At 42.1% G+C, this 72089-nt stretch overlaps 1 protein-coding gene across 1 annotated transcript; it reads right to left on the reverse strand.

Moving 5' to 3' along the window:
• Positions 1 to 21867: 21867 nt before the first annotated feature.
• Positions 21868 to 57593, reverse strand: LOC130020079 (carbonic anhydrase 13). Its single transcript, XM_056110717.1, has 7 exons — positions 57471 to 57593; positions 52499 to 52696; positions 44378 to 44496; positions 34823 to 34918; positions 33324 to 33386; positions 32341 to 32496; positions 21868 to 24092 (listed from the first exon to the last, which is right to left on the reverse strand). The coding sequence occupies exons 1-7, from the start codon at positions 57505 to 57507 to the stop codon at positions 23973 to 23975; spliced, it is 789 nt and encodes a 262-aa protein (XP_055966692.1). The 5' UTR covers positions 57508 to 57593; the 3' UTR covers positions 21868 to 23972.
• Between the last annotated feature and the right edge of the window lie 14496 nt (positions 57594 to 72089).

Raw genomic sequence — 72089 nt, forward strand, 5'->3', positions numbered from 1 at the left:
AAGGTTGGTCACACAGAGCTGGTCCCAGGGATGTCGCTCACACCCTCCATTTTTATATGTTGGTTTGCTTTCATGGCAAAAAATAAAAATTTATTTTGAGTTAAGCAACGAACCGGATGATGCCAATTTTGCTGGCAGCATCAAAGGCCTCCTAGTCATAGGGCAGTGAAACACGGGCCTTCTCACCATCAGTCTGACGGGGGTGAGCCGGGCTGCAACCAGGTCAGAGCTGGGCGCCCTCACATCCACCCACGTACACAATTGTGTTGTTGTTTGTCTTCTCCACGACCAAGTTGGCGCTCTGGGGACTCTGGTGGCACAGTGCTCGGCTCGGATCATCCCTCCTGGGCTCGCTCACTCCTCCAGGGATCTGGGCTGTGATGTCTTCCCAGATGCAGCAGTTTGGGTCTCTGGGAGGAGGGTGTGGTGTGGATCTTTGTGTGTGTGTGTGTGTGTGTGTGTGTGTGTGTGTGTGTGTGCTTTCTTGACCTTCAAACCTTTGACTTTGGCTTCAGCATTTTGGGAGGAAGTGAGAATAGCAAGAGGGGTCTTCCTGCTTAGCTTTCAGAGACATAGTCATGAAAAGGCTCAGCCAATTGGCACAAGGCAGGGCCTCTTTGCACGGATGAAATCCTTTGCCTCTCCCTAAAGGCACCAGTTTTGGGGGGCTGGAGTGATAGCACAGCGGGTAGGGCATTTGCCTCGCATGTGGCCAACTCGGGTGCAATTCCCAGCATCCCATATGGCTCCCCAATTCCTGAGTGCAGAGCCAGGAGTAACTCCCTGAGCATCGCTGGATGTGACCAAAAAAAAAAAAAAAAGCACCAGTTACCAACTGCTTTATGTAACCTTCAGAGGTGCATACCTCCTGGGACTGTCCAGTTCCCTCCTTTCTGGAGGATCACATCACGCTCCCTTAGACCTTTGCAAATGACTCCTGACTCTTTTCAACCTTCAGGACACACAGTCACATCCATTTGCTCAGCAATATTTCAGGCATCCATCACCATTATGAAATTTTATGCCACAACCTGGCTTAGACACGCTTGCCCTCCAATTGGAAGACTGCACCACACCTACCTTTGAAGTTGGATTCATTTTAATTCATTTGAACTTGTCCTTGCTAGATGTTTTTGTACTGCCTTGGGTTTGCTTGGCTTTGGCTGGTGTGTTTTGTGTTTTGTGTGGTTACTTTTTTCCCCCCGAAGGTTACTTTGGGATTGTGGGCAAACAGTGACTATGCCCCCATTACCTTTGGCATTGTAAACTGCCTTAGACAGGCCTTTTGGAAATGCTGCTTAAAATGCTCTTAAATACCCTTTGGGCCTAAATCAACTTGGGAAGTTAGAGTTTGAAAAATAATACAAACCAAAAAAAAAGTTAAAAGGAAAAGAAACAGTGTATAGACAAAGACGCTCATAGAAATACTATAATGCAACTCACCTAATCAGAAGTGGAGCTAATCTAAATGGTTAACAAGTTTCGTAGAATTGGTGATATTGAAACTTTCACAGGGGGACCCTGTCTTTAATGTTGGGCTGGAGGTAAATGTGATTTGAAGCCATTTCTTTTAAAGAGTCAGTGCTGTAAATATAGCAGCAGTGGGGTTGGATGGGAGCTTGTGAGGTTGGGCTCCGGATTCTTCTCTGTTCTTCCACTCAAGCAAAGGCTGTGCAGTCCACTGGGCAAAACCTCTGTTGTTTCATTTCTGTTGTCACTCAAAATAACTGTGTGGTCAGGCAGATACAATATCATGAAACAATGTTTGCAAAGGAAGTTGATTGAGAACACTAGAATACAGCATACTAAATATGCACATCTGACCGCAACTGTATAAAATACATCTCCTTTCCAAAAAATGGAAAGATGTGAGACAAACACAATGGGTCTCTCCTATAGGGTGGCTTTAGAAACAACCGTCTCTATTTGATGGGACTATCTCGGGTGAAAGTTGGTGAGAAGTCCTTGAGCCTTAGCCAATTCCCCTGGCCTTCCTCAGCATTCCCATCTGTCAAATGGGAACAGTCACAGACCTGGGGCGGACGGCTATTCAGAATGAATCTGAACAGTGCTTCAACTGACAACGCAGCCTCCCGATTAATGCTGAGCCACTCCTTCGTAAAATTACAGAGGTAAATTGTGACAGCTAAAGTAAAAAATTCCGACGTAGCTATTTCCTGTATCTCCCGTCATTTCTGTGAAGAAATTCCTGCCCACACATTCCGAGCTTTCCCAGCTAAAATTTTTCCAAAGCTATGGCAGGTGCTGAGAAAATAACAGCAGAAAGGGACCCCCATCACGACTCCCCCTTTTTTCTTAATACTTAACCTTTTAATTTTTTTCTCAAGGCACTAATGCAATTTTAAAAAGCAATGTAGAGGCGCTGGAGCAATAGCACAGCGGGTAGGGTTTTGCCTTGCTCGCGGCCGACCCAGGTTCGATTCCCAGCTTCCCATATGGTCCCCTGAGCACCACCAGGGGTGATTCCTAAGCGCAGAGCCAGGAGTAAACCATGGACATCGCTGGGTGTGACCCAAAAAGCCAAAAAAAAAAAAGGTGTAGAAATTTAAAGTCATCTTTGTCGTGTGTATACTGAATCCGGATTGGTTTACTTTCAATTGTTTTTCTCATTTATTACAACTGGAGAAGAAATTCAAGATAAAGCTCTAATATTCAATTGCTACTGTTTGGACAAACTGACAGGCTACCGAATGTAGCCTGCCCACACGGCAGAGTCTGGCAGAGTCTGGCAAACTCCCTGTGGCGTACCCAATATGCCAAATACCAGGAACAATGATGGGTCTCATTCTCCTAAAGAGCCTTGAATATAATCTCAGGGCTAGGATGAAGGAGACGTTACTGGGGCCTGCTCAAGGCAATCGACGATTAACAGGATGATTTGTGTGATTTGTGACTGTTAGGACGCGGATTGTGATCTCCCTCCCTTTAATGACCCCGAACTTCTTCAAAGGGGATCTTATATAGGCCTTCACTGGCCGTTACTGCAAAGCCCGCGTATTTCATAGCCAATAGATTTGTAACAACATATACTTTCTTAACCAATCCATTTAAAAGTACATCACTCCTTAGCCTATAGATTCAAAGATCAGCATTTACATACATAGGCATTGTGGCTAGTGGGCATCTGGTAACTCGGACATTTGGTTATCTTCTTTGTTCCCTTTGATTCTCAGCTCAAGGCTCCTGCATTCCAGTGGGTGGAGGTGGATAAGGGAAAAGGGCCAACAAATGTTTTCCGAATTTACATCCCAATAAGGAAGAGACAATGAATAGTTTCAGAAGTTACATCCCAATAAGGAAGGGCTCCACAGCTAAGGCTCTACTAGGGAGGGGGCAGGAAAGGGAGAGTTACTAATTAGCAGAGTTTAGCTCTGGAACTATTCTCAGGGTTCCTAGGGACCTTACAGCTACTAAATGGCAAATATCCAGCCTAGTCAAGTAAATTGTTTTGATATCCAACACTCAGTGGTACCGGGGACCCACCCAGGGATATTGAGCCAATGGTGGGCCTGGCAGTGCTGGGCTTCGTCCTTAAGTACTCAGAGCACCAGGGCGCCACCTGGTGGTGCCTCCAGGTCTTACACATGTCAACACTGCTATGATTTGAGCCTTATCCCAAGCCCCATTAAGTTAAATTTTAATATCAAATCGGCTTTTATTAAATAACTTGTTAAAAAGAACATTTAATCTAGAGAGAAAATACGCTCTGCAAGATTTTTCCCTGAATGGGAGATTTTTATAGGCAGAGAACAGGGCAAGGTTATTAGCAAGGTTAAAAGTAAAAGTAAAGGCCCTCCCGTTGATCATCGATTTGCTCGAGCGGGCCCAGTAACGTCTCCATTGGAGACTTTGTTGTTACTGTGTCTGGCATATCGAATACTCTCGGTAGCTTGCTGGGCTCTCCAAGAGGGACGGAGGAATCGAACTCGGGTCGGCCATGTTGGCTGCGTGCAAGGCAGACGCCCTACCCGCTGTGTCAGGTTATTATTGTTTCAAAAATTATTTCAGGGCCCGAGTGAAAGTATTGACCCTAGTTCAAGCTGTGGCACCACATATGGTCCCCAGAGGCCCTCTGTGAGTGATCCCTGAGCATAGAGTCCCAAATACAGCCAAGTGTGGTCCAAACCTATCAGCCCCCACCCCACGAAAAAAAGATTATTTCAGATAAAACCACCTTCCCTTAAAGCAGGGGATCCCAACTGAATTGACCAACTGTGTCCTTTAAAAAAAAATCCCTTAGCACATCCCCACCCCCTTGGAAATTTATCTTCTTTACGGGAACAAGCAGAAAGCAAGCCACAGTTTCATCCAAGGCTGCTCTCTCTCCCTGGTCATTATTCTAGCATCATTCCTCCACCCCAGTCCCCTACAACCCCCGACCCACCCCCCAGGAATTGTATCATCCACATTAGGAAGGACTGTGATTTAGACTGGTTCATCTTTATATAATGTGATCTACCCTATAAACACAGGTTCAAGGAGGACTGGCCAATGGTGGGAAGTTTTTTTTTTTTTTTTTTTTTTTTTTTTTTTTCCCCCTTTATTTTATTTTATTTTTTTTAAAGTTGTAGATTTACAATTTTTTGTGCTTTGGTTTCAATTATACAATGATCAGATACCCATCCCTAATGGTGGGAAGTTTGCCACAAGAGTGAGTGAGGGCCAAAGGGCAGTTAGGATAGAGAAGGGACCAACGTGACAATAATAGTTGGAAACGATCATTTTGGGCAGGAACTGAGTGTTAAAAGTTAGGTAAAGGGATATACCTAATAATTTTTCATTATCTGTATTGCCATGCTACTCTTCTCTGTATCGTTCCAATTTTAGTATATGTGCTAGCACAACAGGGTGGGGCATTTGCCTTGCATGAAGCCAACCTGGTTGGCCCAGGTTTGATTCCTTTGCCCCTCTCAGAGAGGCCAGCAAGCTACCGAGAGTATCTCGCCCACTGGACAAAGCCTGGCAAGCTACCCGTGACGTATTCGATATGCCAAACACAGTAACAACAAGTCTCACGATGGAGACGTTAACTGGGCCCGCTCGAGCAAATCCATGAACCACAGGAGGACAGTGCGACAGTGCTATTTGTATTGCAAACCATAAGGCCCAAAAGGAGGCGAGGAGAGAGCGAGCAAACAAGTGAGAATGGGTGAGAGAAAGAGAGAGAGAGAGAGAGAGAGAGAGAGAGGTGTCTGACATGGTGGTGGCAGGAGGAGAGAGGGGAGGCAAGGGGGGAGGAAAACTGGGACCACTGGTTGTGGGAAAAGTACACTGGTGAATACACAGATGTTGGAACATTAGATGGCTAAAATACAAACATGACTAACTTTGTAAATATGCTGATCACTGTGATTCAATTTTTTAAAATTTAAATTTAAAAAAATAAAATAAACAGGGTCTGTGCGATGCTGTATCTCTTACTGTCTTTCTCCCTTCGGTCACCCATCTGGGCACTGACATCCCTCTCCTCATCCCTGTCCCTAATTTCTGAGACCGAATCTGTCATTAGAGCCTGACCTCTGGACTAGCTGCATCTCCAAGGTAGCCTGGCTTTGTGTTTTTGTGTCAACTTCAAGTGAATTTGCTCGAGCGGGCCCAGTAACGTCTCCATTGGAGACTTTGTTGTTACTGTGTCTGGCATATCGAATACTCTCGGTAGCTTGCCGGGCTCTCCGAGAGGGGCGGAGGAATCGAACTCGGGTCGGCCATGTTGGCTGCTTGTAAGGCGAACGCCCTACCCGCTGTGCTATCTTATAATGACTTACTGTCTAGATATGTTGATGAGGACCTTACAATTTTTGTAAGATGGATTCACTTTTAATGTATTTAAAAGAATGCTTCTATGCTGAAAGTAGACTATAGACCGAACACGATTGCCACTCAATGCCTCTTTTGCAAACCGCAGCACCCCAAAGGAGAGAGAGAACAAAAGGGAATGTCCTGCCACAGAGGAAGGGGGGGCATGGGGGGATGGGGGGGATGAGGAGTGGGAGGGATACTGGGATCAGTGGTGGTGGAGAATGGGCACTGGTGGAGTGATGGGTACTCAATAATCCCAATTACACAATGGATCATTGTATAACCAAAACCCAAGCACAGAAATTTGTAAATCTACAACTGTTCCTCATGGTGTTTCACTAATAAAAATTTAATAAATAAATAAATAAAAAGTTAAGAGCATGGTCGTGTACAAATTCTGCCATGATTCAAATAGTGATAACTAGATTTAAAAAATAGCACAGTGGTAGGACGTTTGCCTTGCACACAGCCAACATGGCCAACCCGAGGTTGATTCCTCCACCCCTCTCGGAGAGCCCGGCAAGCTACCGAGAGTATCTCGCCAGCACGGCAGAGCCTGACAAGCTCCCCGTGAGGTATTCGATATGCCAAACACAGTAACAACAAAATCTCCAATGGAGACGTTACTGGGCCCGCTCGAGCAAATCGATGATCAACGGGAGGACCTTTACCTTTACCTTTACATTTTAAAAAAATAAAAAAAGTATGCAAAGCCTAAAAAAAAAAAAAAAAGAATGCTTCTAGACTCCTGCCCTTAAGAAAGCAATCCCATTTATCCCGCCCCCCCACCCCCGCAAGCGCCCACCCACCAACCAGGGATTACCCCCCTCCTTTTTTTCCCCCTTTAGACCATTTTTTTAATTCTTCCTGTGGAAAGTAGAGAACATCAGCAGTGACATCTAGTGGCCGACTTTCTCAAAGAGAAATTCTAAGTGATCCTTTTTGGTCTCTGTTGAGTGACGGTGTTGAATTAAGCAGCAACATCATTTCCGTCCCTCTTGTGGGGTCCTTCCTCGTCTCATCTAAGACCTCCCGCTTCTGTGGATACTGTCCTCTTTGAACCAGAACAAGGAAACCCAATGAAGTGACTGTCAGCTCGCTCGTCTCCAGCGCTGCCCTTCGCTCCGCCCCTGATTTGAACCTGGAGCCTCGCCTTTGAACCTCATGCTTCAACCGACAGAAAGAAATGCTCAACCCCGATGGTTGAGTTGTGGAAGGGTGTGGCAGGAAAACCGTAACATTTCTCAGAAAGTTTTATGTTTTTCAAAGAGGATATAGAAAAACACCATTTTTTTTTTTCAAAATGAGAAAGCAGTCATTGATCTCTCTAGAATCCTGAAACTGCTCAAGCGGAACCAGATGCCATCTCAAATATGTGTTTGCCTAAGGATGTCTTTAGACTGATGGGAGGGAGGTGTGGTGGGGGGTGAGGGGGCTGGGGTCCTGCCCAGTGTTGCTTGGCTCATTCCTGACAGTGCTGAGAACCGGATGGTGCTGGGACTCGAACCTGGGCCTTCTGCATCCAAAGCATGAGCTCAGCCCACTGAGTTCTATCTCCAGTCGCAGGCTGATTATCCCCGGGATATAGATCGAGGAGAAGCTGAAGACTGAGTATGAATTACCCTTTTCAAAGAGCTGAAGTGATAGCACAGCGGGTAGGGCATTTGCCTTGCACGCAGCCGACCGGTGTTTGATTCCCAGCATCCCATATGGTCCCCCGAGCACTGTCAGGAGTAATTCCTGAGTGCGGAGCCAGAAGGAACCCCTGAGCATTGTTGGGTGTGACCCAAAAAGCAAAAAATAAAAATAAGTAAAGAGACTAAAGTTGCTCACAATGGGTGCCCCAAGGTGATGAGAACTGGAGCCCTGGAGGCTAATAGGGAAGGAATCAACACTCCCCAAACTACCTACTATAAAATCCTGTTATTAGGGTTATATTCTAATGGAGATAGTATTAGAAATAAATAGTATGAAATAATAAGAAAACAAAATAACGAGTGAGTGTCTTATTTTATAGACCATAGTCAAGGAGACTTTTGAAAGGGGACGTTGAATGAACGAGGAATCATCTCCTAGAAGGCCCCTGGGGCGAACACACACACACACACACACACACACACACACACACACACACACACACTCCAAACGAAAATCTCAGATATACAGGCTAAATTTCTGCTGGAGGAAAAGGAGAGTGTGGGAGCTGGAGGCTGTGGATAGACTTGTAGTTTAGACCAGGGACAAAATTAAGTGAGGGACCGGAGAGGTAATGTAGTGGGTAAAACACTTATCTTTTGGGTGACTGACCACTCTCTTCAAAGGGACTTTTAAATGGTCCTCCTGCAAGGAAGTTTCTGGAGCATGGGAGCAGTGGCGTGAAAGTAAGATCCACCTTTGTGAATTCTCTTTCCTTTCCTTCTCTTTGTGTTCGGAGATGGGTCGTGCTACCTGACTCTGGGTGTGCACTTCTTTTTATTGTTTTACCTTTTTATTGACTCACTGTGAGATAGACCCTTACTAAGCTGTTCGTGATTAGATTTCAGTCATACGTGTTCCAACACCCGTCCCTCCACCCGTGCACATTTCCCAGCACCAGTGTCCCCAGGTTCCCTCCCATCACCCCCACCCCCACTCCATTTGCCTCTACTCTATGTCAGGCACTTTCTTTTCTCTCTCTCTTTCTCTCTTTCTTTCTCTCTCTCCCTCTCCCTCCTCCTCCTCCCGCTCTTTTGGGCATTATGATTTGCAACATTGATACTGAAAGGCTATCAGGAATATCCCTTACCTACTTTTAACCTTCAGATCTTGCCCAGCGTAATCATTCCCAGTTATTATTGTCATAGCGGTCTCTTCTCTATCTTACCTACCCTCAGGCCCCCCCAACCACACACACACGCATGGTTCATTCCAACCATCCTCCAGTCCTCCAGTCCTCCTAGGGGAGCGTGCTGCACTTCTGGTTGCAGTGCTTGATGGGAATCTGGCAGCCAGTGGCACCACCGAGTTTTGTTTTTGCTTCACTCTGCTGGGGAACCACACGTTTCCTTGTGGCATCAGGGATACCAAACAGCAGTGCCAAGACTAGAAATATGCTTTGGAAAATGAGGCTGGTGCTAGGAATTGAACTCATGCTTGCCTTTGCACAGGGGAACCTCTCACCTACTTGAGAAAAAAAAATATTCACGGTAGCTGCTGAGTGGAGAAGACTAGAGTTGGCAAAAGTAGAACAGAACAGGAAACCCAGCTGGGAATCTGAGCTTGAGCAGAAACCATTGGCCCTGAGGACAGGGTGATGTGGATAGAGAGAAAGAAACAAAGGCGAGGTGATGGAGATTTAAGTGATTGGTGATGCCAGGATGATTCCTGGGTAGGGACTGTAGCACTGACACCTAAAAGATCAAGGGAGCGATAGATGGAGTGGAAGGGAGGGACCCGTCTGACATGTTCATGTCGTGGGACAGATGAGTTAGACGTTCCAGGTGGGGGGAAGTTGGGGCTTGAGAGATCATTATGCAGCAATTGAAGTGTCATTTGGAAAATCAGGTGACAAAAACATAAACCCCCAAGGAAGAATGAAGAGAATAAACCAGTAGTAAATGGCTAGAGATGAAACTCGAGATAAATGTCTGAACAAAGATAAAGAGATTGTAACACACCCAGACACAGTGTGGGCGGGAGCATGTGGGTCTGTGTGGACACATATTCGTGTTTAGTAAATCATTAAATTGCTAACTCAGAACATACTGTGTCTTACTTAGTCGAAACTAAAGGGGAATAAAGGGAAGTGGGGGGGGGGACCTAATTTTTGGCTCAGCTTATGACTTAAATTGCAGAATATTCATTGCAAGCTTGTCTACATGAATTTATTAAGAACAGTGGTCTGTGACTAAGTTTTACCAAGTCAAGTCCTCTACTGGCTATCTCCCTCACCCCTTGACCAACCCTCAATTTTGTTAGGAAAAAAACCCAAATTATTATTTTTTTTTTTTGCTTTTTGGGTCACACCCGGCGATGCACAGGGGTTACTCCTGGCTTTGCACTCAGGAATTACTCCTAGCGGTGCTCAGGGGACCATATGGGATGCTGGGAATCAAACCCGGGTCGGCCACGTGCAAGGCAAACGCCCTACCCACTGTGCTATCACTCCAGCCCCCTCAAATTTTATTTCTATCTCCTTGCCTTGTCCTTTGTGTCTGGCCAGTTTATTTGTGAGGCTGACGTGGAAGGTCCAGGCTAGGTCCATGGGGCCCCATAGCGCTGTACCAGGTTCATAACTCACCTCCCCAAAGATAAGGAAAAACCAAAATTTTACCCTAGCTCACTGTCTTGAGTCTTTGTTCTGGACCTTCGGTTGGGAAGGTCTCGTGTTTGGTCCTTGTGGCCTCTCCTCTCTGGGTCTGGAAGCTTTGTTTGCAGGAGTTGGGGGGGGGGTGCACCCAGATGCCCCCACCCCTCACACCTCTCCACCCCCCAGAACCTCACACCAAGCTCCCAGCCCCCAGGCTGAAGCCATATTTTAGCAAAGATAAATAAGTAAAGAGCTAATCTATTTTTGTTGAACACTGGCAATGAATGGATCCTTGTTTTTATTTAAAATTTTTATAAACCCTTTTCAATCTTACTCCTCCTAACGACCATCCATTTTCATTATATATGAGAAGGAGGTTTGGCTTGAACAGTCACGAATTCTATTCTTAAAGCAAAGAAAACAAGTATCACCCTCTGCGTCCTCTCTTCCTTCATAAAGCCATGTTTGCTAAGCTTTTTCTTGATGCAAAGAAAAGAATAATTGGGTCTCACATTTCAAAGTCCTGTGCTGAGTGAGCAGATTGAGCTTCCCAGCCGCTGGGTAGGCTGACTGTCTTCAAGCACCTCAGAACCTTTCACTGTGATGGGATGAAGCGCTTCAGATGGTGTTTACCCAGACTCCAATTTCCAAGTGGAAAAACACAGAAACTCTATCAACTACACAGCAAATAAAAGGAACAAACAGAGATGGGTTTGGGCATTGCTGGTTCCCTGTTTGCTCTCAGGATATCTGAGTGACAGATGGAGTAATCAAACAGAGTGCAGTGGCCATGGCCGGGCGAAACTGGACTGTCCAATAAGCAATAGGCAGACCATCCCTCGGGTGTTTTATGGATCCCAGAGATTTTTTTAAAATTATCTAACAGCCTTTAAAATCACCTTCAAAATCTTTCTATCTGTAAAACCTTGACTGAGTCAGGAAACGATGATGAATCTGACATATTCATCACAGCCGGAGCATCCCATCTGGTCCTGATTTCATCCTATTGCTTCTCATCTCAACTGGCTGAGAAAACACTCCACTCAAAAGTTGTTTCTATAGAACAAAATGAGTGTGAAAATAAGATAGGATGAAATGGAGAGATTGACTATATTGAATTTTTTTAGGTATGCCATCTCATTTTCTTGGCTTTGTTTGTTTGTTTGTTTGGATCTTAATAGTTCTAAGTGCTTTGGCTTTATGACCTACCTATTATAAATGAAGAAAAATGGGGAAATTCTCCTTAAGGGAAAACTGGACCTTCATATTTAAAATTGTTAAGTTGTTATAATTTATTCATAAGAGTATTTAAACCTTTATACAAATACTAATTGCTGTTATTTTGTACTTTTTTATTGAGTTAATAACATGGTTGGCAATATGTTAGTGTCTGTGGTTTAGATATACACAGTGCCAGTATTCTATCTCTGCTGTCCCCAGGTCTCTCTTCATTTGTCCTCTCTCCACCCTTCACACTGTCCCTCAGGAATGTGTTCAGAGAAAGGATGTGTCAACCATAGAAAAGGTTGATATATTACAGAAGAATAGAAAGTCAAATACCACAAACTGGTCAAACACTATCCAATATGAAGAAAGCTTTAACCAACAGACCATTTAATCCCTCTTGGAAAAGTTATTTGTATTTTAGAGATACTCCTAGGGGCATAACCAACAAAAAATTGATGGCTATGTTCTCACTGTAAAATTGAATGTTTGGGACTATTGCAGATCTAATACCCTAAAACATTTACTTCTGTTGATCTTTATTTTCTAAGACCCATGCTCATCAAGCAAATCTGATTCTGATTTGGTTTCCTGTATGTGGTGGTTTTCCTGATGGATCTCAGCAAATAGTCCCTGAGTGGAGAGCCGTCCTAATTTGAATATTTCAGCTAATGTAAGACTCATATTCTCTTTTTAAATTAGTAACTTTACTTACTTGTTTTTCATATTGGACTGGAGCAATAGCACAGCAGGTAGGGTATTTGCCTTGCACTGGCCAACCCGTCCGACCCAGATTCAATTCCTCAGCCCCTCTCGGAGAGCCCTGCAAGCTACCCAGAGTATCTCACCCACATGGCAAAGCCTGGCAAGATACCCATGACGTATTTGATATGCCAAACACAGTAACAAGTGTCACAATTAAGACGTTACTAGGCCCGTTCGAGCAAATCGATGAACAATGGGAGAACAGTGACAGTGAAAGATTTTTTCATATCAGTACTATGGTGAGTCTGTTACAGCAAGTGCGTAGAGTAATTTACAAAGAAAATAATTTATTATACTGATAAATCAAATTTGAATTTTGCAGAGCTGAGAAAGTAATGCTAGACCTGGAGAATTTTACCAAAGTTTATCACCTTCAAAAATAGCCAACAGGGCTACACTTGTCTGTGCAATGTGTAACAATTCATTTCCTTCTGTTGCTACCAACTAAACAAGAAAGCTGACTTGGAACCAGTCTCCAAGATAGTGACTGCCAAGCTGCCGGAAGCACAGGGAGACCGGAGGGAGGTCACCCATTTCCAACTCCATTAAGCCTGGGGCTTTCAGTCGCAAGTCCTGCACACCTGGGAATTTCTGCAGATTCACTCATGGGTAAGGCTATTCCAAGCTTGTGGAGGGGAGCTGTGAGCCTGGTGGCAATTGAGTTCTGGAGGTTTTCCGCTGCCGGGGAGGGGAGGGGGTACTCACTTGCCCCACTCCAAGTTGCCCAGGATGAGACAACCTGGCGTGGGGTCTGGAGTAATCTCTATTTTTATTTATGCCCTCTTAATCACTGCTCTCATCAGGGTCATAAATTCTTTTTCAAAGGAAAATGATCTTAAAAGTAAAAGTATATCGGGGGCTGGAGTAATAGCACAGCAGGTAAGACGTTTGCCTTGCATATGGCAGACCCAGGTTGGATTCCCAGCATCTCATATGGTCCCCTGAGCACCGCCAGGAGTAATTCCTGAGTGCATGAGCCAGGAGTGACCCCTGTGCAACACTGGGTGTGACCCAAAAAGCCAAAAGAAAAAAAAGTAAAAGTATAAAACAAGCGAGATGGCAATTTTCTGGAGCAAACTGTAGATGGGGAATTTCTATCAGCAGAACCCAGGCCACTGCAAGGTTAGGGCTTTAAGTGACAACAATGGGTAACTGGAAATTGGACTCAATGAGTGATCTCAGTCCTAAAGGAAAGGTATGCTCTTCCTTCACCTCTAAATCATATCTGAAGTAAATTGCTTGATGCTGGATTGGAAATTTGAAAGTAGAGAGTAAATCTCTAAGGATCTAAAATATAATTATGACTTTTATGTCAAATAATGTAAGTCCATGTAGCTACAATTTTCACTATTTTTGTGTGGGTAAGACATATATATAAACATATTTATATGTAACTGGTTTTATTATAGCATAAGCTAATCTTTTCACTAAAGCAAATCTCAGCTCTAGTAGGAAAGAGGAGAGCAGAAAAGAGTAGTGGATGAAACATTAATCATGGCCAAGCTAAGTGGCAGGTTCTTGATCTTTTTGGTTACAAGAACTTTCACAGTCTTAGAAGTGATCAAAGATCCCAGAGAACTTTTGCTTATTCTGGGTTGTATTAAGGTGACATGTCTGCTTTATTGTAAATTCCTTTAGTGTCTATCTAAATAAGACAAACAGACCCTTTTATCTGTGTCTGTATTCGCTCTGATGCACTAGACTGTTTGATTTAAACTCCTTGGAGGAAATCCACTCACACAAAAGTATCAGTGGCAGAGTCGAAAGCAAAGCCTTTTCAGGTAATTGTGGGTATTCTTCAGTATTACAGCTAAACCTTACAAGTAGCTGTTTCTTCAAAATCTCACATTCAAAAACCTTTGATCATTGTATAATTGAAACCCAATCACAAAAATTTGTAAGTTTACAACTGTACCCCATGGTGTCTCGCTAATAAAAACAAAAAATAAAAATAAAACAAAACAAAAAAATAAAATAAAAAATTTTAAAAACTTGTGAATAAACTTGTCATACTGCTTCATCAAAATCTATGAGTTCTATACAAATAGATATTTAATTTATGCTTGATTTGGTAACATCCAACACTGGTAAGTTGGGAATTATCGATATACTATGTTAAACATTTTTTTTTGCTTTTTGGGTCACACCCGGCAATGCACAGGGGTTATTCCTGGCTCTGCACTCAGGAATTACTCCTGGCAGTACTCAGGGGACCATATGGGATGCTGGGAATCGAACTCAGGTTGGCTGCGTGCAAGGCAAACGCCCTACCCGCTGTGCTATTGCTCCAGCCCCTAAACATATTTTTAAAATATTGAAACAATTCATTATACTGTATTTAATAATAACATTACTTAAAATTATTGGGCTCACAGCGGTAGAGTATTTGCCTAGCATTTGCAGGAGTCTGAATTTAGTTCCCAGCTCTGCCTGGCCTCATCTCCAGAGCACTGCTAGTGATCCCCCCAAACCCTCCTGGTTCCAGCACTGTTAGGTTTGCACCATCTGCACTGCTGGAGCAGTCCAGAATTCCCCCCCAACACTGCCAGGAATGGCCTCAATACAAATGTCAATAAATAAAATTATCACTTCTCTCATCAGAAATACCTTAGGCATTAAGAAGCTGGCAGGCTTACTGAGACAAATGTTCTGCAAAATCCTAATTTTCTCTCAAAGGTTTAATTTGTTCATTGCCAATAAATCATTTTGTTTTTCATAAAGTGACAAGCTCATTTTATTTCCAAGAATAAACAGAGAACATTTACCTGTCTGAATATCCAGAGTCTTTCCATTGTTTCTGTGGTTTTAAAATAATGTACCATTTCTTTTGACTAAATAATTTAATCTGCAATTGAAACTATCAACTAACAAGTATCTTCCCTAAAAGAACACCACCAGACTTCAATATGCCACAGTTCTTCAGGTGGGCTTTGCATTTATTACACTGAATATTAAAATATATGTACATGGAGAATATCATGCTAAGTGAAATGAGTCAGAAAGAGAGGGACAGATATGAAATGACTACACTCATTTGTGGAATATAAAACATCATAATATGAGACTAACACCCAAGGACAGTAAAGATAGGGCCAGGAAGATTGCACCACCATTTGGAAGCCTGCCTTATGAGCTGGGGGAGAAGGCAGTTGGGATAGAGAAAGGGTCACTAAGTCAATGATGGTTGGAGGGATCGCTCAGGATGGGAGGTGTGTGCTGAAAGTAGATGAAGGATCAAACCTGATTGCCTCTCAGTATTTGTATTGCAAGCCATAATGCCCCAAAGTAGAGAGAGAGGAAGAGGGAAATTGTCTGCCATGGGGAGGGAGGGGGGAAGAATACTGGGGACATTGGTGGTGGAGAATGTTCACTGGTGGAGAAATGGGTTTTCAATCATTGTATGACTGAAACTCAAACATGCAAGCTTTTAAGTGTAGCTCACAGTGATTCAATAAAAAAATAAATGAATAAAATTTTAAAAAAATATATGTACACAAGAGTTGGGTTAATAACTGATCTTAAAATTTTTTCAAATAGTCAGAAGGGAAAAAACAATTTTTTCTCAAGAATAAGTACTCATATTGATACAGCCGAAGAGAAGGGTCACATGGAGGGCGGGATCCACAGCTCCCGGAAGGAAAAAAAAAACAGGTTCCAAAAAGAGCCGAGATCATCGGGAAGTCCCAGATGGGGTAGGTACCGCATCCCGCCTCCCCCAGATAGAACCCTGGTGACCAGAAGCCTCTACAAGCACAGCTCGAGTATGCAGGAACTAGGACTTTTCCTCAAAACCGCGCGGCCGCTTATGCGGCCGTGTGACATCTCTCTATATACAAAGTGATCCATGGGAAGTAAACCACCCAACATTTCTCCCTGAAAATCAGAGTTAAGTTTGGAGCACGGCCACAGCCCCAGAAACACAAGGACTTAATGCAGAACCCAGCAGCTTGGAGCAGAAAAGTGAATGGACTATGCGTTAATCCAGGCCATCATGTCTGTCCGGAGGGGAAAGGGTGTTGCCCCATTCGCCCTCTCCTCTCTGGAAAGAAAGATGGCAGCCGCATGGAAGCCTTGTGGAGAGCAAGTATGAGTCGGGGGTGTGGGGGCGACTAAAACCTCATGGGAAAGGGGGCATTCCGGTCCATCCTTCACGCCCTACCGAGGTCACCAGTTGCCCCCCACAAGCGGCTCTCCAGCACGGCTACAGCCCCAGAAGCACAAGGACTTAATGCAGAACCCAGCATCTTGGAGCAGAAAAGTGAATGGACTATGCGTTAATCCAGGCCATCATATCTGCCCGGAGGGGAAAGGGTGTTGCTCCCTTCCGCCCTCCTCCCTCTGGAAAGAAAGATGGCGGCCACATGGGAGCCTTGTGGACAGCAGGTATCAGCCTGAGGTGTGGGGGCGACTAAAACCTCATGGGAAGGGGGGCATTCTGGTCCATCCTTCACGCCCTACCGAGGCCACCAGTTGCCCCCCACAAGCGGCTCTCCAGCACGGCCACGACTCCAGAGCACAGAAACCAATTTCTTAACTGTCTGACTTTCAGTAGAAATACTTCCAGGGTCAATAAGTAAAATAGCTGAAATCCAAAACCAACATTTAATTCTTGAACCCAGCTGTAGAAAGCAAATCACTTCACAATGCTTCTTCAGTATGTCTGATTTGGGGGGAGGGGTAAACTCTAAATAATAGTGGTGAATCTTTTATTGAAACAATGAATCTAATCAAAGCAGATAGAGTGTTAACTAGAATTCATCTGCCTCACAGGGACTGGGAGGGGTGGTGGTGGGGTTTTATTGGGGTTCTTCATGGTTAAAAAATAAGTATTGGTAAAGGGAAATGTGTTTGATATTTGCATGACTGAGACCTAAACCTGAAAGCTTTGTAACCTTTCCCACAGTGATTCAATAAATAAATTTTAAAAAAAGTACTCATATTGAGTATTGAGAAACTGGCATTTTAAACATGGTGGTAAAGAAAACTTGGCTACTATTTATTTCATTTACTGCTGCAGTCTTTATTTGTGCAGAAAAAAACCCAACTAGCATTTCATTGATCATCCCCTTTACACCATTGGTGCAAAGGGGAAATAACATATTGGTATAATTATAATATAGTTTGACTTTTCAGATCTTCTGAAATTACGTTAGGTAGGGGCCCTCAGGGTTCTGCCAACTACTCTTTGAGACGCCCAAGTCTCTGGATCAGTGGGAAAGAAATGTTTCTGGTTGTCCAGATGATGGCAGTAGAAGATTTACTCAGCAGACTTGAGGCACTTGTCTTTTTTTTTTCTTTTTGGGTCACACCTGGAGACTCATAGGTGTTACTCCTGGCTCTGCACTCAGGAATTACTCCTGGCAGTGCTGAGGGGACCATATGGGATGCTGGGAATCAAACCTGGGTCAGCCGCCTGCAAGGCAAATGCCCTTCCCGCTGTGCTATCGATCCAGCCCCAAGGCACTTGTCTTTAACAGGTACAGACCACTGTTTGATCACTGTACTGAGCTAGAGGTGTTCCATTTTGTCACCGTGTACCAATGTAATTTTACACTTCTTGTCTTTCATCTCGAGTTACTTTCACAGTTGATAGGCTAATAATTTCCCAAGGAAATAAATTGCTTACTAAGAAATAAATTGGTTTGGTGTTTTGTTGTTGTTGTTGTTGTTTTGGTAAATAGTTTATGGGTGCTTGTAATTTCATGACAGAAGAATGGGTCTTAAGATGTACTGATTTTACACATAATCACAACACTTATTATCTATCATCCAAGTCCTAATCCGCTCGTACCTTCAACAAATACTTCTTGAGTCACCTGCAAAGATAAAACACACTGTAAATAGTGGGCACCTTGACAAGTCCAAAGGTGGCTGAAAGAGATAAGGCAACATAACTGAGAATAATTTGCCTCCTTGAAATTCAAGAGAAGCCAGTCGAAGACGGAGCACGATGGCCAAACCCAGTGTCTACCCTTGAGTTCATTACTGCTTATGATCGTGTGTATAGGGAAAGCAACAGTTTTGATAATCTCTTGTTAGAAATAAAGGGCTCCTTTGTGAAGCCCCTGAGGGTTTCAGCACATAATCTTGCTCTTCCCCTTTCTATTCTTCCCTTCCTGGAAAGGACATAGCAGCCAGCATAGTGTATGACAGCCCAAACTGACTCACTTCATGTATCGTGGGAGTGAGAGGTTGGAGGTGATGTAATACTACTTATATGCAAAAGAAGGGAAAAGGGTCAGAGACAGCGTTCAAAAAGCGAATGCACATGATTTTCATGCCAGAGGCCCAGGTGTGCTCCCCAGCACAGCATGGTTCCCTGAGTACTGCCTGCAATGACACCCAAGCACACACGGGGAGTTGCCCCCTAAACACCACTATATGTCCTCCCCTCCAATGGAAAGACAATTAAGCATGTCCAGAATAATGGGAATCAAATTTCTCACTGTTGGAAAAGGAAATTAGGAAGTGCAGAACTGAAATTAATGATAGAACATTAGGTTGAAACTATAAATGAGTATAAAAGAGTAAACTTAAATATCTGTATTTATTCATAAACTCGGATATAAATATGTTGAATGCATGTTACACTGCGTGTGTGTGTGTGTGTGTGTGTGTGTGTGTGTGTGTGTTCAGTCTCTGTCCTTTGGGAGGTTCTAGGAGTAACAGGGTACCATTTATTTCTCTACAACTGGATTTTGGTTTTCTCAACATTAGTCTCTACTAAAAGAAATGTTCTTTGAAGAAATAGAATATTCTAGAGTGGGAGAAAGGAATAATGATCTAAGCTAGACTTGCAGAGTCAGAAAATAAGGCATGAGAACATGTCAAAAAATACCGCTTGCCGATGCTCCTACTTTGGGGCTGGAGCAATAGCACAGCGGGTAGGGCGTTTGCTTCGCACGCGGCCAACCCGGGTTCGATTCCCAGCATCCCATATGGTCCCCTGAGCACTGCCAGGGGTGATTCCTGAGTGCAGAGCCTGGAGTAACCTCTGTGCATCGCTGGGTGTGAGCCAATAAGCAAAAATAAATAAACAGATGCTCCTATTTTACCAAGAAAAATTTTGCCTATGAGAATAGAGAGCAATAATGATTTCAAAAATACAGAGAACATAACTCACTGAGTAAAACAGAAAAATTTAAATCCATACTGGAAATAAATGAAAAAATTAAGAGAATATTTAAGTGGACGAGAATGAATACACAGTAGTTCTCAAATAACATCTTTTTAGTGTAATTGTATTGTAACTCTGATGCGTACCTAAAGAGTGCTTATATTTATGCATTGTTTAGCAGTTACATGAGCAACAGATTGTACATACAAGTGACATCCAGTGTTTCAGGTGACTTATGTGAAGTGGGGTGAAGAGAGGTCACGGCCTCAAGAAGGGAGTCTGCCAGGACAGTAGACAGAAGGGCCAGGAATACTGCCACATAGTTGGAAGCCTGCCTCAAGAGCTGGGGGAGAAGGCAGCTGGAATAGAGAGGGGATCACTAAGACAATGAAGGTTGGAGGAATCGTTCGGGATGGGAAATGTGTGTTGAAAGTAAATAAAGGAACAAACGTGATAATCTCTCAGTGTCTGCAAACCTCTGTATTGCAAACCATAATGTCCAAAGTAGAGAGTGTGGGGCAAATTGTCTGCCATGGAGGCAGGGGGAGGGTTGAAAAGGGGGGTCTACTGGGGACATTGGTGGTGGAGAATGTGCACTGGTTGAGGATGGGTGTTTGATCATTGTATGATTGAAACTTGGGCTGGAGCGATAGCACAGGAGGTAGGGAGTTTGCCTTGCACGCAGCCAGCCTGGCCGAGCCGGGTTCGATTCCTCTTCCCTCTCAGAGAGCCTGGCAAGCTACCAAGAGTATCCCACCTGCACGTCAGAACCTGTCAAGCTCCCTGTGGCACATTCAATACGCCAAAAACAGTAACAAGTCTCAAAATGGAGGCATTACTGGTGCCTGCTAGAGCAAATCGATGAATGATGAACAATGGGAGGAAAGAAGAAGAAGAAGAAGAAGAAGAAGAAGAAGAAGAAGAAGAAGAAGAAGAAGAAGAAGAAGAAGAAGAAGAAGAAGAAGAAGAAGAAGAAGAAGAAAGATCTGCCTTTCCCACCCTTGCCCTCCCACCCTGGGAAGTTGAGGCCTGAACACATAAAGTCCACTATGAACACTTGCACAGCACAAACTTTGCATCTCACCAGCCCAACACAGTACCATCAAGCTACACCTGAAACCCCCTTGATCTATGTGGTGCAGAAACTGGTCCCCACCACCTAAGTTCCCCAGAAGCCATGAATTCAGGCTGGAGTGAAGAATTGCTCTTTGCAAGAAAAATAAATTCTAAACTCTGCCCCGTCCACTGACTACCTTCACAGAAAAGAACTTCAGAAAAGGAGGTGAAGAGGAAAGTGAAATAAGTGAATCTGGGAAACATAAAAGGACAGAAAGAGAATTACCTACTGCAAGAGAGAAGGCAGACCTCTCCAGAGCGGAAAGAGCCAAGCACAGCTCTCAAGCAGAGCTGCAGGCCAACTCCCAAAATGGATAATGCACACCATACAGTCAGAGGAACAAGCTCAGGTGAAGATGCAGTGACCTCCAGAAGGCTGAGAATCACACACTCTGCCAAGTTTGTTTGCATACAGTTCTCTTACTCAAACTTCTCTCCGAAGTCTGCTGCTAGGATTGTGGTCTAGGGAGAGAGTTTGCAACTGTTGCTGGTTTATTTATTTATTTATTTATTTATTTTTCTATTCTCAGCACTGCCTTTTTTTCTTACTGTGCAGTTACTTCTCCCAGGGAGGCTAACTGAAGCCCTTTGAGTAAACCCTGCATCTGAAAGGTGTTCCGGGTTCCTCAGATGGGGCCTGAATTTTGAAGACCTCCATGCATTTGGTATGGTCTGGGTTGCCCCTGACAATAACTTTCTCTTTGCACATTATGAGGGCGCCCACCAGAACACTATCCCAGACAGCAGAGGTGTTTATGAGGTTGTGCCATCTAGGTTTGTGTCATTACACTCAGATCTCTCAAAGCAAAATCACTGACTACACTGTTTCCTGTTAAGTCTTGCATTACTGTAGTCCACTTGGTTATGAGCAGCAGTTTCCAGGAGCCTCCTGAGGACATTAAATGAGCATTTACTCCATACCCCATTAGATAACAAATCAAAATTGGTTGCTTAACGGAATACTATGAGAAAAGCACAGAATTCAGCATTGTTGGGGAGGAACATTCCTGCCTAAGATGAACTTAATCACAAGGAAATTTTTTAAAAATTTAAGAGTGTTCTATTTTTTTAAAAATAAATAAAATGTATAAAACACAATCTGGCTTGTACATAATAGTCAACAGAGTCAAGATAATGAAAACTAAGAAAAAACTGAGGAGTGAATTACCTACTGAAGGAAACTAAGTGAACAACTTATTCTCAAATGGATTTATGATAACAAACAATATGAATTTCATGGTTATTGTAGCTATATTATGTTATAGAGGACAATGTCCTAGTTTTTAGGAAATACATACACAAATTGTGGGATAGTAAAACATGAAATAGCAACTTATTCTCAAATCAAGAAAAGGGTTGGCAGGAAAAAAAAGGGGTTTGGGGAGGTGGAGGAGGAGGGTTAGGAGAGGTATGGTGCCTACAATTTTTCTGTGCATTTGAAATCATTTTCTAAATTAGAGGGTAAAAGTGTAATCACATTCTGTGTCTTGCATAAACAAGTCCAAATACAGTTCAAAGTTTCTTTCTCTTTTTTTTTTTATTATTGTGATTGGATCCAATTTAACTTAAAATTCCAAATGCTGAGCAAACAAAAATAGAATACATGTTCTGAAAAACAAAAGAGATTAATTTACAACTCTTTAATCTTTCAAAAGATAACAAGGTTAACACACGCTTAGACCTTTTACCTCTAAGAGATAAATAAATTAGCAGACAAACTTCAAGAAAAACAGCCGCCTTGTAGACTTTTTTTGGTCTACTAAAATCCAATATTGTATGGAGCCGGCGCAATATTGTAGCAGAAACCATAATTTATAAAATGGTAACTCTTATACTCAGTAATTAGAATTCCCTCCTACATGCCCTTCCAGTTATTTTAATGTATATTCTCTGAGAAAACAGACTTCTTTCTCTGACAAAGAAACTTCTTAATATACTTTCCAAACTCTCCCATTCAACACTGTTTTTTTTTTTTCAAATCATGAAAACTTCTGTCAACACTAGCTAGACTTCAGGGGTATTCCTTTAAGAAGAAACAATTTCCAAGAGATAAGATTTAACTTGTTACATATTAACATACAGTACATTTGATCACAAGCAGTCAGGTAATTACTGAAGATATTATATAGATTTTTTTTAAATATTCAATTCATTAAGTATTTACTACAAGCCAGCCTCCTGCCAGGCTTTAAACTAGATCCTGAATGCAGAAAACAAAACCCACGTGGGCATCAGCCTCACTCTTCTCATGAGTTCATCTTATATCACCACATACATCATTACACAGTCTACTGTTACAGAGCTATCCTACTAAGGATTCTCTACAAAATAAGCTTAAGGATTAAAAATATAGACCAGGAGAAGAAAGGTGTCTAAATCAAATTTGCCAAATGTCAATTAACTGTTAAAATTCTCCCAGAACAGTAGAAGTGTTCAAGTGAAAATGTGACCATTGATTTACTGCTAAGTGTTACTCTATTCTTCAAAAAAGAGCAAAGGTGCCCCCACACCCTTCTTCACCAAAAGGAAACAAAAAGTTCCATGAGAGAATAGGTTAAAAATGAAAATGAAGATTCATCTTTCAAAGTATTGTAGGAGAAATAAATGTGAGAGAGACAGAGAGAGAGAGAGAGAGAGAGAGAGAGAGAGAGAGAGAGAGAGGATCAGCTTTACCATAGAATTGCATCCAAGGGTGTGGATTATTGAAACAAGAGGAAAGCAATTTTTTTTCACCAGTTGAAAGGACAAGGCTCTCACAGAATTGCTGGCTGCCTGCTCTACTCTGCAGCCAACATAAGCAACCCATATATCATGCCCTTAGGCCTCAAGTGGGACCTTATAATCTCTTCATTTCAAATCATATTGTGCCATAAATTGGTAAGCACTACATCTGGTCAATTATTAGCCAGGTGTCATAATCATTACTTACGATTTTGATATGTGGCCAAATCCATTAAAATTTAAGTAGCACAGGCCTCTCCTGAGGAATTCCTTACCAAAGGAAAGGTTTGTTTAGTTTGTTTGGTATGGTTTCTTGTTTTGTTTTGTTTTGTTTTAAACTATGGAATACTCACCAACTAGCTGTAACCTACCCACTCCCTCCTGTAACCTTCATACTGTTATTTTAGTAAAAGTGACATTTATGAAATGAGAATTTGTAACAGAAAACAAAAATTCACTTTTCAAGAAAATACGTTCTGCTTTTTATAAATTGGGATCAGATCAAGACATTAAGCAAAATTACTAACGTAGAAACAGGGGCCAAAATCCCCAAAATGAATTTAAATATCTCATCAAATATAACAGATAAATGTGGCTAATTCGGTCTTCTGGACAAGGAAGAAGTTTGAAGCCATTCCGAGGCCTTTGATGTGTTAATAGAGATAGCTTGCTTTAATATAGATAGCCGTGGGTGCATGTCACAGATTTTCATGAACGCTACCTGCTTCTAGAGCCATGAGAGCAATCATGAAAGGGATGGAGGAGTTAAGTCAGTTCAACTAGAAGTTTCTGATTTTCTTTGTGGTGAGAGCAAAAGGGCTCCTGGAAATTGGAATCCTAGGAAAGAACTCTTAGCAGGATGTTTTGTGTTTTGCTTTGTTTTATTTCTCTTCGCTTGGGGTTGTCCACAGGTGACAACACTCAAAGGAAAGAGGCTCTCACTTTCCTGCCCTTCAGAGGCTGTGGTGGACGGTGATTGCTCAATAAAAAAGCCGCTGCTTCCCCTTCGGCAGTACAGAGAAGGCTCCGGAACGTGGCCAGCTGTGGGAGGAAAAGAGGAGAGTTCGTTTCAGCAAAGAGAATCAGAGTCATGTTAGTAAATTCCCTGCAGCAGAAGTTAAGAAGCATATAACTTTACCAAGAACTGGAAACGACATTTTCTTTTTTTTCTTTTCCTTTTTTTCTTTTTTAATTAATTAATTAATTTTCTAATTTTATTGAATCATAACACAGCGGGTAGGGCGTTTGCCTTGCACGCAGCCGACAGGGCCAACCCGAGTTTGAGTCCTCCGCTCCTCTCGGAGAGCCCAGCAAGCTGCCGAGAGTATCTTGCCCGCAAGGCAAAGCCTGGCAAGCTACCCGTGACTATTCAATATGCCAAAACACAATAACAACAAGTCTCACAATGGAGATGTTACTGGGCCCACTCGAGCAAATCAATGAACAATGGGAGGACAATGCACAGTGCCCTTCCCACCGTGAAATAGACACAAGCGTTCATGTTTGGGTTACAATCACACAATGATCAGACAACCATTCCTCCACCAGTGCACACTCCCCACCACCAATATCCCCGGTATACCCCTCCATTCCCACCCTCCCCCTGCCTCCAAAGCAGACATGATTCCCCATAATATCTCTCTACTTTGGGGCATTATGGTTTGCAATACAGACCCTGAGAGGTTATCATGTTTGGTCCTTTATCTACTTTCTGCAGACATCTCCCATCTCAACCGATTCCTCTAGCCATCATTTTCTTAGCGATCCCTTCTCTATTCCAGCTGCTTTCTCCCCTTTGCTCATGAGGCAGGCTTCCAGGTATGGAACAATCTATATGTCCCATGTATCTACTATGTTTAGGTGTCAGCCTTATGTTCTGTTGTTTTTTACTCCACAAATGAGTGCAGTCCTTCTATGTCTGTCCCTCTCTTTCTGACTCATTTCACTTAGCATGATACTCTCCATGTCTATCCATTTATAAGCAAAGTTCATGACTTCATGTCTCCTGACAGCTGCATAGTATTCCATTATGTAGATGTACCAAAGTTTCTTTAACCAGTCATCTGTTCTAGAGCACTTGGGTTGTGGAAACGACATTTTCTAAGCAATGTATGATGAAGCAACTTCTCTGCTGAATTTCCCCACTGTGTAAATACTAAGAGGTTCTAAACACATATGAATTCTTTATTTGAAAATATATGTAAGTATTTTATTTGAAGATAGAAGTAGCAAAAGGAAATTCTACTTCAAATGTGATATAAGTAGGATGCATTTAGAAGCAGAGGATGGTGTCTGCAGTGGGTCAGTGGGAAGAGCACTATACTGGAGTTTGGAGCAGGTCCTGACCCTAATTCAGCCAAGAACCAGCTGTGTGACCTTGGGGAAATAATTTATTGGCTCTAGTCTTCAGTATTCTTATCAGAAAGCGAAGCATTGGTTGAGATTACCTCAACTGGCGTCTTCCTCTTCTTAGAATTTCACTGCACACTTGCAAGGACTCTGATATAAGATGGCCCCAGTTCTTGGGAACCATGTGATTAGTTCATTCAGAGAACTTTGGTCATTCCTTTACACAAGAATTTTGTTTTCACTATATATATATAGTGAAATATAAATATATTTCTTTTTGGGTCACACCAGCAATGCTCGGGCAGGGGTTACTCCTGGCTCTGCACTCAGGAATTACTCCTGGCGATGCTTGAGAGGACCATATGGAATGCTAGCAATCGAACCCGGGTCGGCCACCTGAAGGCAAACACCCTACCTGCTGTGCTTTTGCTCCAGCCCCAAATATATATAGGTATATAATATATATGTATAATACCTATATATAGTTAAAAAAAAGTCTAGGACCCTTCTTTCAATGTAAGTGATATAGACATATTTCTCAACAAAAGGGTTTCAGTTTGCTTTGTTCTCAAAAACAAACTGTTAATGTTACAAACTTCGTATATGAAAAGAATCAAGAAGAAATAGAAATTACTAATAATCACAGAACAGTTAGAATCACTGTTAGCACACACACACACACACACACACTTGATATGCCTCATTACCGAAATGAAGTCAACAATATATGCACCTTTGAAACCTTATTTTTGTATTTAATACATATCCTAAGTATCTTTGCATACGAACAAGCATTGATTTATGCCACTATTTTTAATAGCTGAGAATTTTTCCATTACAATCATCAGTTAAAATTACCACTTAACTTTCCTTGGTGATTTTTATTATTTTTTTAAAAATTAAACATGATTTGAGACTGGAGAGATAGGACAGTGGACAGGGAACTTGCCTTGCATAAGGCCAACCCAGATTCTAGGCGTCAGTACCAGTATCTCCTGTTAAAACTAGATGTGACTTTAGTCGTTCCCTAGGAAACCAAGCAGCAAAGACTAAGAATGTCTGGAGCCACAGCAGGGGACAGTCAGGCTCCTGCAAATTAGGGGAATCGGGGCTTGTCTGGAGTGACCACTTCAGGGGGCTGTTCCCATCCTGAATCTGAATTAAGAAAACGACCCTTTGGCCTCTCCAAGTACAATCAACCTCACACAGAAAAGGAGGATTCCTCTGCAGATCGTGACTTTGTGTATTGGTATACCCCCCCCCCCCCCCCCAACCACCACCACCACCTTTGAACTCCTCTGGAGGTTAATTCTAACTTGGCCTCATTCATCCCAAACTAAAACTTTCTCTCTTATTTTTTTCTTTTTGGGTCACACCCAGCGATGCACAGGAGTTACTCCTGGTTCATGCACTCAGGAATTACCCCTGGTGGAGCTCAGGGGACCATATGGGATGCTGGGAATCGAACCTAGGTCGGCTGCGTGCAAGGCAAACGCCCTACCCGCTGTGCTCTTGTTCCAGCCCCTCAAACTGGAACTTTCTCTGATTATTACTTTGGCCAGCACGCTCTTCTGGGTAAGACTCCATTAATAAAATCTGTCTTGATATCTCATAAAATCCCTCTGCTCTCTGACAGTGAATCTCCCTCCCAATGACTTCGCCCACCTAGATAAGCCCCACATGGGCCAGTAGCCCCCGGACTTGCTTCTTGTGGCTTGGTGTTCTCTGACTCTTCCCTGGTCTTGCCGTGTCTGCCACCGGCTGGCGCCTACTGGGCTCATCTCTCACTCATCCCCGCTTTGTTCAAGCATTCCCGCAGAACGTATGCCCCACCTGAGCCCCTATCACTAAGTCTCTCTTGGCGTTTCACAACTCCGGGAGGAGTTTCCCCAGAGCAGCCTGGGTGTGACTAGAACCTGTTTCCTTGTTTCTTTTGGCGCTACCTGTGAACCTTTCATTTCCTTGTGGGGTAACCCCAGTAGGTAGCTCCACTCATCGCTCATGTTTTGTAAACACCATTTATTCTGCCACTTTAGTGCTCAAATTAATTAATCTTCACTGCAAGCCAAAGTTGGGCAATAGTAAGGTAAGCTCTCTTATGACACATTGAAGGCCCTAACACATGTGTTAAGTTCTTTATGTGAATTATCTCATTCAATCTCCCAATCGAATCATTAACATATTATTATCTCCATTTTAAAAAAAAATAAGAAAAGGTGAGAGACAAAATTCTAATGATAGCAACTAATTGTCATTGTATAGAGCTCCAAGAAACATAAGGAAATGTCTCGGTGAAGGACTCATGTAATTTGATTGTAGTGGTTGTTACATGATAATATTTAATAGGTATGTAATATAGATACTCGTGTAAAGATATATAATGTACATATGTGTATATACATATATATGTATTATCTATATACACATAGTGTGTATATGTACACGAATATTAACTTTAGCCAAAAATTTGTAAACTTTTCTCTACACAAATATTGGAGCAAACAAAAGCCTTTTTTAAAGAAACACAGAATCAAAGTCAAGTATCTGCATGCTGAATTGTAGCAGATGAGTGAGCCAATTTACATTGTTTAGAATAAACCAGAGATTTAGGAAAAGTCAGCTTTCCAAGGGAAACAATAATCCTATTATAGAAAGCACCAGAAAGCATGTTATCTGTTCACTGGCATGGCTGTTAAATTAAGCATTTCAGTAAGTGACGCAGAGAGAAAATCGAATTTAAATCAAGAAAAAGAAAATAAAAACCATCTGATTTTCCTTTTTTGGTCAGAGTGACTTGGTCAAAAAAAAATTAGTAAGAGGAAAACATAGGAAAAAATGGCACCAACATACTAAAATGAAAACTCAATCTTCACAGCTCATAAAATTACACGGTGACATAGAAACATGAATACAAACAATGTTTCCTAGTGATTTTGAAAATAATGGGTGCCAAAACTGATTCATTCATTCATTCATCATCCTGTTATTCGTCGATTGCCTTGAGCAGGCCCCAGTAACGTCTCCTTCATCCTAGCCCTGAGATTATATTCAAGGCTCTTTAGGAGAATGAGACCCATCATTGTTACTGGTATTTGGCATATTTGGTACGCCACGGGGAGTTTGCCAGACTCTGCCCTGTGGGCAGGCTACATTCGATAGCCTGCAAGTTTGTCCAAAGTAGGAATGAGATAATAAGATGTCATAAAAATATGTCCTAAATTGATATTTAAAATTTTTCTGAGAGTAATTTTTTTATTTCTTAAATCAATTGTATTCACAACTGATATTTTTATGTATCACTTTATGGAAAGAGCTAAGCAACTAGATAATCTTCTCAACCTTCTCATATTTGGGGTTTTTGGTTTCTTGGTTGTTGTGGGGGACCCAAAGTAGTGTTTAAGTGATGCAAAGGTCCCTTTGGGCAAGTCTCCCAGGGTGAGTCACATACAAAAAAGCACTTTATCAGGCTTTGGATCTTTAACTAAACTACAGAACACTTTTAGATTCACAGAATTATAAATCATGCTTCTCTAATAAAATTAAAAGTAAAATATGCTAATAGAGGGGCCAGAGAGGGGGGTTCAAGAATTTTCCGTGCATGTGGCGTACCTCAGTTTGATTGCCAGCACCACATACGGTCCTCTGTGCACCTCCAGGAGTGACAATGCCTGGAGTAAGCCCTGAGCACAGCTGTGTGTCATCCAAAATCTCATCCCATCCCCATAAAAATACTATGAAGAGCTCTTACAGACATCACACTCATTTTCCCCTGCTATTAATACGATAAATAAGTATGGAACATTTTCACTATTAATGAGTCAATATCAATATATTATAATTAATTCAAATTCATTCTTAACTTATTGTCCTCTATCTGTTTCAGGATCTCATCAGGAACAGCATTACACAAAGTAGTCACGTCCAGTGGGAATTCATGATTTCAAACTTGCTTTTGATGACCCTAATGGTTTTGAGGAGTACAGATCAGGTGCTTTGTAGGATGTCTCTTGATAGACTTTTATCTCTTTCTCATGGGAGACAGGTGAATCAGCTGGAATAAGAGTTAGAGGTGTTGAAATGGGGCAGGGGGCCACTCCCAAGCAATACTCGGGGCATGGGGAGGAAGGGGAGACCAGAGGGGCCACCCCAGCTATACTCCACCCCAATGGCTCAATGCTCACCCAAGCAATGCTACTTAGACCTTGTAGAGACAGGGACCACCAGGCCCATGGCTGTAATGACCATGCTTGAGAACTGCCTAGGGATGCTGCTGGCCATAGAGTCCCAGGATCAAGCCAGGACTGCGGGGCTGGAGCAATAGCACACGGGGTAGGGCATTTACCTTGCACACGGCCAATCCAGGTTCGATTCCCGGCATCCCATATGGTACTTAGAGCACCACTAGAAGTAATTCCTGAGTGCATGAGCAAAAAATAACACCTGTGCCTGGGTCAGCGGCGTGCAAGGCAAACTCCCTACCCACTGTGTTATCGCTCCAGCCCCTCAGATTAAATTTTTAATGTATATTTTCCTTTGATCTTTAGCTCTTAGACTCTCCATAATGTCATCTCATAATAATTGAAGGAGCAATAGCACAGTGGGTAGGGCGTTTTCCCTGCACGCAGCCAACCTGGTCCACCCGGCCAACCCAGGTTCGATTCCTCCGCCCCTCTCGGAGAGCTAGGCAAGGTACCGAGAGTATTTCACCAGCATGGCAGACCCTGGCAAGCTACCAGTGATGTATTCGATATGCCAAACACAGTAACAAATGTCACAATGGAGATGTTACTGGGCCCGCTTGAGCAAATAAGGAACAACGGGAGGACAGTGACAGTGACTTAGGTTATCTTTGTAATCTGTTTTAAAGTTAAAATGTCTAAAAAATGTTCTTGCTACAATTGATTTAAGTTAATTAAATCACTCAAAGGTAAATTACCCATCACACAAAAGCTAAAAAAATACAATGACTATTTAGATGTTTTACTGTTTTAGAAAATACCTTAAATTAAACAGTGATAGGGTGTTTGCCTTGCAGGTGCCTGACCCAGGTTTGATCCCTGGCACTCAATATGGTCCCCTGAGCCCACTAAAAGTGATTCCTGAGTGCAGAGCCAGGATGAGTCCTAAGAACTACTGAGTGTGTCCCCCCCAAAAAAAGACAATAATAATATTAACTGAGTCTCATGTAGAATAGATAATGAATCCACAGTTAGGCAGTTATAATTCCTAAATATTCAGAGAGTTATTTTTGACATGGCCAGTCCTATTAATAAAACTAAATTATATATTTTGATATATTCTTTTCCAAATTACAAGTCCTTCTTAAAAAATAACTTGCTTTCTAAGTAACTTTAGAGAATAAAGATATCCTTAAAATACCCGGGAAAACATGGGCCCTTCTTATTACTATCTTGATGTTAACATTCATTCAGGAACTCATACAATTAACCTGTTCACATTTAACAAAGGAATGCAAAAGACTAACAGGGAAAGAACCAGAGGGTAGCAATATGTGTTTGTTAATAAGGCCACTGAATCAGTGACACATCACTTTTCTCTTGACCTTATTTATGATAGAAAAAAATAAATCACAGGAATTTCCATGTCAATCAAGCTCTGGATTTCTAATCTAACTTTCAACGTGTTTTAATAAGTATTTGAATAGTAGACCACAGGCTAGTATTTACTTTTCATAACTAAAGACAGGTTCAAAAGAAGTTGGATGTCTTCACTACTTAAAGGGAAATGCCACTTGATGTGAGCGTGGTAAATGCGAACAAGTTCTAGTCTTTTCTTGGGGTGTGGGAGTAAGAAAGGGCTCAGGTGGTGATTATTCCTAGAAAAGAAGTACTGGACTAGCTGCAGAAATTGCTGGATTGTGTTAATATTAAGATTTTACATCACTGTGCTGAAAGTAGAAAAAGGACCAAACATGATGGCCTTTCAGTATCTGCATTACAAACCATAAGACCCAAAAGTAGAGAGTAAGAAGGAAATTGTCTGCCATAGAGACAGGGGGTGAGGTGGGGTGGGGTGGCGGGAGGGATACTGGGGACATTGGTGGTGGAAAATGTACATTGCTGGAGGGATGGGTGTTTGATCATTGTATGACTGAAATTCAAACATGAAAGCTTTGTAACTGTATCTCGTGGTGATTCAATAATAATAATAATAATAAAAAGATTTTACATCACTTCATTCAATAAGTGAAACAAAACAGAACCCTAAGTGCAGCAACCAGAAAACCCAGCATCTCCCTGTAACTCATAGATCAAGTCACAAGGCTCATAGGTCTGAGTAGTTTGTGCATCGAAAGCATCCTGAACTTGGGGTCTACTTGGTGGGCCACGCCTGAGGCTCAATGAGCATTATCAGTCAAGCAAATAAATTCATGTCTTTACTAGAACCACACATCACACCAAAGCCTCTTAGTAAATGCCTAAGGCCCCTCAGGCAGCTCTTCCAAAATTCTATTAACAAAAGCCAAAACATCAGATTAAGTTCTCAAATTTCTTAAGGCACCCCACCTATCTCTGTCTTCACTCTGTGCAGGCAAAGCCTGTAGGCTGAGCTGATTTAGGTCTAGGTCAGCTAAGGCAATGAAGGAGAATGACACCCTTTTAAAACTGTGCCTCTCCTCGTTTTAAATTTTGTATCCCAGTTTATTGTCACATAAACAGCAGAAAATACAAGCAAACGGTTATAACATTCAGGAGGTCACTTCCCTTCACTCTACATTTCTAAAATGTGGGAAATTCACAGAAGTTTCTCTGCTCGTAGAAGTAAAGAGGAGCATGCATCTTATCCAACTTCCACTTAAATAATCAAAGGAAAAAACAATTTCCTTTGGCAGATGCCAGGAGTAGGGCTGCTTTCCTTTTTTTCCCCTATCAGCCTGGTTTCCTCTAATGAATCGGATCTGTCTGGAAGAGAGACTAACCTGTTGAGAGCTGATGTTTATCGGTTGTTTTAAAACAATCCAAGTGACACTCTCCAGAAGAGGGGGGACAGTAAGAGAACCAGGATATGTCCAGTAGTCCCAGGATGGAGGAAGTAGAGATATTGGGTCAAAATTGGTGAATCGAGTTTGTTTGCCCTAGTGGAGAAAAGAGAATTTCCACAAATTAGCATTCGATAGCTTTACAAAGACCTCAACCACCAAGCATCCAATCAAAACATTATTTTATTGGCACCAATGTGTAAAAGTAATTAACAGCTGCCTTAACACAGTGACACTGGTCCTGCAATTTGTTTTAAGCCAAATTCAAGTGTGAGTCATTGGTGATACTCATTGGCTTCAACTTGATCTAAAATTTGTAGCCCATTATCTAGGTTTATTTAAGAAACACAAGATTTCTTTAAACATCGTGGTCTTTAAGCTGTGTTGCAAGTAAAAAAAAAAATCCTATAAAACACCAATACCTAAAGTTAATCATGCATAGATTTATTGCTGATTATTTTAGATAGTTAAGTCCTTCTCATGATTTTAATGACTAAAAGTAATAGTTTTCGATAGCACAGCGTGTAGGGCATTTGCCTTGCATGCGGCCGACCCGGCCGACCCAGGTTCGATTCCTCCACCCATCTCAGAGAGCCCAGCAAGCTACCGAGAGTATCTCGCCCACACGGGAAAGCCTGGCAAGCTACCCGTGATGGATTTGATATGCCAAACACAGTAACAAGTGTCACAATGGAGACATTACTGGGCCCACTCGAGCAAATCAAGGAACAACGGGAGGACAGTGACAGTGACAGTAACAAAAGTAATAGACTCCTTCTTCTCCCATTGGTCAATATCTTCCAACTTTGTTTGAAAGCAGATAGCAATGTGCTATATCTAAGGTCTAAATTTCTCCAGAGGATAAGGAAATTCTTGAGGAAATGGGTATTTCATTTTTCATTAACAATAGTAATTCGTTTTACCTTTTCTTTAATGGAATCCAAAATGTCAGTAATCTTCTGCAACTGTGAATTATGTTCACCAATCTGAAAATGGAAAATTTTTAAAATAATGTTAATTTTTTTGGAAAAAAAAGAAAAAAAGAAAGAAAGAAAAAGGCCTAAGCTAGTACAGAACAAACAGGAATTGTTGTGCTATAAAGCTCTCTTTTACCTCAGTCTGTTCTTATCATACCCAAGAATCTGAACAAGATAATATTACAAGACTCCTTGGCTGAACTGCAAGATTGATTCCAAAACCAGTAGCAATAGTTTCAGATTTCTTCAAATTTATGTTTGTGGTATATGAGAGAAACCTGACTTAGAAAACCTGCTCTCCTAAAGCAGGCGTGAGCCTCAGACCCTACATCCAAACAAATTACCTTGACATCAAAACATTAAAGAAAAGCATCTCTCACTTGTTGCCTAATGTGATTTAAGTTCCCTAATCAAGGCAAAATACCAGAAACAGAATTCATCAGAAAAATACATGGGTGGCTTTTCATTATTAGGGGCGTCCCAACTCTACTTGAAATAGTAGATTTTTTTTTCTTTTTGGGTCACACCCAGCAATGCTGAGGGGTTATTCCTGGCTCTGCACTCAGGAATTACACCTGGCGGTGCTTGCAGGACTATATGGGATGCTGGGAATCAAACATGGGTCGGCCACGTGCAAGGCAAATACCCTACCCACTGTGCTATCGCTCTAGCCCCCCAAATCTACTTGAAGCTGTTAAATTATTTGGGACTGAAATATAACTCTTGTACCACTCTGATTGTACCATCATCACCAACCAGGATGGCCAAGAGAAAGAAGTATTGTCATCCCAACCACCCTCCACACCGATCTACACACTCCCTGGGCCCAGCCCAACAATTACATCAGACAGACTTGGTGGTACAGCAGCTGTGTAAACCCAACAAGGATGTGGGAAGTTCTGTGGTCCAGTCACCCACAGATAGTATCACACTGATATTTGTGTTACCACATGGGAATAGAGGACAATGGAAAATACCTTTCTAATTAAATTGGTTTGTGTGTTCAGGACAACAAACCATTGTAGTCAAACTAGTGCTTCAAGAATCAGGAACTTGAACACTTATATCAGGAAGGAATGTAAGAATCAGGAACTTTACTCTGTGTTTTTTAAATATTAGGTAATGGGGAAGAGTTTGGAATAAAGACATTCTTCTCAGGACCTCAGCTGTAACTCTGATGCTACTGTTGTCATCACAGTCACATAAAAGTGATTCATGAACAATAAGAAGAGTCATACTACAATGCTCCCAGGGTAATCCAGGGCCTTTGGGTGGATCATTAACTAATATATAAAACTTTAACGTTCCTAAAAATAATATTGTCATATATTAAATAATTTAATATAGAATAATTTCATGATGAAGTAGTCGTAAACGGTCTACTCCATGACTAAAACTCTTCATTCCTCATCACTGATGAATTATTTGAAATAGCGGATTCTCACCTGTAAAAATACTCCCAAAACAGCTAATCCATCTGGCTCATGTGCGGCCTCAACGAAGCTGGGATATTTTTCTGAATTCCAATGGACAACGTGGAGCTGAAAGAAACATAGACAACAGAACCTAGACGTTTTAAAACGCAGAAGCACATACAGACTCGAGCTGTTGCTCTGAGGCTGGCCACTCTTATGTATAACAATCCCCCATTTCACTCCTGTCCAAACGCAAAGCACAAGCGAAGGACCGTCCACGGTTACTAGACAGCAGTGTACTACATCAAGGTCTGCATCAGCATATCACATTCCCCGGATTATCTCAAGTTCCAACTGTGCCCAGCCACTGCTCCCAAGTGACGTGGAACTGGTCCTAATCTTCCAGAGATGATATTCGACGGGAGCGACTTCAGATCCGTTCCCAGGGGCAGCAGAGTGACCCAGAGAGCACAGCCTCATACACAGGCAGAGAAGTCAACTGCCTGTGCAAATAGTTTTCAGGGACAATCCTGCCGCTAAGCACAGTCCCAGAGACTCCAGTTTACCCAACCAGAGGGCAAACGCTGCACTTTCACACTTTTCCCTTCCCCAGGTCCACGCTGTCTCTACCTAGCTGATCATGTCTCTGATTTTCTTCTGTTCGTTTCCACAGAGCGGCTGCTAACTTTTGCACAGCGCAACTTCTTCCACAGCCACTCACCAGCCCCGACTGCATTCTGCATGTCAGTCATCCATGAGACTGCTCCTCAGTGCGCTCTCCCCTCCCATTTCCCTTCCCCAAAGGTCAATAAATAGATTTTATTTTATTATTTCCTTTTTTTGGGCTGTGCGAACGAAGGTGGGGTTTGGGCCACACCCAGCTGTGCTCAGGGCTTACTCATGACTCTGTGCTCAGGGATTACTCCTGGCAGGATCAGAGGACTATAATGAGGTGCCGGGGGTAAATCCCCTGTTGGCTACATGAAAGGCAATCGCCCCACCCTCTGTACTATGGCTCTGGCCCCAAGGCGACAGATTTTCCCAAAGTCATCAGCTTCCCTTGAGCAAAGAGATGGCACCAAGAGTTGGTAAATGGCAGCTAGAGTTAGGGAGAGAAATGTTGATAAATAAAATTTATTATAAATGGAGTCAGACAAACTAGGCCTTGCACTGTAACTCTCTACTAGCTGTGTGTGTGTGTGTGTGTGTGTGTGTGTGTGTGTGCGCGCGCTTGTGTGTGTGTTTAATTGTCTTGAAATTTATTGTTCCATTTTGGTTGTTACTGATTTAGATAAACGCTGAAGAATATTTGTGGGGTTTTGTATTGCTCTCCCCAAGCCCATTTTCTCTGCAGTTACCCTTACTTCTATATCTATGTCCACTGATTAGGCTTTTTCTTTTAACTTTTCATCAGTTTTGCCCTTATATCTCACACCTATGAGCAATAAAATAATCCAACACTTGACTTTTACTTTCGACTTATTTTGCTTTATAGTCCCTTGATTTTCTTACATCTTAGTGTGACTGGCAATATTTTATCTTTTAAGTAGCTGAATAGTATTTCATTATATAAATACACCAAGTCTTATTTAATCAGTCATTGGCTGCCAGTGGGTACTTTGATTGTTATTTCCTTTTAGTTATTACTAGCATTCAGTTATTGCAGAATAAGCATTGGGGTCTGTATAACTTTGTGTTCTTTTCATATTCTTCAGATAGCTACCCTGGGGTGGGATTGGGACTGTTGAATCATACAGTCACTCTACCATCCACTGCTTTTTGAGGAAGTTTCACTGCATTTTCCAAATATTTGTACCCACTTGCATTCCCACCAACAGTGCATGAGAATTCCTTTTCCATCAAGCCCTCTCCAACACTTGCTATTAGTTTTCTCTCATGTAACCATTCTCACAGCTGCAAGGCAGCTTCTCACTGTGGTCTTCATTTGCCTTTTCCTGATGATCAGTGATGAGGAACATTGTGTTTTTAATTTGACTATCAGTCATTCACGTGTCTTTATTGAAGAGTTATTCAACTTTTATACCGATTTTTTAAAATCTAAGGTGGCTGTTACTGTTATTAAGTTGTATGAGTTCTTTATAGGCCTTGAATATTTACCCTTTGTCAGATGTATGATATCTTCTTCTACTCAGCATGACTGTCTCTCATTTGTTTATATTTTAGTTTGCTGCACAAATCATTTCAATTTAATGGAGTCCAAATTCTTTATCTTTACTTTCATTTTCCTTGCTCATGAATACTTCCTTGCAAGTGCTCCCAGACTTCCACTGCCAATGTCATGGAAAATTTCATCTGTTATCTTCTATGTACTTTATGATTTTAGGTAGTTAAAGTCATTTTAATGGCTTGAAAACACAAGTTGACTAACTATTTTAAGGAGTACTTACAAAGGTCCTGCCTTCCATAAATATGTTCTGCTCCATTAGTGAAAGCAAGTTTTAGTGGAGAAATAGGGGCATCGGGTCTAGGAAACAGATGTCTAAGAAAGAAATTGAGAAGAAGCTGATTCTTCCAAGGAGGAAGAAAATGGAAGGAGGAGAAAGAGAAGGAGATGGAGGTACCTGGAGCTCTAGAAAACAGGCTTTTACCACACAACTCCATCATCATGTACATGGCCTTTGGCAAAATCCAAAAGTGTTACTTTGACCATTGTAAATAATGTTTTATCTCAAAAAAGAAGAAGGAGAGTGAAAAGAGTAAAGAATAATAATGAGGCAGAAAAACATTCTTGGGATCTTTATTCCCGATTAAGGGAAGGACAAACTAAGGTAGGACTCAAAGAGCAATGTGACGCACCCAACTAGTTTGAGCAAAATCATGACTAATCCACATAATTCTAGAACCATTTTTGAGGTGCTGATAAGACCTCCTTCATGTGAATCATTGGAGTGCATACAGAAGAAAACAGAATTTCACATCCAAATAACTTTTTATAGTTCATTGCTAGAGAATTTAGTTTATTCAAACATAAAAGGTAAAGGTAAAGGTAAAGGCCCTCCCGTTAATCGTCGATTCGCTCGAGCGGGCCCAGTAACGTCTCCATTGGAGACTTTGTTGTTACTGTGTCTGGCATATCGAATACTCTTGGTAGCTTGCCGGGCTCTCCGAGAGGGGCGGAGTAATCGAACTCGGGTCGGCCATGTTGGCCGCTTGTAAGGCGAACGCCCTACCCGCTGTGCTATCATAATATTTTTTTATTCCTTCCCTTAAATATAAATGTACAGGAACTGGAGAAATAGTACTGTGGGTAAGGTGCTTTCTTCCACACAGCCAACCAGGGTTTGATCCCTGGCACCTGTTATGGTCCCCTGAGTCTCACCAGGAGTAATCCCCAAGCATAGAGCCAAGAGTAAATTGTAAACACCACTGGGTGTGGCCTCCCAAAACCAAGCAAAAAATAAAGAAACAAATATAAATATATAATATAAGTGCACATTTTAAGACAACTAAGATGATAGGATCCCTATGTAACTAAGATTTATCATGAAGGACTGACTATAATTATAAAAGAATGTACCATCCAGAGCTGGAGAATTAGGACAGTGTGAAGGACACTTGCCTTGCATGTGGCCAACTCGGTTTCAATCCCTGCCACAACATGTGGCCCTTCCCCTGAAGCCCACCAGAAGTGATCCCTGAATGCAGAGCCAAGAGTAAGCACTGAACAGTGGTGGGTGTGCCCTCTCCCAAAAATTATACCACCCACGAACAATGTAGCATGATAGAAAGTCTCCCATATAGAAAATAAAATAGAAAAAATATTTAAATACATGCAATAGAAAAATATATAAGTAGAGTCCTGTGGAATTATGTTTTAAGTTGATGTGGGAGAGCTGGAGGAGGAACAAACCCTGAAAACACGGGGTGATGAAACAAAATTAATTTGGCACATAAGAGACAGATGAAATTCCACTGCCAGGGAGGAGCTGAAAAGAATGTTAGAGTTGTTTTAAATGGCTTCATGCCAATGTATCAGTTCACTTAGCAAGAGATAACACTCGAGGTAGAAAGAAAAAGAAAGAAATGGGTCCTTTGGACTTACAAACAAAACTGATCAGGGAACAGAAACTTTCTCAAAGAAGAAATCCGAATGCTAAAAGACACATGAGAAAATGCTCTACATCACTAATCATCAGGGAAATGCAGGTCAAAACAACAATGAGATACCATCTCACACCACAGAGACTGGCCCACATCCAAAAGAACAAAAGCAACCCGTGTTGGCACAGATGTGTTGAAAAAGGGACCCTCCTTCACTGCTGGTGGGAATGCTGACTGGTTCAGCCCTTTTGGAAAACAGTATGAACGATTCTCAAAAAATTAGAAATTGAGCTCCCGTTTGACCCAGCAATACCACTCCTGAGGATATATCCCAGAGAGGCAAAAAAGTATAGTCGAAGTGACATCTGCACTTCTATGTTCACTGCTGCACTGTTCACAATAGCCAAAATCTGGAAAAAACCCGAGTGCTCAAGAACAGATGACTGGTTAAAGAAACTTTGGTACATATACACAATGGAGTACTATGCAGCTGTTAAAAAGATGAAGTCATGAAATTTACACATAAGTGGTTCTGCATGGAAAGTATCATGCTAAGTGAAATGAGCCAGGAAGAGAGGGACAAACATAGAAAGATTGCATTCATCTGTGGAATATAAGGTAACGAAATAGGAGACTAACACCCAAGAATAGTCAAGATAAGTACCAGGAGGTTCGCTCCATGACTTGGAGGCCAGCTGCAAATGCTGGGGGGAAAGGCAGCTCAGATAGAGAACGGAGCACCAAGTAAAGGGTGTTGGAGGATTCGCCCAGGATGGAAGATGCATGCTGAAAGCAGACTATAGACCAAACATGATTGCCATTCAATGCCTCTTTTGCAAACCACAACACCCCAAAGGAGAGAGAGAACAAAATGGAATGTCCTGCCACAGAGGCGGGGTGGGATGGGGGGGGGTAATGGGAGGGATACTGGGATCATTGGTTGTAGAGAATGGGTACTGGTGGAGAGATGGGTACTCGATCATTGTACAACTGAAACCCAAGCACAAAAATTTGTACGTCTACAACTGTACCTCATGGTGTTTCACTAATAAAAATTTTTAAAAAACTGGTCAGTAAATAAATGTGTAATGAGAGACAGAGAGAGAGATGAATCTATATTTTCTGTGTTGATTAACCAATTACTATTTTGTATAAGAAAAAACTTTTTATTTTAAAGATCTTGCTCTTAAGTTGCTTAATAGACATAAAAAATACTTTCAGTGGGGGTATGGTGCCGCCAGCAGGTCTATCTGTACCTGTGAGGCGAGTGCATCAGCAGCCTAATGGCGCCTTCAGACTTCCAGATACCCCAAAATTGCTGCTGTGCCTTTGGCCAGACCCAAAAAACTTGGGGCAAAGTTTACCAAGAAAGTAAACAGCCAAAAGTTAGGTATGTGGGAAACACACCCACAAACCACCTCTGGCTCAGCTATATACTTGGAGGCACGGTCTCTCTGGTTCCTGATCAAATTGCTTAACGGCCAGGATCCCAGAGACTCAGAAACAAATCTCGAAACCCAGCGGCTTTTGGCAGAAATGCATCTGGACTCTGCAGTATTGGTGCTGGGTCAACCCAGGTGGGAATAGGTTTTGTGCCTTGGCAAGTTCCCCCTGGTGGCCCAGTGACCGCCATCCTTCAGAGGCCACTTGACAGTCAGGTTTGGGCCCCCAGTGATGAGACACGCAGAGCCTCATGGGATGGGGCTGGAGCCGGTCCTGTCCTCCCCACCCCAGTGAGACCCCAAGTCATCGCCCACAAATGGCCTCTCTGGCTCCTGATCAAGCTGTTTAATGGCCATATATCCCAGAGACTCAGAAACAAATCTCGAAACCCAGTGGCTTTTGGTAGAAATGCGTCCGGACTCCACAGTACGTTACTGTCGCTGGGCCACCCCAGGGGGAAGGTGTTGTCACTCCGCCTGCTCCCTCTTGGCGGCTCGGTGGCCGTCATCCTCCAGAGGCCATTGGACAGTCAGGCTTAGGCCCGCAGGGACAAAACTTGTTGGGCCTCACGGGATGAGGGGGGAGCCTGGCCTGTCCTCCCCACCCCAACGAGACCGCAAGTCATCACCCATGAATGACCTCTCTGGCTCCTTATCAAGCTGCTTAATAGCCTTGTTCCCAGAGACTCAGAAACAAATCTTGAAACCCAGCAGCTTTTGGCAGAAATGCGTCCGGACCCCACAGTATGTTACTGTCACCGGGCCACCCCAGGGGGGAAAGGGTGTTGTCTCTCCACCTGCTCCCCCTTGGCGGCTCAGTGGCCATCAGACTCCAGAGGCCATTGGACAGTGAGGTCTGGGCCCACAGTGATGAGACATTTTGGGCCTTACGGGATGGGGAGGGAGCCGGGCCTTCCCCATCCCAATGAGACCCCAAGTCATCGCCCACGAACAGCCTCTCTGGCCCCTGATCAAGCTGTTTAATGGCCATGATCCCAGAGACTCAGAAACAAATCTTGAAACCCAGTGGCTTTTCATAGAAATGCATCCGGACCCCACAGTACGTTACTGTTGCCGGGCCACCCCAGGGGTAAAGGGTGTTGTCCCTCAGTCTGCTTCCCCCTGGTGGCTCGGTGGCCGTCATCCTCCAGAGGCCATTGTACAACCAGGCTTGGGCCTGCAGTGATGAAACTTGTTGGGCCTCACGGGATGGGGATTGGTCCAGGCCTGTCCTCCTTACCCCAACGAGACCCAAAGTCATTGCCCATGAATGGCCTCTCTGGCTCCTGATCAAGCTGCTCAACGACCATGATCCCAGAGACTCAGGAGCAAATCTTGAAACCCAGTGGCTTTTGGCAGAAATCCCTCCAGATTTAAGTGTTAAAATTTCGGAATTTCAAAATCACATGGCCCTACTGCAGCCACGCAACATCGTATGTTATTCATAACCAGCAATAGAACACAAATTGTCTACTGTTGCTTTTTCAGTAGATCCTAGTGTTGGGGTAAAATCTCAAATAATAATGGTGGGTCTGGTGTCAAAATATTGAATGTGTTCAAAGTAGAGAGAGAGTAATGTGGAAATCATCTACCCCACAGGTAGGGGGAGGGTGTGGAATGGGGGTATACTGGGGTTTTTGGTGGTGGAGAATGGGCACTGGTGAAGGTACGGGTGTTTCATTATATGACCGAGACTTGGACCCGAAAACTTCGTAACTGCTCTCACGGTGATTCAATAAATAAAATTATAAAAAATGAAAAAAAAGTAAGGTGGAGTTCATGCACAATTCAATCAGCTAATCAGTGGCTGAATAAATAGCAGTACTCCTACATAAAAAAAATACCTTCAGACAAGTTCATGTTATTTTATTTGTAGTTGAGTAAAAAATTTTCAAACAGGCTTGTTTTCTCATGCCCATATTTTCCCCTGAAGACATATTTTTCTTTGTGTTCTCTGTCTCTTTACTTGCCTTTCAAGCCCTATTTTCTCTCAAACACATGTTCCTCTCTTTCTCTCTCCTCACATCCTTCTAATTAAGTTTCAGGAAAAAACTTTTTCTGAATAACTATGATAGCCAAAGTGACTTGAGTTAAGTGACAAAAACTCAAATTGTTATTGCAAAAATGGAAATAAGATTCTTTTCTACTATAAAATGATTCCTAAATTTTTAACTTCAGGTTTTTTTTAAGGTGCTTACTATTGATATATAAAAGCTACTTCATATGGAAAAATTGCCATTTATGGTTAAATCAGATTTACGACCAGCTATATATTTAATGTGAATTCTATATTCTGCATTGTAATTAAATAGAATTCCAAATAATGAGCAGACTATTGGCCTACTCTTGCAGATGCATAGCACTTGATATAAAGTTTTTCATGATTTCACTAAACACTCTCTTTAATATCATAAATTATCAGATTAGGTCTGGAATGAAATCTTTGTGCATTGCAGCTTTAAATGAATTTTTCCTTTGATTTATTTCTATTTTTGGAAGACAGGATGTAAAATTAGATACAAAAGTGACTGGAAAACTAATTAGCTAGTTGGTATTATTTATATATCTGAGCACAAAAAGAATTTCTTTGAGCTTGAAAACAAATGTGATTCCCAGATATTTCCGTCTTCAGCCCTTGTATAAGTTCCTGGTTTCTAGCAATGGCCAATTTGAACATAAGCCTGACTCAAATCAGGCATGTCTGAAATGGAAAGTTAATTCTCCTCCGTAAATTGCATCTCCCTGAACATCTCAGCTCAGTAAATATCACAACCATTTTCAAGGTGGCTCAATCCACAATCTTAGAGATGTTTCTAGATTCCTCTTTTTCCAGAGCCTTCAATCTTGACATTCTTTTCATTGGCAAATCCTACTGATTTTTACCTCCAAATCGTACCCTAAACCTAGCTAGTTCTTTCTCTCTATCACTCTCATGGTCCAAATCACCAACATTGCTCATTTGAGCTGCTTCAGTAACCACTCATTTGTCACCCTTCTTCACTTTTTGCTTGAACTCTTCTCCACAGAGGGAATGAAGAAAAATTATACTTGCCCCATAGCATTGCTTTTCTTCCCGAGATGATTCATAAGCAACTTAATTTTACTTAAATAGCTTTAGTTTGCATCACACAATGAATCACTTTCATCTCAGAGGAAAGTTGGGTGTAACCAATATTTAATCGTATTAAAACATGGGGTTATTTTATGTTTTGTCATTTAATCAAAGGATTAGAAAACATAGACTGTTACTCATTATTATAACTATAAGGTAAAGAAGTAGCTTTCAAAGTAAAAGAAACAAATCAATGAATGTTTCGTTGTGCATGTTTTACCAAGGACTGAAAATAAACAGATTCTCTTTGTTTTATTTGGTTTGGGGCCACACCAGTGACGCTCAGCACTTACTCTGGACTCTGGATTCAGGGATCACTCTTGGGGGAGGGGAGTGGAGTATACAAGATGGTGGGAATCAAACCCAGGGGGTCACATGCAAAGCCAGCGTCCTACCCCTCTGTGCTCACTCTCTAGCTTCACACATGCTTTTTTATAAATAGAAGTGATAGAGTGTTTGTCTCTTTATTTCCTTTCCCTGGGAGAAACTTTACTACTCTCACCTCTGTACAAAGTGGACTTCCCATGCTGTTAGTATACATTTGTGACTGTGCTAAAAAAATGTGAACATTTGGGCCTAAATCAAATGTTATTTTCTCTCCATTTCACTGTTATTTTAGGAAATGCCACAGATACTGCAGAAAAAGGTGTTAATTTGGTATCAAACAGACCCGAGTTTAAACTCATCTAAACTGTTTTCTGCTGGACAATTTACTTGAAATTGGACAGTTTCCTCATTTCTTAGAAGGGTGAAATAACGCTAAACAATCCGTTGATTTAAGGTTAACGTTGGTTTGAAATGACATGTTTATCTCCCATATTAATAAAAATCTCATAATTGAGGGAGTGAAATAATTACAACCATGAGGTACTTAATTGACACAGATTTATTTTGGGGTCAAGGGGATTGTCCTCTATTCCTTCCCAATCCCCCCCTCACAGAAAAATGCTGAGTCAGAATGTGACTTACCTCCGCTGCGTATCTTACTCCATCAACCACATGTTCTGAGCCGTGATCATCATCGGATCCCCAGTGAAGATGAAACTGCCGTAACCTGTAGCTTCCAGTGAGGGGGCCCCCACGCAGAACTAGAGGTCAATACATTTTAAATTGTTAGCAAGAAAAAATTGGGGAGCTCCCATTCACATATCTCAAAACTATTCAACATGTCCTTGTCCTCCAAGGATTTTTTTTTTCCCCAACATATATCATTTTGCTGACAGAATACACATTTTAGGTACGTGAGGAAGGAATGAAAACAGATTTATATGGAACGCCTAGAAAATCACAATGACTTTAAAAATGGTCAAAACAGAGAAGAATCCAACACTTAAAGCTAGATTATCTTCTATCGAAATAACCTATCTAGTCAAAGTAGATAGAGTATTAACTAGAACTCATCTGCCTCACAATAATTGGGAGGGGTGGGAGGTGGGGGTCTATTGGGGTTCGGGGTTAAAAATGAGTATTGGTAAAGGGAAATGTGTTCGGTATCTACATGACTGAGACCTAAACCCGAAAGCTCTGTAACTTTTCCCACAGTGATTCAATAAATAAATAAATTATAAAAAAAAAAAAAAAAAAAAAAAAAAAAAAGCTAGATTAGCAAAGCTCCCCTGTGACTAATGCAACTAAGAATTCATTACTCTTTACATATTCGGGCTCCACAGCTGAATGTTTCAAATACTGCCTTAAAAGCAGGTGGAGGGATGGGTATTAGATCATTGAAACCCAAGCACAAAAATTTGTAAGTCTACAACTGTACCTCATGGCATCTCACTAATAAAAATTTAAAAATAAAAATAAAAGCAGGAAAAAATCAGTAGGTATCTTTAGTTGTTGTTATTCTGTTTTGTTTTGTTTGAGGGCTACTCCTGGCAGTGATCAAGCTCTACTCCTGGCTCTGTGCTCAACGGATCACTCCTGGCAGACTCAGGGGACCCTGTGGTGTGCTGGGGCCAAACCCGAGTTGTCCATGCACAAGGCAGACATCCTACATGCTCTACTATCCCTACAGCACCGCACCCCCCCTCCCCCGCAATTAAGAGTTCTTAAAGGTAAGTAATTGCTCTGTTTACCACAGAATTTCAGGTTCTCAGACTTGGGGTGTGATATGCCGAGAGGTCTATCCTGGACTTGGTAGAGCAGTTTGTGGTTAGAGAACAGGTAGGCCTCAGCGTGCAGAATACCTGAGCTCAGACTCTCTTTGCTAACTATAATGTGTCCTGATCTGTTTCACTTCAGAGGATCAGCTTTTCTGTCCGTAACTTTAATAATACAGGAATTCTATCTTCTAATGCTGCAGCGAGAACAGAAAAGGGGAATTTGAACAGCAAGCACTGATCACTGCCGCCCCCCTCCTCCCCCCCCCCCCCCCCCCACACACACACACAGCACGCTAGACAAGCTATCTAGGAATAAAATTTTATTGTTGACATTATTTCTCACAAAAATTGGCAAAGTGTATCTTTTTTAGAAATCTGTCTTCTGGGGAAGCATGAAATATGAAGCAAAATTTACTCTGACAGTATTTTAAATCACAAAACCTCAATCAAGAAAAGTGAAAAGGTAAAAGGTAAAGGCCCTCCCGTTGATTGTCGATTTGCTCGAGCGGGCCCCAGTAACGTCTCCATTGGAGACTTTGTTGTTACTGTGTCTGGCATATCGAATACTCTCGGTAGCTTGTGAAAGGCAAAATAAATTTTCTTTCTTTCCAGAGATTATATAGGCATGTAAAGGAAGTGAAAGATATTAAGAGGTAACTAACACATGTACTTTTCTACAAACGGGAAGAAAAGGTTAGGAGAATATTGTGTATTTCTTCTTGAGCTATACAATCAAGAGGGGAATGAATGCTCTATCTTGACCTGTTTTGACTCAGTTGAAGTTCATCATCACTGATTATGAATTGATCTAGCTGTTGGAATCAGCAGACTTGGGAATTGTCCCAGCTCAACTTCTAAATTAGGTGATCTTTGACGACGCACTTAAAGCCTCTCTAGCCTTTGGTTTTCTTGTCTGTGTTTGTATGTTTGAGTCAATCCAGTTTATAATTAGGAGATTGAGCTGGATGCCCCTTTGCTTCTATAATTCTTAAAATTGTCAAGAGAAGAGATTTATCAGCCTAGGTATTGGAATATTTTTGGAAGGCTGAATGGTTGGGCTTCTTTTGGATTCACTTGGAAACAGATTTTTTTTATATATACAATAAAGAAAGCTGTTTTTAAAGTCCTCTAAAAAATGAAAGAGAAGAGAGAATCACTTCCTTTAGACTCTATGGTTCAGTCTTGCACTATGCTGTTACAAACAAAATCATTTTACTTGTTCTTCTCTCACTGGACAATGACCATTAGGGCAGAGGTGCTGACTGAGATGTTCTCTGAGAACACTCAAAATCCCTAGCACAGTGATTCCCAGAGCATGCAGAATATATGTTTGATGAATCAATGAATGAATACAATATTTAACAAAACTTTTAAAATTTTTTTTATTTTTATTTTTTGCTTTTTGGGTCACACCCAGCAATGCTCAGGGATTACTTCTGGCTCTACACTCATGAATTACTCCTGGCTATGTTCGGGGGACCATTATAGGATGCCGGGGATTGAACTCGGGTAGGTCACATGCAAGGCAAATGCCCTACTTGCTGGATTATCACTCCAGCCCCTTGACTAAACTTTCAAACAGTTTGAAAGGAAATTCACAGATAAATGAATTTAAATGCTCATTTCCTTAACTGACTTCATATAGTATTAGCATTCCACATAAGACGAAATCAACAACTGTGTTATTATCCATTTGTTATTGTTACAGAATAGGACTTGTGCTGAGTCATGAAGTTATTCCTACAGAGATAAAAAGCGGTGTAGAGTGCTTGGTTTGGGGAGGAGATTCAAACAGACTGGCTCAGAAGAAAGGGATACCCTTATATTGTTAGGACACCGGAGTCGATCTCTGGATAACACACTCTGAATCCAGGCTTGAAAACCAAACTAACACAGCTCTGACTAGTTACCCAACCAAAAAAAAAAAAAAATTGCATGCTCTTGTATATCTGGACAACCTGGGAGTATTTCTGCTAAAATACCCAGTCTGGGATATCAATCAGCAAATACCTACTTGAAAAGATCATCCACTAAGTCAATGATTCTCAGATAAATAGAAATATCAAGGTTAGTTCATCACAGACTTTGAAATAGTCCAAATAGCTAAATGTTACATCAAGTGAATAACAGTGATACAATTCATCTTCAGTGAGAACCATTTAGTGTTTCCAAGTATTAAACCTTTTCCAAAAGTGGTGAGAATGAGGAGGAGAGAGAGAGAGAGAGTGAGAAAGAGAGAGAGAGGAGGAGGAGGAACGAAGAAGAAATATTGTTAGCATTACATGGTTAGAAAATAAAAATCATTTCTCCAAAATCACAATTGGAATATAAATCTATTGCCTATTTATTCTTTCATTAAAACCTTTTACTAAAATAAATTATAAATTATAGACCCAGAGATTAAGGAATTAAAATAAATGCCATGAAAGTTTGGGAAAATGTTAATATCTAATTAGTGGGGTCTTCGCCGTTTATATATATATTGAGAAGACCAACAATGTGATGAAATTAGAAATGAACATGATCCTTACTGAATCTGGCTTTCAAACTTTGTTCATCGAGGTTGGGAATGTGATTCAATGGTAAAGAGCATGCCTTCACTAATAAGGGTTGGGTTTGATCCCTGGCACAGAAAAAAATAAAATAAAAACTAAATCCTGAATGAGTAGATACAAACACAAAGTTATGAACTCATTTGCATAGCACCTTAACTTTCATAAATTGTCTCTCTTTATTAATCTCTCTCACTCTCTCTCACGCTCTCTCTCTCTCTGGGTGTCTCTCTCTCTGTCCTCTATCTCTCTCTCTCCTACCCTTTGCATTTTCCTAAATAAGCCAAATTTACTTCAAAAATAAACAAAACAAATGTTTGTTAATCCTTCTCTCTTTTTTTTTTCTGAAACTGTCCAGTTGTGTACTGACTGAAAAGAATAAGCTCATAAGCAAGGTGGCAACAAAATCAGAAAAAGAAATTCTTTAAAATCCAATACACTTGGCTGTTTATGCATCCAATTGTATTTTGAAATAAATTTAGAGAACTGATATTCTTTTTTGCAGAATTTTATTGATTAAGGGACTGTGAATTACAGTATTGTTAATAATGAGAGCTGGTATTCTTAAGAGAGTTTTCTTGAGACTAGTGAGGCCAGAGTTTTGCTGGCATCTAACCTGCTTCAATTTCTGACACCATATATCCCCACCCCAGCTCGTCAGGGTGTGCACCAATGGGGGCAGCCCAGGTATTCCCAGCACTACAGGGTTCAAACAGCACAACAGTGTCTGTGGGCCTTGCTCTGAACCACTGACCAGGTCAGCTGAAAAATCAATAGCAGAGCCTGAGAAAGAGACAAAGGGAAGGTAGGAAGGAAGGGGGAGGGAGGGAGGGAGGTAGGAAGGGAGGGAGAGAGGGAGGGAGGGAGGAAGGGAGGGAGGAAGGGAGGGAGGGAGGAAGGGAGGGAGGGAGGAAGGGAGAGAGGGAGGGAGGGAGGGATGGAGGGAGTGAAGACGGGAGGGAGGGAGTGAAGAAGGGAGGGAGGGAGTGAAGGAGGGAAGGAAGGAAGGAAGGAAGGAAGGAAGGAAGGAAGGAAGGAAGGAAGGAAGGAAGGGTGGGAGGGAGGGAGGGAGGGAGGGAGGGAGAGAGGGAGGAAGGGAGAGAGGGAGGGAGTGAAGAAGGGAGGGAGGGAGTGAAGAAGGGAGGGAAGGAAGGAAGGAAGGAAGGAAGGAAGGAAGGAAGGAAGGAAGGAAGGAAGGAAGGGTGGGAGGGAGGGAGGGAGGATAGAAGAAAGAAAGAAAGAAAGAAAGAAAGAAAGAAAGAAAGAAAGAAAGAAAGAAAGAAAGAAAGGACAGACTAGTGAAATGAATCAAATCCACAGTTTAATCATTGTCAGCCGGTTTCTGAAGTAAAGTTATGTTAACAGCACATCTGTGTTTTGCTTAGTATCTAGGAAAAGCAAAACCACAGAGCACCAATCTGCCAGGATTATTTATACCCTGAGGAAAGCAGAAGGCAGAGATGATCCCAGTCACTGGGCGTGAATTCTTACTGAGCCAGGAAAACCTCCACTCAGGCTGGCTTCTTTGGCTCTCCTACTCTTGCTTATTTGCTTGTTACTCCTCCATTCAACAGTTCTTAAGGGCTCACTATAGGCAAGCAACTGTGTTATTATGTGTTGTTATCATGTTATATATAACATATATGTTATATATGTTATGGTACTTCATGACATGTGATGTTCAGGGCTTACTCCTGGCTTTCACTGCTACACATGAGCAAGACCAACCGTAGCCTCAAGGAACTTGCAGTCTAGAGCAAGATACATAATCATAATCAAGTTTTATACACGAAATTACCATAAGTTGCCAATTCCATGTCCTAAGTCTCTTGTTTCGGGGGTAAAGGTAAAGGTAAAGGCCCTCCCGTTGTTCATCGATTTGCTCGAGCAGGCCCAGTAACATCTCCATTGGAGACTTTGTTACTGTGTTTGGCATATCAAATACTCTCGGTAGCTTGCCAGCTCTCCGGGAGGGGCGGAGGAATCGAACTCGGGTCGGCCATGTTGGCTGCGTGCAAGGCAAACGCCCTACTGCTGTGCTATCGCTCCAGCTGAGTTATTCTCTTGTCTCCCCCAGTCTTCATTATTGTCATTTTCGGTTTTTTTATATTTAATTTTAAAATGTTGTGAATTTGGATTATTTAGGTGGTTACTTAAAACTAGCTAACACTAGAATTAGATAGAATGAGATCATCTAGAATTAGATAGAATTCGATTATCTAGCATTAGATAATCAGATAATCAGATAATCTTGTCCTGCACACAACCATCCTGGGTTTGATCCCCAGCATGGCCTGTGGTCCCCAGAGCACCACCAGGAGTGATCCCTAAGCACAAAGTCTGAATATAGCTCTGTGTACCATCAGGTACAAGCCCCAAACAAAAAGAATTATATTAAAATTAAATGAATAATTATGACAATGAATAATCCTTCAACATTTATGTGCCACATAGTAAGGATTAAGTAACAGCTATCTTGCCACAAATGTATTTAACGGATATTCATTGAGTACTACTGAGTCCCTTCACCGCGCTAGGTAGATGAGTGGAACAGGGCTATTGCCACAGGAAGGCTTCCTTGGAGTGAAGAGAGCACCTAGAAGCAGCTGCCCTGGGCTATGGGACCTTCCAGGAGAGAACAAGCTCAGGATGTTATGGAATGAGCAGCCACTTGGGTAAGGTTTCTGGGTTAGACCCAGTAACTGAGGTAAGCACTCCTGTCAGCCATCAGCAGACATTCCCTCTCCTATTGGCCAACAGGAATTCTTCCAGAAGAATTTGACAGCCATCTGCTCCCTCTTTCAAGGACTATTAAGGAGACCCCAAGCAATAAGACTGAGAGTAGGGCTCACAGAGCTAAGCATAGCCCCCAAAGCCCTAAACCAATCAATCAATAACTAATCAAATCAGGCAGGGTAGTTTGCACAGGCAAAATAAACTCGGTTTCATGCTGTGGTTGGCAGAATTCTGGACTGGTTTGGGTCAACAAAGCATCTTTACAAACTCAAAGGAATTCACCTCAGAAACTACTCTTGTGCTTTTTATAGTTGACCAAAAAGAAGTTGGCAACAACTTATTTTAAGCGAGAGTGGTTTCTAGTATTTTAATTGATTTAATCGCCCAAATCACCACAAGACATTCTCTTTCTTTATCTTGAGGAAAAAGAATGAGAATCTTGGCCCATATTTATGCAGCTTCTGTCTCTGAGGGATATAAAGTACTTTATGGGCATTTTTAATTATCCCTGGTAATTTCATTGTGATCTAAATAGATACAAGACCTTCATTTATGGGGAAGGGCACATACTTGTCACGGTGTCAGAACCGGAAATGGATGAAACTGATTCTCCTGAATACCCCCCACGATAGAAAGAAAAGGAGAACAAGAGAAGAGAGAGTGAGATATGGACAGGAAAAAAGAGAGGAAGCAAAAGTGAGAGAGAAAGGAGGAATCTGAGTTATTAACTATGAAAATCAGAAAGGAATTATTCATGACTACTGAAAAAATTGTAAGCTTTTTAGCTAAAGTACAATATGATCAATTTTTTTTTCTAAAGGTAGGAATGAGTAGCCAGTTATTTCATCTCTGAGGTATTAAAAACAGAACCAAAAGTCTATTATGGATGGTGTAAGCTATGTATTATATATCAATACGATATGTACAAAAAACAAAATAAGCTAAAAATACCATATTTCATTGTGTCACACATCTTTTACAGTGTTCTGGTGACATGATGCCACTTTTATTTTGGATTTGACAAATATATGAAGTAAATCATTTTTCCAGGGAGGGAACCATCTCTGTTCTGGCCAGGGAGGGATTCAGACACACGCTATACATGTGCTTTTCCACTTGAGAGAGAACTTCTGGGGAGCTTATCATTTTTGCTAACAAAAGAACATTTCATAAATGTGGGATGTCAAAGAAACATTTCAAAAATATAGAATATTACTAAAAATAAGTCTGGTTGAATGAATAAATACTTTCAATTAAGTGTTTTAATGGTAAACATGTTTTTCATTCACAAAGCAAATACAGCTTCTTCCTACTATTATGCTAAAAATAAAAAAATTATTAGTGCCTTAAAAATTGTTCCAAAATAGATTCTTTTTATCTGTTCTCTCATCTTACTTTTAAATTTGATTCCATCTATTCCTTTGGAAGTAGACAGGCCTGAAGAAGGATTAAATGTTCAATTCAAGGAAACTCTCTGCTTTTTTCAGGTAATCAGCCAATAAAGTTTTATGTTTGACTGAGTGTGTATTTATGGTGTGAAAGATACTAGCCATGAACAGACCAAACAACACTTTTATTTCAAATTCTAACAAAGTACTAACAAAGAATATTCAGTGCATGAGTGCTTTAAATACCAAAGACAAGAAAATATTGTTCATCATCCAAGCCCCTCAATCCACAGTAAATAAATAAGTAACCTGATTTGTCCTCTGTATCGTCAAAGTCAACGTTGAAGGAATGGCCACTGTTACTGATGATCTTAGCTGAGCTGGCGTCATATTTTATAGTAAGAGGCCGAAGAGAAGAATCATATTTCACTTCTTTGGTCTTAATCTCAATCGGAGATTGTTGATCCCCGTCGGCAATAGGGAAAAACTGATTCCAATGAATAGGACCTTAAATATACAGATGAAAATTAACTAGATAAGTTGTTTCATTGAACAAATATTTGTCGAGCACAAATAAATGCAAAGTGGCTGAGATCAAAGGAAAAGCAGAGCTGGATAAAACAAAATATTCATCCTGAAAACCTCGTAGAATTGTTCATTTGTTTTTAATATGGGAATGGAAACTCTTACCTTGCTCTGATTCATTTCCAGAATGATAGACTAAAGAACATGTAAGTTTTACTTTCCAAAGTAAAGGCTTTTCAAAGGTACCCTTGTACCAAACTAAAAACAACAGCACAATTCATCCCTGTAAACAATGAGATTCATTCTCAGATCCAAGAATGAGCTGAGTTAGCTCCGAAGGTCAGCAAGATTGTAATCTGGAAGAGTCGGTACTGCTGAGTAAAGTGAAGGGCAGAAAAAGGATGTAATTCTTAAAGATGATACCCCTCCTTCCTTCTTTTGCCACTCACTGGGATCGTCAGGTGTCATCCAGACTGCAACTCAGTTACTTGTGAGGGGAATCAGGCAAGCTTAAGAAACACAAAGAGGTGGGGGATTTTTTTGCATAGAATAATTCAAATAAAGTGGCTACACTTGGTCATAAACTATAAAAACATAGATTGCCACGATAAAGTCAGAAAGCAATTTCTCTCTACATTCCAGTAGACGTGTCTCCAGGAATTTTACCAGTGTTACATTTGAAGTCCAATAAAAGGAGCAACTGTTACCCTGCTAATCTAGTCCAAAAATCAAAATGCCATCAAGTTCCCAAATCAGATCCATGTTTGGCAACCTGATGTGACCCAAGCGAGAGGACTGCCCTTGTAAAGTCTTGTTTCTGGGAAGACTTGATTCAAGTCCTGTCTCTCAAAATCAACAACAAGGTTGCAACTGCAAGTAAGCTCCGAGCAGTTCTACAAGAGGTGACTCACTTTATAGGTTAGAGGCACTTATTATCTCTCTGATTATGCCTGCAATTTACAAGGCTACCCCAAGGTAAGTAGAGCATGGGACCACTGACACTTTTTCCTACTTCATGAATCAACTGACTTGATTTCTCTAAATTCAGGCACGTACTTCTGAAAATGGTACAGCATGATGGTCAAACATTTGTCACTGACAACTTCTGAAAGATTTCAAGAAATGCAAAGAGACCACAATTATCAGTTGCTCCATCTCTAAATCTAATGCTACTCATCACTTCATTTTTGCAATGGAGAAAAATTGATTTCTTTCATAATTGTTTCAGGTGGGCTGGAACGATAGCACAGTGATAGGCTGTTTACCTTGTGCGCAGCCAGCCTGGCCGAGCCAGGTTCGATTCCTCCGCCCCTCCTGGAGAGCCTGGCAAGCTACCGAGAGTATCTCACCCACACCGCAAAGCCTGGCAAGCTCCCCGTGACGTATTCAATACACCAAACACAGTAACAACAAGTCTCAAAATGGAGACGTTACTGGACCCGCTGGAGCAAATCGATGAAATTGTTTTAGGTACAAAAAAATCACAGCTTCCGCATATAACCACGCGCAGTTGAAAAGTTTTTCCCTCGTGGTATCAGAGAGATGGTTGCATAGGCTACAGAGCCAGCTTTGAAGCAGGAGATCATGGTGCAATGCATCACATAAGGGTACCTCTCCCTGAGCACTGCCAAGAGTCAACCCTGAGCACTGACCCACGAGTAGTTCCTGAGCACTGCTGGGTCTGATGTCAAAACACAAAGTTTTTTTCAAAGTGTTTGCTCATGAATCTGGCAAGGAAGACAAGCGACTTGACACCAAAGCCCTTATTACAGAAAAGGTATGCACAGCATTCTCTTTTGATTACACAGTAATTTTTGCCTTTCAAGTGTTTTTTGTATAGAATTTCTTCCCTTTTCCATATGAAACATGTTTTCGATTTTGCTGTTTCTGCCTCTGAGGTAATCTGATGTGAGTTAGATTTCAAATATGTGGCATCTGTGTCACAACATGTTGTTGACTTGTTTCCAATCTGGAAAGTGTTTCTTTCTATCAGTTCCTTTGCTCTCCTTCCCCCACTTTTTTCAGCAAGAGCTATTTATAGAAGGACGCACAAGCCAAAATAAAATAAAACTTTTCCATGCTAGATCAAGTGCTTTATATTATCTCTTAGTCACCCTAATCGACCCATTGCCCTTGCCCCTGAAACTCATCTTCTTTTCTTTGGATTTCCAAAACAGCCAACTTTAAGCCCATAGACACATAGTTCTTAAGTTGGAGTGTATGATTCTTGATACAAGATGTTTCCCACTGACTCAGAAATTTTTCAGTATCAATAATGATATGCTCAAGGCTGGAGCGATAGCACAGCGGGTAGGGCGTTCGCCTTACAAGCGGCCAACATGGCCGACCCGAGTTCGATTCCTCCGCCCCTCTCGGAGAGCCCGGCAAGCTACCGAGAGTATCTCGCCTGCACGGGAAAGCCTGGCAAGCTCCCCATGACGTATACAATATGCCAAACACAGTAACAACAAAGTCTCCAATGGAGACGTTACTGGGCCCGCTCGAGCAAATCGACGATCAACGGGAGGGCCTTCACCTTACCTTTACCTAATAATGATATGGAGCTGACCCTCGCCCTAAACTACATCAATACGTTACCAAGGATTTGTAGGAATTGTGATGTGTGGGAAGTTACTCTTTCTTTTCAACACCTCACTTCTCTCTTTGTTTCATTTCATTTCATTTTTTAAAATTTTGAGGCCACACCTGGTGGTGCTTAGGACTTATTGCTGGCTCTGAATTCAAGATTCACTCCTAGCAGTGCCTGGGGTACCATATGGATGCAGCGGGCAAAGCAAGTATCCTATCTGCTGTATTATCTCCCCAGCTCCGCACTTCTTGGTGTTCCATTTTGCATTGCTACTATTCCCAAAGCCTGGCAAGCTACCCATGACATACTCAGTGACAAAAAGTCTCAAAATGGAGACATTACTGGGCCCGCTCAAGCAAATCGATGAACAACGGGAGGACAGTGGACAGTGGACTATTCCCAACTTAAATTTCCTTTTCTCTGCTCATTCATTGCTTTTGTCAATGTCTAAACAGAAAAGGCAGCTAAACTGACTAGAACTGCCCCATCAGGACACGCCACATTGCCAAAAGAATTTTCCCAAGTTGAACGACTTCAAGGTGTGGCCCTAAGAAAGCGATTGCGTCTGAAATAAGGGACTGGCACTGCAATTTTCTTATTGCAGAAATACACAATTACTTCTTGCTAATGCATTTTCTAAGACATTTTTTCCGTCTATTTTTTTGGGAGTCACACCTGTCAGTTCTCAAGGCTTACTCCAAGATCTGTGCTCAAAGATCTGTGTTCCTGGTGGGCTTGGAGGAACACATGGGTGCTGAGGACCAAACGGGATGGGTTACATACAGGGGAAGGCCCAAACCACTGTACTATCGCTCCAGCCCCTTTGACGTCTTTTTTATATTTCTGAAGATCAGCTTCATTGGAGCCAATTTTTTTTTATGTATAAAAGGCTACTCAATATTTATTGATTGAAAATACCATTTTCCCTAACCACAACAAAGCTACCGTTGGCACACAGTAACTATTAAATAACAACAACAAAATCTATTCCAGCAGAGAAAAGAATTAAGAGAAATGTGCTTTGTGGGCTTTTCTCCAAACATAAATTGCAAATTAACAAAATGTAACATGATAATTAGGGTCTTGGGCAAAAGTATATCTATCTTAATTATACCTTTCATTATTAAAGCTAGAAGTTATAAATTTATCTGTAATATAAAGTTCACCTGCTGTCATTTTTTTAAACAGGGAAGTAAGTTATAACCTCAAAAAAAATTACAATTGTAATTGAAACCTTTGTGTTTCTTTGTCAATGTAAACTTTTTTTTTATAAAATGTGTGCAGTACGGTTTAATAATATGCATGATAATAAAAGTATTGTTACTGCCTGTTTGACACTGATTCATATCAGACTTCCTTGATGTCACTTTACAGTTATTTCAAATAATGGTTATATTATTGTTCAAGACTGGAAAAGTGGTTTACCTTTCAACATTTGGGATTAAAAAAAAAAAAAGGAAAGCATTCCCACCCCCCAATAAATTTAGTTTTACCAACTAAATCAATTCCCCTTTGCTAAGCTCCAATCTCTGCAGGGATGAGCGTGGAAGATGAAGGAAGAGAGACCAAACCCAAAAGATAATTCTATTTACCAGAAGAAACGTAAAGGCAACAGCAGCCATCAAAGAATTGCAAAGTGCGATGAGAATTTGCACCGTGACAGCTATTGGGAAATTGGCAGTACCTGCGTTGCCAAGAAGGGAACTTAAATCTGTGTTGCAATTCAAGCTATTAAGATTTCCTAAGCATACTTGCTAGGTTTTTCCAGGACAGGCTTCTTCTCCTAAGTGAATAATGCGCTTAAAGAAAGACTGAAAGCAAAACTTAGCCTCAATTTTTTTTTTTTCCAAATGTGTCCTGACTTCTCATCGCCTTTTTAACTCATGGCTCAGTAGCTGGAGCGAGGGAAAGGGTTTGCTTTTCCAAATGCAAAACGAACGGGCGGGCGGGCGGACGGGAGGATCATCGGGAGGTCTGGGCAACCCCCGCAAGCCAGCAGCAAGAGCTCTGGGGCTACCTCCGCTTCCTGCCTTCTTCGACTCCACCGACGGCAACACAGTTTCAAAGAGGAACTGAAAAAGTTTCTGCCAGTGTGTGATTGACAGCCCGGGGGTTGCTGAGCCTCCCTGCCCGCCGCCCGCAGCCCACCCCGCGCCAGGTGCTCACCGTTGTGCTCATCGTAGCCCCAGCTGAGCCTGGACATGGTCCTCCGGGGTGGCAGGCGGAGACAGATGTGGCCGGGCTGCGACGGGAGGGAGGCGGCAGGGCGGGTGCGCGAGGGGGCGGGCGGCCCGGGAGCTGCCAAGGGCGGGGACCGCGGGGTGCAACTGGGCAGAGGTGCGAGCCCTTGAACTCCCGGCTCGGTCCCTTCCCGGATGCGGCCGCCAGGGGGCGGTGGCGAGCGAGAACTGGGCGCCGAGCGCCAACGCTTTGGCGTTTGCAAAGGATGATGAGCAAGTTGGCGGACCTGGAGGGAGAGGCAGGAGAAAGAACTGGGAGCAGGCTTTCCAGAGAAAGGGGATTTCCTGGCTTCTGGGAATTGATCATCGTCGGTGGGGGATGGAGCGCTGTGCTGGGAAGAAATGAGTCACTGGGACGGGCACCGCTGGTCCCCGGGAACCGGGCTGTGGCTGCGACGTCTTTGGTGATGCTCTTGGGGATGTTGGTCATTCACCAACGCACAACAGTCATGGTCACGCTCGTGGTCAGGACCGTGACGTTTTGCTACTTTTTCTTTTGTTTTGTTTTGTTTTGCAATAGATCCTTTCAACTGTTCCTTTGTGGAAGATACTGCCAGTTTCCACCCGCCACGGTTAAGAAAAGGGGAAATGAGACATTAGGAGAAGCTCACGCCCTACTCCAGTGGCACAGCCTAACCGGGGCTGAGAGTCCTAGCCTTAAAGGGAAACCTAGATCTCCCCGCCCTGAATCAGTTCCTCTACCTGCCCTCTCTTTTTGTTTGCTTTGTTTCGTTTTGTTTTTTGTTTTTTGGGTTTTTTTTTTATGGACCACAACCCCTGGTGCTCTATGTTCTGGGATCATTTCTGATGGTGCCAGGGATCAAACAGGGATTGATTAGGGAAAACCCCTTAACCTTAGCTAATCTCTCTCACCCCACCCTCTGCCTTTCATTCTTTGCAACCCTGTGGCCTGGGGGAGCCAGAGCATCAAACCGGATCATTCACTGAAGCTTGGTCCCAACATTTTATGGCCCTATGGACCTCGTGGAGAGAAAGATTCACTTTTCTTTTTTTGGATGTTTGATCTGCAACTGAGCAGAACCAGTGTCTGTGGTGCCTCCAGGTACTGTCTGGGAGGAGCGGGTTGTAACCTCTGCTTTCAGCAAAAGCTAAAGAGAACGGGATGACCCACCAGGGTTATAATTTAGTGTTTCATGGCATTTAGCAAAAAAGTCTGGAAGCAGCTAGTGTTCAGGGAGTTGTAGGGGAAAAGGAACCCAACCTTCATCCTCTGTGTGTGGGACTTCTATGGAAAGCAATAAGGAGATTGCTCCCAAAAAGTAAGAATAGAACTCCCAGCTGACCCAGTAATACCTCTTCTTGACATCTACCCCCAGCACACACACACAAAAAAACATAATTTGAAAGGATCCGTGCACACCTACTGTTCACTGCAACGTTGAGTAGAAGAGCCAAGATATGGAAGTAACCACAGGCCCAACGACAGGTGAATGAATCAAGAAGATATGGTACTCACACACAACCGAGTACTATGCTGATGTAAGAAGGAACAAAATCATGCAATTTGCAGCAACTAGAGGATGGATGAAACCGGGGGATATCATGCTGAGTGAAGTCAGTCTAAAGAAAAATGACAGACACAAAATGATCTCTCCTATGTGGTACTTGGGCTGGAGCGATAGCACAGCGGGTAGGGTGTTTGCCTTACACGCGGCCAACCTGGCCGACCCGAGTTCAATTCCTCCGCCCCTCTCGGAGAGCCCGGCAAGCTACTGAGAGTATCTCACCCGCACGGCAAAGCCTGGCAAGCTACCCGTGACATATTCAATATGCCAAGCACAATAGCAACAAGTCTCGCATTGGAGACATTATTGGGCCCGCTCTAACAAATCGATGAACAATGGGAGGACAGGGCTACAGGACAGTGCTATGTGGCACTTAACAATACACAGCAAGGTAGTAACCAAAAGCAAAGGCAATAGGACCGGAGAACAGGGCTTACTAATGGATATGGGGTGGGACAGGGGGTAGAAGGAGGGGGTGGTCATTGGGGACTTGATGGTGGGTGTGGTGTTGAAATAATGTTTGCATGAAGCTCTCTTTAGCAGGATTGTAAATCACAGTACCTCAATAAAGGTTAAATAGTAACAATAATTTCCTGTTCTAGCTGCCTAAGGCTTTAAGCAGGATCAATTTGAGATGTCCAGGCAGAGAGGCAGCTGGCTGGCTGAACTCAGACTTTGCATGCAGGAGCCCCTAGTTCCAGCCTGCTGTTGTGTGGTTTCCTGAATTCTCCATGAGTGAACTGAACACAGACTTAAGAGTAACCCCCCCCACCCCCCGCCCCAAGCATTTCTGGGTGTGTAGCCCCACAAGTAAACAAAAGCAATTTAAAATTGAATTGTATAGTGTTACTTATGGACAAAGCAGGACAAGAAGCTTCATAAGCAATATAGGCATAAAGCAGAAACAGTGGCTGTTTAAGTTTTGTCTTGCCTATTTCCTTTACATCCACAGATGCAGCTGCATAATGTGGCAACTGCAAGAGCAAGGGGGACCTCTTTTGGTAACCATAGCGTGGTTTACGGTCACTGAAGCAGGATCTACTTGAAAATTCTTCTTTCGACCTGACTTAAATACCCCAGCATGCAGTTTATCCCTTCATCTGTTCCTGGAGTTCTTAAAGAAATTAAAAAAGTACAGGAACTAAGTATCTTTTTTTATACAGTATGATTGCAATTAACTTTTTGTTCCACTTGCATCATAGGGGGAAGCCTACATTTTCTCTTCCATTATTTCTGGTGCAATCGGTTGGTTGCATTTATGTCAAAGCAGCCTAACTAAGTGCCAATCTATTACACAAAAGCCAAGTTGTTAAGAATAAAGGCTAATTCTCTGTATCAAAAAAGACAATATACTTGTTTATATTCATATGTTCACACATCTAACAAAGGAATGCTCCATAATATACTCTAAACCCTCTGGAAAGTCAACAATAAGAGTAGTCAACTTGATTAGAAAGTGGGGCAGAGGCTGGAGCAATAGCACAGTGGGTAGGGCATTTGCCTTGCATGCAGCCAATCTGGGTTCGATTCCCAGCATCCCTTATGGTCCCCTGAGCACCGCCAGGGGTGATTCCTGAGTGAAGAGCCAGGAGTAACCTCTGTGCATCACCAGGTGTGACCCAAAAAGCCAAAAAAAAAAAAATTGGGGCAAAAGCCTTAACAAATTTCTGACCAGAAAACATATACAAATTGCAAAAAAGCACATAAAAGTTGCTGCATCTCCTATGTCATCAGGAAAATACAAATTAAAACAATGCTGAGATACCACCACATATCTCTGAGAACAGGTGAAAATCCATGAACAACAGCACCGAATGCTGGCAAGCTGTAAAGAAACAGGATAACTTATACCAAGTTGATGGTGTGAAAGAGTCTCTTTGAAAAACAGTAAGAGATTTCTTAGATACTCTAAGCATACGTTCCAGCCATCACACTTCTTAGTATTTGCCCAAATGAAAAGAAAGCTTATATCCATATAAAAACCTTCACTTGGATATGTATAACAGCTTTATAATTTCCTAACTTGAAAGAAAAGAGTCATCCTTCGGTAGAGAATGGATTGCAGTTCCTACCCCAGGCAAATGAATATATAACTGTGTTTTAATTTAGGTGCTAAGATTTGCAAAGATTTGTATAACATTCAGTGTCCATCTATATACTCACTACCATTTATCAGTGTTCCTCCACTTATGCCCCAGTCTTCTCTCACTGTCCACCCGACCTCCCTAGTGAAGTTATTTTTAAAAATTTACTTATAAAGGGGGCCAAAGTGATTGTGCAATGGTTTGGGTGCCTACCTTGTACATGGCTATTACAGGTTTGATCCCTGGTACCCCAATTGGTTCCCTAAACCCTCCAGTAGTGATCCCTGAGCACTGCCTGATGAGGCTCCCAAACAGTTTACTTATTAAGGTTTATGTCACTCTTTATTGTTTGGTTTTTGGATTTTTGCTATGGGCCACACCTGGTGGTGCTCAGGGCTTATCCCTGGTTCTGTGCTTAGGGATCACTCCTAGAAGCTTCAGGAAACTATATGGGGTGCCAGGATCAAACCTGTGTCAGCAGTTTGCAAGGCAAACACCCTACCGACTGTATTATCATTCCAGCTCCCAAATAGTATTGACTTCTACAGCTTTTACATACACTGTTACCTCACCTCTACACCACTGGAATGTCCAAGGCCCTTGACCAATGTCCCAGATCAGTCTCCCCTTCCTCATCGCTATACTCCAGTGTTAACTCTTCACTATCACACAGTACCTCCCACTCCCTTCTCTTGATACCCTGTATACCGCTGATGAGTGAGAACATCTGCTAGGATGATTGGATATAATTTAATAACTAAAAATAAATGGGGTGTCAAGTCATGAAAAGCCATAGAGGAAATCGAAATGCTGATTGCTAAGTGAATGAAGCCAATTTGTGTTGGAACCACTAAATGGTTCCAACTATGTGACATTCTGAAATGTCAAAACAGTGGCGACAGTTTTGAAAAAGATAAAATAACAAAAAGGCCTTGGTTACGGGGGTGGGGGTGATGGGAAGCCGAGGGATGAATAAAGTGTGGAGGATTTTATATGAAACTTAAAAATACTTCCTGTGACACTATAATTATGGGTTCGTTTGCCAAACCCATAGAATATAAAAACTTCAAGAGGTGGAAATAATATAAAACTCTGGACTTTGGACCATTACGATGCTCATATAGGTTCATCATTTGTGATAAATGTGGCCTTTAGTGATAATGGGGTAGACTGTGTTTGAGTAGGGGTGGAGGAGGAGTTCATAGAATTTTTTTTGTATTTTTCTCTCAATTCAGCCATAAATGTAAAATTACTCCAAAAACAAAGAAGGTCTTTTTAAAAATAAAACAAAATTAACTCACAAAAACTAATGTCATAAAAAATATATATATACACCCAAAACATACATGCAGGCATAGATTGCAGGTCTCACTTGCACTGCCAAATTTGTGATAGTCTGGCTGTCAAAGAGAAATAATGGGAGTAACAATGCAATATAGCCTTCTCCTCTCCCCCAATGTTTCTGAGTGAGAGAAAGAGAACAAATGCCTTTTTGTAGGAGAATGCCACTAATAAATTCATAACAATCATTCTTTTTCTGGTCAATGTAAAATCTGGATTAGGCAAAGATCATGGTGGAGCTAACACTTCTGGTTGAAAGGTACCCACAGAATAGGGTATTCCAGAAGTCTATATCGTGAGTATGTTGAAGGGACATGCTACAGAATGAGCAAGTGGGGACCCTTCTCAATACCTAACATTAAGTCATGGAAGCTGCTTTCATCTGAAAGTTAACACCCAAGTAGGTGCAGTGAGCAGTGCTCCCTGGGACCCTGAGAGGCAACCTGCAGAATTGGGAGCTGGATAGAGAATTGGAAGCCCCAAAGCCCTACAGAATTGGAACCCCGAGCTGTACAGTCCCAAGTCCAAGGTGATGACTCTCCGGTTTGTGCTTGCTTCCTTCCTTCATCAACTCCTGTGATTTGCATGGCTGGGACTTATTAACCACAGGAATGTCTTATCATTTGATATCTGGTGTGGAGTGTTGATTTTATGGAGCTGCTGCTCTATGGGATTTCGATTTCTTTTATTTCCCATTCCTAAGGTTATCCTAAGGTTAGAATTGTGTAACACCATCTCATAAAGGGGTTGCACCGAGACCTTTGGGAGCTAAAGGAATTGCTCAAATGACTTAGGTTGCATGCCAGAATGAGAATTCTCAGGCCCAAATTTGAAAGAGTAATTTAAATGATTCACCTCTCCAGTCACTTCTCAGGTTATCGTTTTCCGCAACGAGAGCTGGACTTTTTGTTCTTGTATCAGATAAGAGCACATTGCTAGCACCTGCATTTGACAGTTTTGTATTGTGTTTATTCTCAGGTCATGTTCTAATAGAAATCTATCCACAGCTCATTTTATGCTATCGTATGTCCTTTTTGCATGTTCTACTAATGTTGATAAAGGATGAAGGAGAAAGCTAAGATCATTTTCAAAGAAATCAAGCTGTATGGACAGCAAAGGAATGCTGAGAAGTCCAGATAAATCAGGACTAAATAATCCCATGGTTCAAAAAGTTAGTTAATTGTTCATTGGCTTGGAATGAATCAGTTTTCCTAGGGCATTCAAGTCATTGATTAGTAACTACAGAGAGAAATTAGGGGTGTTATCAGGCATTCTTCTGAGAGCATGGACCAGAGCAAACTCCCCTCTTCTGAATTCAGAGAGGGCAGACTGTCTTGTATGATATGGTATACAGGTATGGTATACAGATATGGTAGTGCCCATATCTGTAGATCATCACCAAATGAGGTTGGAGACGCCATCCAACTCCAAGAAGTCCGCTGCCTGGATCCTCCTTCATATCAGCCTTGAAAGCTTGATGCACGAGTCTTAAGCTCCTGGCAAAAAATCTCATGCCTGCAACCCATTATCTGTAAAGCTGCATTCCCAGCTCAGCCTACTAAATCACTTGGCGGGGGGGTGGGGGGGGGGGTGGGGGGGGGAGGAGATCCTCTCTACAGATACAGACTCCTCGAAGTTGCTACCCACCCATCCTCTCTGCCGCTCCCCACACTCTTCTTTCTCTAGCCAACTGCTAGCACACTTCTCCAGAGACACAGAAACACACACACACACACACACACACACACACACACACACACACACACACTGCGTGTGTATACTCAGGAAGGCAAGCTCTGCATCGCCCACCCATCTAGCCTATTGACTTCAATATGAATATTATTCAAAACCACTCTCCCAGAAACTACGAGGACCAAATATTTGGACATTCTGTGGCTGAATCAAGTTGACACGTAAAAAAAATAACATGAAAAACACAGAGATTTGGGAGAGTTCAACTGGGACTATTTTTCCTCTCTGTCCTCTAGTGCTAAGTTCTTCCTTCATTTTTTTATAGCTGCAATCTTATACTAGACGGTTTAAATGTTGTGCCCAGCACTGTTTGTGGATCACGAGTGTAAGAGAATAAAAGCCATATAATGAGAATAAAAGCCATATAATGTAACAAGTACTTTTTGTGCAGAGAGCCCACACCCAGCTGTGCTCAGAGCTTACAGCTGCGTCTGCTCAGAGATCACTCCTGGCTCCTGGTGGTCCTTGAGGAACCCTATGCAGAGCCAGGGATCAGACCTGGGTGGGCTACACGTGAGGCCATCACCCTACCCTCTCAACTGCTTTCCTAGCCCCTCACCAAGTTATGTTTCTTGAAAGTAAAATTTGCTTAATTATATAAACTAACATGAGTCCAGATGAAAAGCTTTTAGTGAAAGAGCCAGTTATCAAATTATCTTAGCTCCAAATTTTTCATGCATGATCTGTGATGTTGGAGTTTTAAGAGTTGTTTCTTCTCTGCAACAAGCAGAATATTTGCCTTTTATGGAGTGAGGAGTTGTAGGAGGGGAGATTCCTGGGTCTAAAGGACTGAAGCTTTGGGCTTTCTCCTTACTCCTAGCAGGCTGCTAGGAGAGGCGTGTGTGGCTGGGTATGCAGGTTTACTCAGATCTAGTGTCATCCCAACAGCATGCAGTTTCCCAACAGTTCACAGCCCTGGCCCCAGCCCACCGACCATGTCACTGACCCTCATAAATCCAGCCCTGCCCCATCTCCTGCTCCCATGCTACCCTCCCAGTCAGCAAGTGCCCAACTCCTTTTGCACATGTGACCTCCACTTTCGGGCCACCCACTCATGAATGGAGTGTCTGGCTGAGACATCTGTCCTCTAGACCTTGCCTGTTCTTGCCAGAGAGTCAGTCCCTGATACTCTGGGTCCCTTAGCCCAACACATGCCAGATTCATCCTGCCTGTTCCCTGGAGGAAGACTTCCTGGTTGGCTGGCATTTGTGGTTCCAGTCTGGCCTGAGCCAGCCACATCGGGTTTTCTCACCCGGCGGGCACAACTACATTGCAGGTGATCTGAATCGCAACCTGGGAGAGGTCAGTGCCCAAGTATGTCCTTTCTTAGACTCTCCTTTAGCGTCAGGATTCCGCCCCATCCCCACCCACCTCATTTTAATTTAGGCAACATAATTAACAGTACTGTCGGTAGGGCTGGAGCAATAGGACAGCAGAGAGAGTGTTTGCCTGGCACACTGCTGATCCAGGTTCGATCCCTGGCATTCCATAAGGTCCCCAGACTACTGCCAGGAGTAATTCCAGAATGCAGAGCCAGGAGTGATCCCTGAGCATCACTGGCTGTGGCCCCCAAGTAAAAACAACAACAAGAAAACCCACAACATTCATAATCAAAACAATGTAATAGAGTGTCAAGCATGCAATGTTTTCGGTCCAAATCTACCAGCAGTGTCCCAAGGATGCGTCTGGATGCGATAAAACAGAGGGCAGGGCATTTGTCTTGCACATGGTTAATCTGGGTTTGATCCCTTGATATCCCACTTGGTACCCTGAGCCCCACCAGGAGTGATTCCTGAGCACAGAATCAGGAGTTAATCCTGAGCACTGCCGGGTGTGGTCCCCCAAAACAAAAAAGAAACAAACAAAAACACCCAAATTCAAGTCCCCTTCCAGCCTCTAGAGCACCTCCTTAACAAATTCATTTAAAAAATTAAATTATAGTTTGGTTCACAAGCTTACAATATTGGGGTTTTGTATGATTTTTTGTTTTGTTTTTGCCTTTTTGGATCACACCCAGTGATGCTCAGAGGCTACTCTTGGTTATTCACTTAGAAAATATTTCTGGGGGGCTGGAGAAATAGCACAGGGGGTAGGTCATTTACCTTGCTTGTGGCTGACCCGGGTTTTCAATTCCCAGTATCTTATATGGTCCCTCGAGCACTGCCAGGAGTAATTCCTGAGTGCATGAGCCAGGAAAAAACCGTGTGCGTAGCTGGGTGTGAACCCCCCCAAAAAAATTCTTCTGGTGGTGCTCAGGGGACGATTTAGTATGCTAGGAATTGAATCCAGATCAACCACATGTAAGGCAAAGGCCCTACCCACTGTACTATAGCTCCGGCCCCATTTTGTTGATGCTTATGGTTTTGATGCAATTACATCACATCTCCACCCCCAAAATGTCCAAGATCCAGAACCAACGTCCTATGCTACCTCCATTCTCCACTCCCCTTTCCTGGCATTCTCTCTTCTATAATCCAAGGCCCCATGTTTAACATGATTTGATACCTTCCACCCCTTGATTTGTTTTTCTGTTTTCCACAGATGACTGAGATTTCCAGTATTTTTCCTTCTCTCTCTGACTTACTTGATTCAAGGTCAAACCCTTGAGTCCCATCCAAGTGTAGCAAACTGCACGATTTTCTTAGAGTTGAGGACTGTCCCCATGTGTATATAGACTACAGTCTCTTAATTTTATTTTTTCAGGTTTAGTTTTAGCCACCGTGATTTACAATGCTCTTAACAGTAAGGTGCCATTCCTCAAGCATTCCAGCACTACACCCCAAAAACATGGAAAACTTCACAAACTTGCATGTCATTCTTGAACGGGAGGGCCATGAAAATTCATCTTCTCCATATCATTATAATTCTAGTATATGCATTGCTAAAATTTTGGAGAACAATAGTTTAATAGCACACTGCTTTCTGTACCTCTGTCAATTTTCTGAGTTTTAAATATGCCCCCAGTAAATATTTCACAATTTCTAAAATTTTAGCTATTATTCACATTTTAACCAGCATTATTTTATTGTTTGCTTTGGGGCCACAGTTATTTTTGCTCAAGGACTACTCCTGATGGACTGTGGGGACCATATGGGGTGTCAGGAATCAAACCTGGGAGGTCACGTGCAAGGCCAACACCCTATCCACTGTACTATCTCTTCGGCCCCTAATTAGGATTATTTTTTTTAAAATAAAGGGGCTGCAAATGTTTTTTGAATAGTTTTGTTGCCTCTGTGTTATCTGACTGTGCCTAATCTTCAAATATTTCAAATGTAAGCCCTCCTTTGTGACTGTAATTAGTTCTGGTTCTGTATTTCTAGGCATTTAGCCAGAAAATCCTCTGGATAAAATCAGCTTGATTAAGCTAAAACCAAATTTGTCAGTCACCCGACAGATCATTTTTAAGGACATTGCTATAAGAAGATAAAAAGAAATATTTTCCAAAATACTTTCGATGCCATACGATGACAAAATTTTATTTTGTTTTGTTCTGTCTTAGGCCTCACATGCTGTGTTTGTGGGACACTCCCTGAAATGAGGAGGTGGGGGAGCCTTTTGGTACCAGTGATCAAATTAGGGTTGGTTGCATGTAGGGTGTGTGTCTTAACTCCTCAACTATTTCTTTGACCCCTCCCAAGATGATAACAAGGATTCCATTTTTTGTTGTTGTTGTTCATTAGTTATATGGGGCTGACCCCATTTGATCACCAGTGGTCCTTCGAGCGCCACCAGGAGTGATTCTTGAGCACAGAGCCAGGAGGAAGCCCTATCTGAGCCCCGCTGGAAATGATCCAAGAAAATAAAAAATTAAAAAGCATAACAGGTCTAACTGATAAAGTCTGAATCATAGCTATATATTGATAATAATGATAATAGTGCATCAGTGTTTTTAATAATATGCAAGGATATTAACAGAGAAGGTAGGCTAAAGTATTTGGAGGTAAGGGGACATCTCACAGTGTTGTCATAGTAACTTATTTTCAAATTTAGGGCAAATTTGCCCAGTTTCTTTGCAAATTTTCTTGAAATCTCAAAGTTTTTCAAGTGAAAATAAAGTCCCGATGGCTGCCACACCCTTCCTTAGCTCACTACACCATCCTCCCTGCTTTGCAGGGACAAGCCGGGGTCAGGGGCTATCCCACCCAACGCCAGGAGGTCCTGGGGAGAGAACCCAGAGCTCCTGCATGCAAAGCCTGCACCCCCACCCACCACACCGTCTCCCAAGCCCCCATTTTTTTAAACTAAACCCTATTTTTATTTTTATTTATTTTTATTTATTTATTTTTTATTAGTGAAACAAATAAAGTACAACTGAGGTACAGTTATAGACTTATAAATTTTTGTGCTTGCCAAGCCCCCATTTTTGAGAACACCATTCCAATCCTCTTTCGGTCATACTGAGTTGCCCATGCTCTTCCAGAGAAACACTGGATTTCCAGTCAGGTGCCTGTGATGGTCTGGTCTTCAAAAGCCTTTTAAGTCCTTATCCCATTTTGCCAATTAAAACAATTAGGTGTCAGAAATGTCATAAAGGCTTACGTGCTTTACTGTAAGCATATCAGAAACACCATAAAACTTAGTTTTTACAAGATTAAATCTGGTTTCAAACTCTCGCTTTTAATTTCACACAAAAATTACTTCTCAGTGGCAAATGTATAAAAGTAGGAGTTTTCTCAGAAAATGGAAAGTGCCCAGAAAAATGGCAACACTCTTGTCTGTGGTCTATCATAGTGGCAATATGAGACGTCCAATATGTCCAGTTTCATTTGAGGCAGAAAACTGGGGCATTTGTTAAGGTAGGGTTCTTATGTTCTGGGGCATTGGTTGGGAGTGTCCTTATGTTCTAGATCACTGGTTAAGGGAGTACTTATGTTCTGGATTATTGGTTGAGGGCGTCCTTATGTTCTGGACCACTGGTTAGGGGAGTCCTTATGTTCTGAATCACTGGTTAAGGGAGTCCTTATGTTCTGGATTATTGGTTAGGGGAGGGTCCTTATGCTTAACCATAGTGGCATGTGCTAGGGAATAAAAATTTCAATAAAAATTTCGCTTGTGGAAAGCCCTTGACCATTGTCTTCCCAACAACACCCTTGGTATCCATATGCTCCTATTTTCCTTAGGATTGAGCCATTTCCTTTTCTCAGTCCCTAAAAAAGGGAGGAATATCTTCTATATATCTGAGAACTTTCATTTCCAGCTCTGAAATATGGAAGTCTCCGCAATCAGCAGAAGCAGAGAAACTTGAATTTATTTTGTAAAATATTAACCAACTTAGAATGCTGGGCAAGGTTTGGCATTGGTGGTGAGGGGGTCGAGGGTCTGGGGGTTGGTGGGACAGGAGGTTGGGGTGGGTGGTGTATTTTGAGCTTTGACAGTAAAACTAGTTTTTCAACCAATTTGTTTTGTAGCATCTGAGAGTTGGTAAAGCTTTTAAAGTTTAGAAATTAAAAGGTCAAAGAGTAAAAATCATTTAGACTTGGAAAGCTGTGCGGTCTCCATCACAACTACTCTGCTCTGGGCTAGAGCCCGACCACAGCCGGAGCTAACACAGTTGAATGGTTGTGTCTAATAGGACTGTGACGCTAAAGGATGGTCTTGCAGAAAGTTTGTATATCACAGCGTGTTCTTTCTATTAGATTTTGACCCAGGGGCCAGAGCAATAGTACAGCAGCGGGTAGGGTACGTCTGCCTTGCATGCGACTGGCCTGAGTCTGATCCCCAGTGTCCCATATGCCCCCCAAGCACTGCCAGGAGTAATTCCTGAGTGAGAGTCAGGAGTAACCCTTGAGCATTGCCGGGTGTGACCCAAAAGCAAACAAAAAAATTGGGGCTGGAGCGATAGCCTTGTGGAGGAAGGCATTAGCCTTGCATGTGGCACTCTCAGGTTCAATCCCTAGCATCCCATATGGTCCCCAGGGCCTGCCAGGAGTGATTCTTGAGTTCAGAGCCAGGAGTAACCCCTGAGCATCGCTGGGTGTGACCCAAAAAGTAAAATAAGATAAAATTAGATTTTGACCCCATTCTTAAAAAATGAAACTATCCTTAGCTGCTGAGTCATATGGAGTGGGTCAGATCTGACCTTTGGGCTATGCTTTGCTGATTTCTGCTCTAATATGAAAGTTTTGCTCCGAAAGAATCTTTCCTGAATTAAGAACTATTTACTTCCATCAACAGCACATTTGGGGGCACTTATTACAGTCCTTACCACCTACTTCCGTCAAAACAATTTTTTTTAGTTTATAAACACAGTAACAACAAGTCTCATGATGGAGACATTACTGGGCCCGCTCGAGCAAATCAATGAACAACGGCAGGACAGACAGACAGGCAGATAATAACTTTAATAATGATTTCTCATGCACATAATTCCAACAAAACACCCACCATCAATGTACCCATTTCCCTCTACCAAGGACCCCTGATCTCCTCCCTCTCACCACCACCCCCAACTCAATTGTGTGGATTAGTTCTCCTATTATGTTACTTTGGATCTTTGTTCATACTTCACTGTTGTTAAGTCCCACAATGAAAGAGATCATTCTATATCTGTCCCTTTAATCCTGACTGACTCCTCCAGTAGCATTGTAGCACTGTTCTCCCTTTGTTCATAGATTTGCTGGAGCAGACCCAGTAACATTGTAAGACTTGTTGTTACTGTGTTTGGCATATCCAATACGTCAAGGGTAGCTTGCCGGGCTCTCTGAGAGGGGTGGAGGAATCAAATTCGGGTCAGCCGACTGGCCCTTGTGCAAGGCAAACACCCTACCTGCTGTGCTATCACTCCAGCCCAAGTATAATACACATTAGTATAAGTTGCATGAGTCTGTTCTATCTCAGAGTTGCAAACTACTGCCCTGTGTATAGTTCTTGATACATTCATCTGTAGTTGAGCATTTGAGTTGTTCCTCTGTCATGGTTATTGTACTAAGTGCAGTGATGAACATAGGTGCACATGTATGCTTTGGAATTAATGCTTTTTTTTTTTCTGTTTAAGAATAGATACCAAGAAGAGGTACTGCTGGACCCTATGGGAGTTCTATTCTTATTTTTTAGAGAAATTTCCATATTGTTTTCCACAGAGTTGGAACCAGATGACATTCCCACATACAATGGATGGAGGTTCCTTTTTCGTCACAACACTGCCAACACTAGCTATTTCTAGGTTTTTTTTATTTGGAAGGGTGGATTTTTTTTGCTTTTTGGTTTGTTTGGTTTTTTTGTTTTGTTTTGTTTTTGCTTTTTGGGTCACACCCAGCAATGCACAGGGGCTATTCCTGGCTTATGGTCTCAGAAATTACTCCTGGCGGTGCTCAGGGGACCATACAAGGTGCTGGGAATTGAACCTGGGACGGCCGCGTGCAAGGCAAATGCCCCCTACCTGCTGTACCATCACTCCAGCCTCTCTTTTTGGTTTTTGGATCATACCAGTGATGGTCAGTCTTTATTCTTGGCTCTGCACTCAGAGATCACTCCTGGTGGGCTCCAGGGACCATATGGGGATTGAACCTAAGTCAGCTGCTTGCAAAGCAAACACCCTAATGGATGTACTACTATTCTTGGTCCCCCCCAGTTTTCAGGTTTGGGGATATGTGCCATTTTCATAGACAAGCGATGGTATGTCATTGTTGTTTTGATTTTCATTTGTCTATTTTTAAGGGGGGATGAGCAATTTTCAAATGCCTATTGGCCATCCATATGTCTTCTTTTGGGGAAGTATCTGTTCATCCGTTCATTTCCTCAAGCCTGAGAGACTTTTTTTTCTGCTTTTTGGGTCACACATGGCGATGCACAGGGGTTACTCCTGGCTCTGCACTCAGGAGTTACTCCTGGCGGTGCTCAGGG

This window comes from Sorex fumeus, unplaced genomic scaffold (genome assembly GCF_029834395.1).
Source record: "Sorex fumeus unplaced genomic scaffold, SorFum_2.1 ptg000002l, whole genome shotgun sequence".
NCBI lineage: Eukaryota > Metazoa > Chordata > Mammalia > Eulipotyphla > Soricidae > Sorex > Sorex fumeus.

Excerpts from the sequence above, each read along its gene's own strand:
- LOC130020079 (XM_056110717.1), bottom strand. The coding sequence starts at position 57,507 with ATGTCCAGGCTCAGCTGGGGCTACGATGAGCACAACG. Across the intron at positions 44,497-52,498 it reads CGATACAGAGGACAAATCAG|TTCTGCGTGGGGGCCCCCTC; the intron begins GTTACTTATTTA and ends ATTGACCTCTAG. Across the intron at positions 33,387-34,822 it reads TTTTGGGAGTATTTTTACAG|ATTGGTGAACATAATTCACA; the intron begins GTGAGAATCCGC and ends TTCCATTTTCAG.